We start from the raw sequence: 72,089 nt of genomic DNA, 5'->3' as shown, positions 1-72,089 counted from the left end.
TCCTCGTTCCTATTTCGAGTCAGTGCACTTGGTTGTTGAAGTGGTTTGCGTGTGGGTTGGTGTATTTTTCTGACTGTACAATGCGTGTAGTGGGTGCAACTTTAGGTGTGTGGCTTTGTGTGTGGATAGGTTGGAGTGTGTGGATCGAGGGCACAGTGTGTGGGGTGTCTGAGTGTGTAGATCTGGGGCTTTGTACAGATGTAGATTTGAGTGTGGTGATGTGGGTTGTTGTGACGTGTGGGTTGCAGTCTGTGAAAGATCGTGTTCAGGTGTGTTAATTCTACTAAGTCATACTATAAAGCAAATCCATGGTATAATTTCATGTTATTACTTATTCTGAGCATTCATGGGGTTGGACACAGACACATTCAACAGATCTTTGAAAAGACAGAGGTCAGGGTGAGAAGAGGAGATGAAGAGACATGAGGAGAGAGCAGGAAGAGGGAGGAAAATCTGGCAAATGAAACACAAGTAAACTGTGCAAACGCTAAAACGCACTGGCAGGAGAATGAGCATGAATACACACACACACACACACACACACACACACACACACACACACACACACACACACACAAACACACACACACACACACACACACACACACACACACACACACACACACACACACACACACACACAAACACACACGCACACACACACACACACACACACGCACACACACAGAGAGAAAACGCTGACTGTGAAGTATCAAGTGTATCTGACAGTATGTGACGAGTTTCATTCCAAAACACTAAATATCTATTTTCAGAAATGTTGGTAAATCTGCTGTTTTTCGTTTACAGAACATTAATCGTGGCTATGTGGTTGTTCAATGACAGACATGTATTTGTTTGAAATCTATCACTTGATGGTTTCATTTCAGAGAGGCAAACAATCATATTTTGTTGCAAAATCCTATATATCCGTCTCCCTCTCAGAGAAATAAGTAGTGCTGCTAGGTTTTACACAGTCAAATGTGGAAAACAACCTTTTTTATATAAAAAATATTTGTAAAAGAACTGTACGAATGATACATCTGTGAAGTCAGTATAATATATATATATTTACATGAATCAATCAATACAGTAATATGACATCTGTATGAGAAATATTTACCTTTGGACATGCGTTATTTAACAGGTCTTATCCAGAGAGCGCCTTAGTTTGTCCATTCATCTTAAGATTTCTAGGTGAGACAACCACCTACCACAGTCAAATATACAGGATATTCCAGCTAAACAGTGGATATATACAGAGTGGACAAAACATTAGGGACACCTGCTCTTTCCATGACATAGACTGACCAGGTGAGTCCAGGTGAAAGCTACGACTCCTTATTGATGTCACTGATTAAATCCACTTCAAATCAGTGTAGATGAAGGGGAGGAGACAGGTTAAAGAAGGATTTTTAAGCCTTGAGACAATTGAGACATGGATTGTGTGTGTGTGCCATTCAGAGGGTGAACGGGCAAGACAAAAGATTGAAGTACCTTTGATCGGGGTATGTTCCAGGCGCATCGGTTTGAGTGTGTCAAGAACTGCAACACTGCTGGGTTTTTCACACTCAACAGTTCCCTGTGTGATCTGAAGAATGGTCCACCACCCAAAGGACGTCCAGCCAACTTGACACAACTGTGGGAAGCATTGGAGTCAACATGGGCCAGTATCCCTGTGGAATGCTTTCGACACCTTGTAGAGTCCATGCCCCGACGAATTTAGACTGTCCTCAGGCCAAAAGGGGTGTAAATCAATATTAGGAAGTTCTTCATGTTTAATACACTCAGTGTATAGCATTTGGCACCAATTTCTGCATTTTACAACCCATTGTAATACAGATAAAAAATCTAGAAATAAAAAAATCTAAGAACAGTTAGTTATATTTTACACACACATGAAGGTACCCATAAGCAATCATTTCTGATGAAAAAACACAAGTGGGAAAAATTGGTGTATATAGCATTTTGAAACTAAACTCTTCATGAGTCTCCACTGTAATCCTCGGCCCCGTCTCAGACGGAACAGCTCAATATGGCAGTGTGGTGGCAGCAGGCTGGCACCGGGGCAGGCCCTCCCCGCTCCACTAACAGCGCCCTGGGAGCACTTTGGCAGGATCAGTTGCTCTGCTCCTCTGGCCCTTTGGCTGAAAACACACACACACACAGACACACACACGCCTGGTGGAAGCATAGAGGAGACAGAGGCTGTGTCCTTGAGTGGAGATCAAATATGAGCCATCCGCTCTATCAGTTCAACACAGACCCCACGACAAATCACACCCCCTACACCATACACACCCTACACACACTACACCATACACACCCTACACCATACGCACCCTACACACACTACACACACTACACCATACACACCCTACACACACTACACCCTACACACCCTACACACACTACACCCTACACACACTACACCATACACACCCTACACACCCTACACACACTACACCCTACACACCCTACACCATACACACCCTACTACACACACTACACCATACACACCCTACACCATATACACCCTATACACACTACACCATACATACCCTACACACACTACACCCTACACACCCTACACCATACACACCCTACACCATACACACCCTACACACTCTACACCCTACACACACTACACCATACACACACTACACACACTACACCATACACACCCTACACACACTACACCATACACACCCTACACACACTACACCATACACACCCTACACACAATACACCATACACACCCTACACACACTACACCATACACACCCTACACACACTACACCATACACACCCTACACACACTACACCATACACACCCTACACACCCTACACACACTACACCATACACACCCTACACACAATACACCATACACACCCTACACACACTACACCATGCACACCATACACCATGCACACCCTACACACCCTACACCATACACACCCTACACACACTACACCATACACACACTACACACACTACACCATGAACAACCTACACACACTACACCATACACACCCTACACCATGCACACCCTACACACCCTACACCATACACACCCTACACACACTACACCATACACACCCTACACACACTACACCATACACACCCTACACACACTACACCATATACACCCTACACACACTACACCATGCACACCCTACACACACTACACCATGCACACCCTACACACACTACACCATACACACCCTACACACACTACACCATGCACACCCTACACCATACACACCCTACACACACTACACCATACACACCCTACACACACTACACCATACACACCCTACACACACTACACCATACACACCCTACACCATACACACACTACACCCTACACACCCTACACACCCTACACCCTACACACACTACACCATACACACACCACACCCTAAACACACTACATCATACACACCCTACATACACTTCTACCCTACACACTTTACACCACACCATACACATACTACACCACACACACTACACACACTACACTATACACACCCTACACACACAACACCACACACACACACTACACACACTACACACACTACACACACACTACACACACTACACCACACACACACACACTACACCACACACACACTACAAACACTACACCCTACACACACTACACACACTACACCACACACACCCTACACCGCACACACCCTACACACACTACACCACACACACCCTACACACAATACACCATACACACACTACACAACACACACCCTACACACACTACACCCTACACACACTACACACCCTAAACACACTACATCATACACACCCTACATACACTTCTACCCTACACACCTTACACCACACCATACACATACACATACTACACCACACACACTACACCCCCTACACACCGTACACAATACACCCTACACACCATACACACACTACACCCTACACACACTACACACACTACACCACACACACACACTTCTACCCTACACACACCACACCCTACACACACGTCACCCTACACACCCTACACCCTACACCCCCTACACACCCTACACACACTACACCACACACACCGTACACACAATACACCATACACACCCTACACACACTACACCACACACAACCTACACCGCACACACCCTACACACACTACACCCTACACACACTACACCACACACACCCTACACACAATACACCATACACACACTACACTACACACACCCTACACACCATACACACCGTACACACACTACACCCTACACACCATACACACACTACACCCTACACACCATACACACACTACACCCTACACACCATACACACACTACACCCTACACACTCTACACACACTACACCCTACACCCTACACACCCTACACACCCTACACACCCTACATCCCCTACACACCCTACACACGGAAGTTTAAGTTGAATTTTACTATCACTGAAAATGCACCTTTCAAATGCACGCTTGATACTCATACCTGTATTATGAGTTCACATTATGAATTCGCATACGATACTCTGAAAACTAACGAGCTACAAAGTTCCACCACACAATACATATTACAAATAGAGACTCACTCCACCAGAAACACACCTACTCTGGAATATAAACACACATGACTCAAACACACTCCGGGACACACTGTGAACACACACTGTAAACACACACATGACTCAAACACACTCCGGGACACACTGTGAACACACACTGTAAACACACACATGACTCAAACACACTCCGGGACACACTGTGAACACACACTGTAAACACACACATGACTCAAACACACTCCGGGACACACTGTGAACACACACTGTAAACACACACATGACTCAAACACACTCCGGGACACACTGTGAACACACACTGTAAACACACACATGACTCAAACACACTCCGGGACACACTGTGAACACACACTGTAAACACACACATGACTCAAACACACTCCGGGACACACTGTGAACACACAACGTGAACACACACATGACTCAAACACAGACCTGGACACACTGTGAACACAGACCTGATTCAAACACACACCTGGACACACTGTGAACACAGACCTGATTCAAACACACACCTGGACACACTGTGAACACAGACCTGATTCAAACACACACCTGGACACACTGTGAACACAGACCTGATTCAAACACAGACCGGGACACACTGTGAACACAGACCTGATTCAAACACACACCGGGACACACTGTGAACACAGGGACTCAGGAGACACAGTCTTGTCCGGGAAGTTAAGGTGAGCAGAGTTTTGCGCAGCAGCACCAGCTGAATGAATAATGAAGTGGCTGGGTCTGTTTGATTGCGGGTGAGGGGTGACGGGGGCTCAGATATGACCGCTAAACTCCATCTTACAGACTCTCAGGAATAGGCCGACACGCAGGCAGCAGCAGTCACACACACACACACACACACAGCACAGCTTCAGACTGTCAGTAAGAATATTCACGTTCTTTAAAATACCAAGAAGAGCTGGCAACACAGCGTCAAGTGTTACAGTAATACAAACATGGAGGCTAAAGCTGGCTGCAGCTGGTGGAGAGATGTTCACACTGGAGCTAAAGCATAGCAGCCAGCCGCAGACACACAAGAACACCAGCAATGCCCGCATAGACCATATCTGCTGACTTTGAGTACATCTAGTCAAATGTATAGTTCAGAAACACTAATGAGGAAAGCCTAGAGAGGGGAGATGAGACAGGGGAACAGGGGGAAGAGGGGAGGTGAGCTAGGAGAGGGGAGGTGAGCTAGGAGAGGGGAGAAGGGAGATAAGAAGAGGGGAGAGTGGGAAAAGAGGAAAGAGGCAAATCCAGGAGATTAGAAGGGTGGAAGAGGCAGGAAGAATGAACACGGAGGAGAGAGGAAAGGCTGAATAGGAAAAGAGGGGGTGTGAGAGGAGATGTGGAGGTTAGGGAATGTGACGAAGGAGGAGAGAGACAAAGGGAGTGTGACAAGAGAGCAGAGGAGGAAGAGAGAGCGACAGGAAAGGAGAATGGGAAAAGAACTCTGTGTCCTCTCAAAGAGGGTTGAGATTTTAAGACCTGACCAGCTGGTTCATATAAACTCATATCACAGTGACCATGAGGGTGAACTTTTCAATCCCTGGCCAGCATTCTTCACATCTCAGAACCCTGCACAACAGCCCCCAGTTACAGTCCTCATGTTATTTATCTTAGTTAATAGGATGTCTCACCCTGACTTGAAAGTCCTGCATGTCCCCAAAAACATTGTATTTACATGGTAATTAAATGACTATGTACAGTATGTATAGATACGGTCAGTGGAGATTCTAGCATGCATATCTTGGTGGGCCAAAAAATATATAATTGGATGCATGCCAGCAAAGCCACTACACATCACAACACTAAACAATACATGAACTGCACTATACCACTGCTACACCTGGCTGTCAGCGGAGTCTGGCAGCAAAACAGTTAATTCAGCCTCATTTACTGCCTAAAAAAAACATTGCTGATGGCTGACTTGCTTAAACAAATGTGGTTTCTACTGACAATTGAGATGTACAAATTATGGCATAAGGGAATGACAAGCAGATAAGAGGCAATCCGTAATTTCGATCAAGACATTAATGAGCGAGCGACGACGGACATTGTCAATATAACTATTTGTTCTGCAATTTTGAAATGTACAACGACAGAATTCAGAACATGGGCCGTTCTTACAGTGTTCTCCCTGTACACCACGTCAGAACGGTATGATAAATAAAGGGGGCATATAAGCAGACAATGAAAGCTCTTACAATATTCCATGATTACATTTCTCAAAAACAGGTTATAGGCTACATGTGCACCACCAAGTCAGAACAGTAGGCGAAGTTAAGAGGTGAAAATCAACCAAATTATTAGGGTGAGGTACATGGGCGACTAACAGCTCATTACACAACATACACTTAGTATTACTTTCTTAGCTACAGTATACATATCTCCCTGGCATATTACATAATTTATGCAGCAGCATACAAGACATTTTTGGACTCACCCTGCTGTGCTCACTTGAACATGAAAATGGCGCGGCGGTCCTTTGTGGGCAAATTTTGTCATCAAACTTTGTCATCAAAGTCTGGAATTCTCTGGATTATGGTGCTTTCAAGACAACTGGGAACTAAAAAAAACAACAACCTTGAATCATGATGACGTCAGCAATCTTCAGGTTGTAGCTCTAGAAAGAGGCGAGTTCCCGATTTATAATTCCGAGTTGGATGAATGTTAAAAAAAAAAAATCCCAGGCATAGCTAATTTTTACCGAGTTTCCAGATGTCTTGAACTCACTAAAGTCAGATTTTGCAGTTCCGAGTTAACAGTTGTTTTGAGCGTAGCACAAATCATGCTTCATTGACAATATGGCCAATGTTGAATGTTTGTCATTTTAAACTAGGAAAAGAGGCCCTTAATCTTAGACTTGGGACCACACAGCCACAGCCACTGAATAGCAGGCTAATGATTGCTTTGCAATGCTTGCAGTTAGCCACTGATTCCTTACAAACCACTCATTGTTGAATTTGTGATTTTCAACTTGTTGTGTAATGTTTATGTCCAATGGCCGATGAGCACCGATACGTTTTCTCCGTAATTTCTCTTCATATGACAAGGATTTAAGAAGGATTTGCCAGTAGATTCTACCCTTAGAAGTAGTGTCCCCATGAGTGACAGAACACTGAGCCAATCACGACGCAATGCTCCGTATTGTCTGCTGGCTTGCCCCACTACCACAGAAAGCACTGAGCTAGACTGAAACACCTGCATTTTGGAGCTGCCTTACTCAAGAAAACAAAAAAAAGACCATGTTTGTATGCGGCTTTATTAACTCAATGATATATGTATGTTTATTTTTTTACATTGTTTGTAAAAAATTAACACCAAAATAACCAGCCTCACCTGCCCTGAATGACAGGCAGACACTGTATATGGTCATAGAATAGTCTGTTATGTATTGACCTGTTTGTGGCTTGTGGCTTGTAGCTTGTAGCTTGTGGCTTGTGGCTTGTGGCTTGTGGCTTGTGGCTTGTGGCTTGTAGCTTGTGGCTTGCAAAATTTCTAACCTTGTCCACGTGCTCAATTGGCTGCTGGTGGATGAAATGACACAATCAAAGCTGTAAACTGTGATAATAAAAAGTCATCGTTTTAGAGTGAGGGGAGGTTTTCATCACAATCAATTTGCGTTTGTTTGCAAACCTAATGCATGTCAAAAAAAAAACTTCACGATGCAATCGCAAAAACCTGAATATGCAATCACAGCTGCTTTGTAGAAGCTGTACCTTCATAGCAATTATACTCTACCTGCCTACCATAATTAATACCTATTACTGTAAATACATGTTTTGTCATCGATGTAAAGTGGGATTGAAAAAGGCTTACAGAATTGATTTTGACCTCCACCTCCACCTTGCTCACTTCCCCTGTGTCTTTCACCGACTGTACACAGTGAACACAGAGAGCCATCCACAGGGTTAAGGGTCAGGGGTTAGGGGTCAGTCACTCTGTGAGAATGTAGGAAGTGACCTACTGTAACTCAGACCTAGCAGCTGACTAACACGTCCTTTACTTCTAGCTGACTTGTGTTCTTTAGAGTTAAGGGTTAAAGGTTAATAACAGTCTCATTCAAAACCCTTGATACAGTGGGGCTGTGGCCTGTGACGCTCAATGCCAATCATCTGTTATTATCCATTTAACTAAGAGGGTCCTTACATCATGCTCATATACAATCTGCTGTTGCAGTAAATTCTAGCTCACATCGCTAGGTCCAAAGTCTCCCACACATGTAAAGCCCCTGAGTGCTGCAGGAAACCAATTACCCCTCACATGACCTCCTGAGCGTGGGCGTCACAGGTCAAATCACACAGCTGACCTGCTACCTGATGGCTACACGAGCTGTCACACTCCTCACCTGCACTACCGCCAGCCACCATTACTGCTTTATCACACACCATTAAAGAGACTTGCTTCCCCATGCACTAATTTAGCTTCCCTTTTCAAATTGACCACCATCTTCCTCAGAATGTTTGGCAAAAGAGGGCCTTCCTCCCTCTGCCAGCTCCGAGCTTTTTCTCGCTCTGCGAGAGAAGAGATGTGTGATCCTGGAACAAGGTTGTCAGTTATCCATGGATACCGACCGTGCTCTTTCATAGTCGATTCTTCGATCAGTGTTCATGGCCTGTCTAAAGAAACTCCCGAGGTCCGTTAGCCGGCATAATTATATTCAAACAGGGATTGATGTTTCAGCCTTCATTTTAGTCTGTCAATGAAATCTGTAATAGTATGGGGGAGTAAATGGAACGAGTGATAGTGAGCAAAGAGGACAGGGGAAACATCATGGGTGAAACAGCAGAAAGAGGAGGATGAAAGAGTATGACTGTGCCTATGGAAGCAGGCATGGACCTCCTCTCTCTCTACTGGTCCAGAGAGATAGCGAGAGAGATACTGGTCCAGAGAGATAGCGAGAGAGATACTGGTCCATTGCACCAAACACTGAGCTAGAACACAGCTTGATGGGCAGAAGACACAGCCATTTTGGATTTGAGTTGAATCAATGCTTTTCCTTGAAGTCAGGTACAAAACACGAAAGGCTATCAACGGACAAAACTATTACATAACAATATAGCTATGGTATGTTGTTATCCTACACAGGGAGAGATAGAGGGAGAGTGAGGAGTTCGATTTTACCTTAGGTGTTCCTGTATTATAAATAAAATTAAGGCCTGATGGAGTCTCTCTCTCTCTCTCTCTCTCTCTCTCTCTCTCTCTCTCTCTCTCTCTCTCTCTCTCTCTCTCTCTCTCCACCTCCCTCCCTCCCTCCCTCCCTCCCTCCCTCCCTCCCTCCCTCTGCTCTTTAATTGAGCTAGTTAAGCTTGTCGTTGCCCTGCAGTTTAAATACATCTCAGCCTGCATTAATACACATTAAAGCTCACCAGGGAGCCAAGAGAAGCCTGTTAGCCATATAGTCATATTTACAGCACACCATTAATTGTCTCTGCTCAGTGATACAGAATCAAATGTGCAATACACTGAGATGCATGCTTTGCCAACCGTTAAAACCACACACACTTTTGTTTTACTGTCCACGTGGGGACCAAAAAAATGGATTCCCAGTCAAAATCCTATTTTCCCTAACCCCCACATTCATCTTCCCTATCACTGCTATCTCTGTCAGCTGGCCATAAGGAGCTCTGTTGTCAAGGGAACTAACTTACATCAAATACACTTGAACTGATTGATAAGCAAATGAATCTGAATCTCCATGGCTAAGTAAGCAATGATTTACCTAATTTGAAAAAAACTAATCTTTCTTCCCCCCTCTATAAAAAAAACTCTGGGCTTGTGGTGAAAGTTCCCACACACTGAACAAATACTGGACCACATTTCCCATCAAAAATGACAAGAGTCTGTCCAAGATGCCTCGTTTTCATCTGTCCCACACTCCTCCTACTGGCATGGTTCCCACACACTCCCACAGCCAGCATCCCACAGCCAGCACCCCACAGCCAGCATCCCATAGCCATTATGCAGGAGCAGCCGCCATGTTGTTTGTGTGTTTGTGAATGTGTGTGAGAGTGATTGAATGTGTGTGTGTGTGTGTGTGTGTGTGTGTGTGTGTGTGTGTGTGTGTGTGTGTGTGTGTGTGTGTGTGTGTGTGTGTGTGTGTGTGACTGTGTGCAGGGGAGTAGGAGCAACATTAGAGGGGGGCACTTTTTTGTTGTGGAAAAACAGATTGTAAATGCTCATTTCTAGTGACTTTTGAGAAAAGGAAACAGACCAATCTTAACTTATAAATGGGAGAATGTACAATGCTAAGGGGGGCCTTATAGAGAGGCACTTCCTCTGGTACAGTCCAATCAGTCTTAAGGCCATGGCCATTGATACTGTACTGAATACCAGTGTGACTGTTAATGTGGATATATTCAATGAAACAACCATTTTGTACTCATTCTCTGCTACCGTACGATACATTTCCTAGTATTTCTCTCACTTCCCCTGTCAGGTTGCTACTATTGCTGCTCTACATACTGTATGGTTGGAAACTTAGCGTAATGTTTTCAACGTATAATACAGTTATTATACTGTAATAATAACCAGCAACATAAACAGTTAAAAATGTTTTTTTTTAAGTAGGCAGGGATGAAAGGTCAAACTGAAATGAATCAACCTACACAATATTATCCAAAATAAAATATCATCATGGCTGCCTCTCGCCTGCATGAAGTTAACACATGAAATCCACCCTCTAGATCAGGGATGGGCAACTTTGACCTGGGGTGGGGGGCACCAAAAACACTGAACTCATCATGAGGGGCGGAGTTGCTCGCTGGTCTGCGTACCTACATCCACAGTCACTAAGTTTCATGCAATTCTACTCAATTTGCCAGGGGGCAGAGAGGAAAATGTACTGTTTCATCGCTAAGTTCCTGCAATTCTACACATCTAGCCATCGGGTGGAGAGAAATGTTTTGCAGTTTTTAATATGATATCTGAGTGAGACTGACTAACAAAATCAATGGGGCCATGATAACAAGTTTAGATAGCTGGTCGCTAAACTAATTTAGACATCTAAAAAATGTTAGCTGGCATGGACTAATTGACTAACTGTAAGTGACTGACATAGAATGGTAGAGTACACAAGGTGCAATCTCGAAATCTGATTGTGCATCAGCAGTATTTCTCAACAGTAAGTTGAACTCATTTTTAACTGAGTTCCAATGTTGGAAATTGATCCAAGGGACTTCAAAAGAGCGCCAGTTGCCCATCCCCGCGCTCGTTTAAAGGCCCAATGGAGCTGTTTTTGTTTCGATATCAAAAATAACGAAGTACCTTACTGTGATTGTTTTCAATTAAAATGGTCAAAAATAAACATAGCAAATTTCTCAACCAAGAATTTTGCTCGGACTGTCTGGGAATGGTCTGTGGTGAGTGGTGAGGAGAAAACTGAAAACTGGGCAGTTATTGGCAAAGAGATTAGGAACTCTCTTTCTTATTGGTCTATTAACTAATTTGTCCCCTGGTGATGTCACCAGGCAGGCCGAAATTCAACCCACCAAACAGGCGGAAATTTCAGGCAGACTTTTCAAACAGCTGTTACACTAAAAGGGCATTATCATAATTTTCACAGTATTATTCCAACCTCATAAATATATACAGTTGAAGTCGGAAGAATACACCTTAGCCAAATACATTTAAACTCAGTTTTTCACAATTCCTGACATTTAGTCCTAGTAAGAATTCCCTGTTTTAGGTCAGTTATATAGAATACAGAATAATAGTAGAGAGAATGATTTACGTCAGCTTTTATTTCATTACATTCCCAGTGGGTCAGAAGTTTACATACACTCAATTAGTATTTGTTAGCATTGCCTTTACATTGTTGAACTTGGGTCAAACGTTTTGGGTAGCCTTCCACAAGCTTCCCACAATAAGTTGAATTTTGGCCCATTCCTCCTGACAGAGCTGGTGTAACTGAGTTAGGTTTGTAGGCATCCTTGCTCGCACATGCTTTTCAAGTTCTGCCTACAAATTTTCTATAGGATTGAGGTCAGGGCTTTGTGATGGCCACTCCAATATCTTGACTTTGTTGTGCTTAAGCCATTTTGCCACAACTTTGGAAGTGTTCTTGGGGTCATTGTCCATTTGGAAGACCCATTTGCGAGCAAGCTTTAACTTCCTGACTGATGTCTTGAGATGTTGCTTCACTATATGCATATAATTTTCCTACCTCATGATGCCATCTATTTTGTGAAGTGCATCAGTCCCTCCAGCAGCAAAGCAAACCCCCGTGCTTTTACGGTTGGGATGGTGTCCTTCGGCTTGCAAGCCTCCCACTTTCTCCTCCAAACATAACGATGGCCATTATGGCCAAACAGTTCTATTTTTGTTTCATCAGACCAGAGGATATTTCTCCAAAAAGTAGGATCTTTGTCCCCATGTGCAGTTGCAAACCATACTCTGGAGCAGTGGCTTCTTCCTTGATGAGCGGCCTTTCAGGTTATGTCGATATAGGACTCGTTTTACTGTGGATATTGATACTAATGTACCTGTATCCTCCAGCATCTTCACAAGGTCCTTTGCTGTTGTTCTGGGATTGATTTGCACTTTTCGCACCAAAGTACGTTAATCTCTAGGAGACAGAACGCATCTCCTTTCTGAGCGGTATGACGGCTGCGTGGTCCCATGGTGTTTATACTTGCGTACTATTGTTTGTACAGCTGAACGTGGTACCTTCAGGCATTTGGAAATTGCTTGAAGGTAGGTCTATTTTTTCTGAGGTCTTGGCTGATTTCTTTTGATTTTCCCATGATGTCAAGCAAAGAGGCACTGAGTTTGAAGGTAGGCCTTGAAATACATCCATAGGTACACCTCCAATTGACTCAAATTATGTCAATTAGCCTATCAGAAGCTTCTAAAGCCATGACATCATTTTCCGGAATTTTCCAAGCTGTTCCAAGGCACAGTCAACTTTGTGTATGTAAACTTCTGACCCACTGGAATTGTGATACAGTGATTTATAAGTGAAATAATCTGTCTGTAAACAATTGTTGGAAAAATTACTTGTGTCATACACAAAGTAGATGTCCTAACTGACTTGCCAAAACTGTAGTTTGTTAACAAAAATTTTGTGGGGTGGTTGAAAAATGGGTGTTAATGACTCCAACCTAAGTGTATATAAACTTCTGACTTCTACTCTATAAAACTAAAAATCCTATTTTTTACTGTACTGGGCCTTTAGAGATCATATATGATCATTCAGATTGATTCACATTATGACAGCTCATCAGTCTATGAACTCTATGGGCTTGGAGAGACACTTCTCACTATCTTACCTGTTTGTTTGTTGCCTCTCTCTCTCTTTCTCTCCCTCTCCGGTTGTTTGTCTGTTCATGGCTGTCACTCTCCTGCCATGATCATGACAGCAACAAAGTCTTAACACATGGAAGACACCTTCATGACCCATAATCCCTGTGATGAAGTTATAGACATCTAAGTTTAAAGCACTCTAATTTGCCAGCTAGTTTGCGAGGGGTGGTGTGCTGGCAGTTGCCAAGAACCTTACTTACAGTCCGTTGCACTATCTTCTCGACAGGTGGAACATCCATTCCTAACTCGCTGACCCTGTGATGAAGACTAAGACAGTGATTGTGCAAGCAATTCTGCAGCTAGCAAGTATTCTTGAGTTCAAAACATTCACTATCAGTTTTTTCACACAGCCAGAACTACCCAGCGATAGCTGGTTAGATAAAACCTCACAGCTAAAAATGACTAAACTGTAAATGTAAAGCTAACTAGTTAACTAGCACCCTGCATCCCACTGCTGGCTTGCCTCTGAAGCTAAGCAGGGTCGGTCCCTGGGTGGGAGACCAGATGCTGCTGGAAGTGGTGTTGGAGGGCCAGGAAAGGGCATTTTTCCTAAAAAAAAAGAAGCCCCAGGGCAGTGATTGGGGTCATTGCCCTGTGTAGGGTGCTGTCTTTCAGATGGGATGTTAAACAGGTGTCCTGACTCCCTGTGGTCACTAAAGATCACATGGCACTTATCGTAAGAGTAGGGGTGTTAAACCTGGTGTCCTGGCTAAATTCCCAATCTGGCCCTCATACCATCGTGGCCACCTAATTATCCCCAGCTTCCAATTGGCACATTCCTCTCCTCTCCCCTGTAACTATTCCCCAGGTCGTTGCTGTATATGACAATTGTTTCTCAGTCAACTTACCTGGTAAAATAAGGGTTAAATATAAATAAAATAGCCAGGAGAAAAAGCTTATAGTAGCTCAAGTTTCATTCTAACATATCACAGTTGATCTACTTAAACTTACTTTGTCGTTGCCAACAACAGTCACCCGGTGCAGTGAGTCATGATGGTGGTGCTATACAGTGCTTTTTCTTTCACTCACACAGAGGAGGTTGGTGGTTCCTTAATTGGGGAGGACGGGCTCGTGGTTTTGACTGGAGTGGAATGAGTGGAACGGTATCAAGTACATCAAACACATGGTTTGCAGGTGTATGATGCCATTCCAATTGCTCCTTTCCGGCCATTACTATAAGCCGTCCTCCTCTCAGCAGCCTCCTGTGTCACGCACTGCCACACTGCTTGTAACAACCGAGAGTGAGAATGAAGCAGTCAGTGGGGGCGGGGCAAGTGACTCACGTTCCAGCAGGCCTTTTCAAATAGCAGTCCCTCAACAAAATGTGGTGACTCATTTTTCTAAATAAAAGCTTTGCTGAATTATTACAATAATTTCTTATATGGGGGGGGGGGGGGGGGGGCATTTTACTACGCTCCTACGCCCTGGACACTGTGAGTGTGCGTGAAAACCCACCAGAATTCCTGAAGAGAGTAGGGAGAGAGCCTGGGACTGGAAGCAGGCTGAATGGTTGAGGAACAGACATCCGCCCGTGAGAGACGGCTTGGACGGCATTACATAAACGGTCTCTCTATGGGAGCCAGTTTCACGACAGGGTCTGCCCCAGCCTATCGGCCCCAGCCTGTCACTTGTCTTGTGCGTGTAATATAACACACGCTGTGAGTGTGTGTGTGTGTGTTTGTGTGTGTGCAGACTAAGGATGTGTGAGCTAGCTCCATGGCAGTGGTTAGTGGTGAGAGTGGGTCTAAATGAGGTTGAGGCATGCTGGGAGCCCAGCCCGGACCCATCTCCTACCATGCCCTTTCCAACTACCACAACAACCACAGGTATATTCACTAACTCACTCCTACAGTAATCAGCCACGCAGGTTAACCAGATCATGGCTAGCTAGCACACGCGAACAGAGAGGGAGATAGAAAAAAGAGTGGGAGAAACAGAGAATTTATAGAGAAAGACAGGGACATTGCCTTCTAACACACGCCTCTCGGGCAGTGCACTCTCAAATCAAATACATAAGGGGCCAAAAAGACCACAAAAAGAGAATGGGATTGTGCTAACAGGAGAGAAACAATGATCAAATATCCTATCTTTGCAAAGACATGCTGTCCTGTTACGTTGACCATTTTACCCCAGACACAGACACAGGATGAGACAAAGCAAATAGCACGAGGAGGTGATTAAACCCCCCCCCCCCCTCTCTCCCCCCTCTCACACACATGTTCACCTCTCTCTCTCACTCACTCTAAGTGAAAGAAACGACAGGCCAGCTTACCTTTGTAGTCACAATGCAGAGGCAGTCCATGGTAGTGAGAACAAACAGGTGGGGTGTATCTCAACCCCCCACACCCCCACCCCCCCACAACAGAGGGCTGAGACCCCACACCCCTCGCCCCAGCCTGCCCCACTCCTGCTCTCTCTCGTCCTGCCTTTCCCCCCCTTTTCTTTTCTTCCGTGGATCTCTTTTCTGACTAACTGAACCAGCGAGGGAAAGACAGGATGGAGGGAGGGGGAAACGTAAAGAGGGAGGGGGAGGGACAGAGGGAAAGAGAGAGAAAAAGAAAGAGAGCGAGAGAGAGAGAGAGAGCGCGAGAGAGGGTGGGCTCAGAATCTGTATGAGAGAGAGGGAGAGGGGGAACGCGTCTATATTTTTAAGCAAGAGGCAAAGAGGAGAGGAGGGAGAGAGGAAGGAAAGAGGAGAAGAAGGGATGAATATGAAAGGAGATGGACAGAGGGGGGAAGGAGGTAGAAAGGAGAGGCGATATGGGAAAAAGGGGAGATTCGCTCTGCGAGAGAAAGAGAGAGAGAGAAATAGAGATTAGACAGTGAAACAGCAGAGGATGGAGAGGGAGAGCCGAGGGAGGGGACAGTGAAGGAGAGAGAGTGAGTGTGTGGTGTGGTGTGTGAAGACAGAAGGAATTAGACCGAAATAAAATGTGTAGTGGGGGAGAGAGTGCGAATTACATATGCATCACAGAAAACGGAAACACATACGACAATCAGACTGACACAAACAACCCAACCCCAAAAACAAGATCACACATTCTGAAGGAAGAGAGAAGGAGAAAATGTTTTCTGGTTGTTGTGGTGCTCTGCAGCTGTTGCCTTAGCAATGGTGCAGTTGTTGCCGTGGCAATAGGAAGGGTTGTTGTTGTCAGGTGGCCATTGCTGGGGTGCTGAGGTCCATGTGAATGGTTGTATCTATGTGTGTGTGCGTGCGTGTGCATGCGTGCGTGTGGGTGTGCATATGACACACGAGAGACAGTGAGAGGAGGAGCGGGATAAGGATTTTAAATAAGAAATAATCATACACAGAGGTTTCTTTTGGTATAAAGCCATATCCATTCTCATATTTCACTCACTGTGGCTATATGTTTCGACAGTTAACTGGTGGTGTGCAAAATGTGGTGTATTTTCTGTGACTGATTGATTCCAATGCAGTGAATTGGGCCTGGAACCCTTGTTAATGCATTGCAGTAAAATGAATACTATCATTTGTGCATCTTAGGGGAACACTTTGCCTTTAAGAGCATGGACTGCACCACTACAGCCTGGTTTACGGGGGGGATGTGTGCATCCTTGTCTTTGCATCATCAGCTCGGTAATTGTACAAAAGCAGCATAACCCCCCCTCCCCCTGCCAGCTCCCCACAAAGTAGGACCAATGGTGCAGTAATAAAGCAATTCTAAATGATGAACACACACTTATTCCCTGGGGTGGAGAGAGGCATAGATCCAATCTACAACAAATACAACACACACCCACACCCATAGCTATGCATGTACATGCAGGCATACGCGTATTTATACACACACGCACACACACAGACATGAATACGTTAAAAAGCACCAAGCAGCATACCGGAACAGTGTGCATAGGAAGGCTCAAATCCCTGTGTCATACAAAAATCCACCATCCGGGCAACCATCCACCTACAGAACCTGAACCAAGCTACCGGTACTGTTCTGGACTCATGGCTCCCCTGAGGGAGAGGCAAAGAGTTCCAGAGGGTTCCAGAGAGTTCCAGAGGGTTCCAGAGGGTTTCCAGAGCCCACGGAAGAGACTCAGTAGAACAGCATGGACAACAACTGATCTGGAACTTCAACCTGTGTTAATTAACAACAGTATTCCAGCCAGGAGGTGACCTGAAAAAGCTGACCTGTTTACCACATTGCATAACCCCACCCTATTGTGGCACTGAGGGTTTACAGACTGACACACACACACACACACACACACACACACACACAACACACCACTACTGGCTTAACACAACTTTGTGAACGTTCATGTTCGAAACTACAGTACTTATGCCTCCTCAACAAACCACACATAACATCATTATTGCGACAAGACTTTACAAAGCACGACCGAGAGAAAGTACCGAGAGAAAGTACCGTGTGCCGAACTAGTGTGTGTGAATAACGACAAGATGTTCTATCCTCCTCGCACAGAAAACAGATACAAACACAAGCTTGGATGCCATTTATCTCTCTCCCTCCCTCCCTCCCTCTCTCTCTCGCACACATTTGTGGACGTAGTTAGTCCAACTACCAAATTACTAGTCTCTACCTACTCATTTTTTAACAACACGCAGCGGGAGACACACACCAACAATCAACAGAGACAGAAGATTTACTCTAAAGGGAATAGCAGACGGAAACACGGGAGAACAAAGGAGACACACTGACAGACATGCATTGCGGTAGCAAAACCACTTCCCAATGCTGTGTACAGAACCGAACACCGGAGAAAAACACTCACCAAGAAGTATGCAGTCTTCATCCTCCTGTCCCTCCTTCCTTAAGACAAGAGTGCTCTGCTGGCCCTACAGCTGCCTCAGTCTGACTTAAAGTAGGCCAAGGACAGGCTCTGGTCAGCTGAATGGCACCCAGGAGGAACATGTGGACCACGAGGATGCTGCAGGGGGATCACATTTATTTCAGATCGTTGGTCAATCTCACAGCTGTGACTTGGACTAGGTTACAAAAAGACATCACAACCAGGGATGTCAGGACTTTTCTTCTTCACATGCAACACTTCATATTGGCAAAACTTTGCAGAAGTGCAAATACTCAAACTTCAACTGTGGAATTCTAAATAAGGTCATTTGTAATGACAGTATTAGATTAGGCTACTTGTTGTTTTTGAGGTTTTGATGATCTGACCATGTCTCACTACTTAACCCCGTTTCTTGTCTTCCGGTTTGGGTTGGAGCCTGAGAAGAAAATTGCAGAACATTTCAGTAATCACATTTCATGGAATATTATGCCACCCGGTGGTACTATAATTAACTACAACAAAGTGACAACATACAGGGGAAGAGAAAAACTCTTGCATTTAGTTTAATTTCCCAGATAGCCTGCTGCATGGGGAATGGCGCGCTCTAATGTCTCTTTCTACCCCCTCTCCTGCACATTGGTCCTTCTGTGCCTCCTGCGGAACAGGCGGGAAGTGTGTCTAATAATATTAGTCGTCTCTGGGGCACTTAGATTGTCTTTACAATGTCAGACATTGTTTGACTTGATACAGTTAACTCGGACTGAACAACTGCATTTGGAAAGCTCCAACCACTGACTTTTTTGGCAAGAACTTCACTCACTGCTTGCATTACTGATGTTTGAAACTCCTGGCAGGGGAGTTTTTGGATGATCATAGGTGTTAGCGTGCAGGAGGACCCAGCTTCACTAATATTTTGGATGCTCTTAGATGTTAGCGTGCAGGAGGACCCAGCTTCACTAATATTTTGGATGCTCTTAGGTGTTAGCGTGCAGGAGGAACCAGCTTCACTAATATTTTGGATGCTCTTAGATGTTAGCGTGCAGGCGGAACCAGCTTCACTAATATTTTGGATGCTCTTAGGTGTTAGCGTGCAGGAGGAACCAGCTTCACTAATATTTTGGATGCTCTTAGGTGTTAGCGTGCAGGAGGAACCAGCTTCACTAATATTTTGGATGCTCTGGTATTTCCTTATCAGGGCATCAAGGTCGCCCAGTGTCGAAACAGTGTCGCCCTGTCACCCTTTTTAATGACTGTAAATCAGTCAACAAACCCTTACTAAAACCAGAAACCCCATAGAAGTTGTAAGGGCTGACAGTGCCACCCATAAAAACTTGAAACTCCTAATTCAGAAGACTTTGCAGCCCACCTTTCCACAAATATGTCTGTTTTTTTTCCTATAAAATTTTAATTGTCCTATTTTCGGCAAAGTAGGAGGGCACCATGACATCACCAGACACATACTGTACTGTGCCACATAAAGCCTCTTTTTACATACAATCTCTGCTTTCACCAGGACTTAAAACTGGGGCTTCCTAAAATGTGTTTGCCCCAACCAGTCTTAGAACCCAGGTACAGGTATATCTGCAAAGCACATGCACTCCTCCATATGATTCATAGGTTTCCTATTGTTTTATCCAAGTAGGAGAGGTGACTGGGTTCAAGCTCAAATACACTGAAGCAGTCCATGTTATTAGTTTAGGCTGACATTATTTTCTTACATCTGGAAATATCATTTTAAGGGATCAAAATCTATTTTTATAGCTTTGTTGCTAGTGTTGTTATCAACTGTGACACAACTCCCGGCATTGACAACTTAGATGGAAAGATACTGAAGATGGTAGCTGACTATGGCCACTCCTTTCTGTCATGTCTTTAATCTGAGTTTAGAGGAAAGTGTTTGTCCTCAGGGCTGAAGGGAAGCCAAAGTAATTGCACAACCTAAGACTGGTAAAGCGGACTGTTCTAACAGCAGACCTATCAGCTTGCTGGTCAAACACAAAAAAATTACGTGTGACCAAATACAAAGCTATTTCATCTGTAAACAAAAGGACAACAGACTTTCAGCATGCTTATGAAGAAGGGCACTCAAAATGTACTGCACGGACACAAATTACTGATGATTGGTTAAAGGAAATTTTTAAGAAGAAGATTGTGGGTGATGTACTGTTAGATTTCAGTGCAGCCTTTAATATTATTGACCATAACCTGTTGTTAAGAAAACATATTGTGTTAAACTGTGGGGTGTTGGGTTGAGTGTGCAGAGATGGACACAGAGACAGGGTGGTTTTAGTCAGAAAACACAACTTTACTAGGCAACAAAAATAAACACAACACCAAAATAACTCAGGGTTGGCTCTGTCCTTCTTCACCTGTTCGGCTCCATGCCTCCGGGAGCTTCGTTCCCCTCTGGAGGCTCACTCCTTGCCTCTCTCTTTGTCCTCCTCGCAGTGTGCCATGGTACTCCCTTTATGTGGCCTGCACGGCTGGTAGGCACTCTCCTCTAATTACCTTTACTTGGGGCCATCCGTCAGGGTGCCAAGCCCGTGTACTCCCAGCAGAGGGACTCAACGTCGTTTGTGTCCTTACCTCTTGCCATCCACACAAGTGGGGCATGGTCCGTGATCAGGATGATCTTTCTCCCTAGGAGGTACTACTTGACGGTGTCCAGCGGCCACTTCACGGCGAGGCACTCCTTCTCGACAATCGAGTACTTCTACTCCCTCAGGAGGAGCTTCCTGCTGATGGGGTGCTGCCCGCCTTCCTGCTCTTGAGACAAGACGGCCCCTACCCTTGTGTCGGACGCGTCTGTGTGGACCAGGAGGTTTTTTGAGAAGTCCGGGGTGATGAGTACCGGGTGCGAACATCGCGCATCCTTCAGAGCCTGGAATGTTGCCTCTGTGTCCTCCGTCCATCGCACCGTCTGGGGTAGGCATGCCTTCGTTATGTCTGTCAGAGGAGAAGGTATTGCGGCAAAGTTAGGTACAAATCAACTATATTAGCCTGCTAACGCCAGGAACGACTTCACCTGCTTCTTGGTTCGTGGGACCAGCCATTCCCTAATGGCATCCAATTTCTTTTCTTGGGGCTTCACATTGCACCGCCTGATACGATAGCCCAGGTACTCCACCTCGGCATAGCTCAGCTTGCACTTGTGGAGGTTTGCAATCATCCCCGCATCACTTAGCGCATCCACCACTACCTGTAACCTACAGAGATAAGACTCCCAACTGTCACTGGGCATGATTATATCATCCAAATAAGCAGCAGCATACTCACGGTGCGGGCGCAGGATGCGGTCCATGAGTTGCTGAAAGGTCGCTGGGGCCCCGTGGAGCCCGAAAGGAAGAACCCGGTAGTGGTATAGGGGCTATACCACATATATAATTGACGTCACCTACCCGCTCGACGATGTCGTAGGTCCCATGCCACGTAGCCAGGAATTTGCTTTCCGTTGTGGGGTTCAGGACCAGGACATTCTCACCCGGGTGGAACTCTCCAGGTTGGGCCCCTCGGTTGTATAAGCGCTCCTGGGCGCATTGCGCATGGGCCATGTGCTCCTTCACAACTGGCCAAATCGCATCCTCTCTCATCTCCTCCACATGTTCCACCACGCTGCAAAGGTGGGTCGGTTTATCCTCCCTGACTTCCTTGGCTAGGTCCAGCAGTCCGCAGGGCCGATGGCCATACAGGAGCACAAAGGGGGAGAACCCAGTCAATGCTTAGGGTACCTCGCGCACAAGAGCCAGATCTCACGTTTCAGTCCTTCATAATTCGCTGCCTGGTAGACATTCAAGTCTAAGTAAGCCTTCTGGGCCTTCCCGGAGAGGTAGGGTGCCAAAAGGCTGGCCCGGTTGGGCCATCCTTCCCTCTGCGCCGTCCTCTCGAAGGTGCACAAATATGTCTTCACGATAATCTCCCTACGCTCGGCACCCAAATCTTTAATGGAAGCCACTCAAATGTCAAACATGTAGGGTGTGGTTCTCTTGGTATGCTGATGATTCAATCATATATGCTTGCTAACCAGGTAACTGATTCGGGCTAGACGATCCATGTTTATTGTGACTATAGCAACACGAATATACAAACAGTGCAAAATAATAAACGTAATGAAAACCGAAACAGCCTAAACTGGTGCAAACTAACACTAAGGACAATCACCCACAACCACACAGTGAAACCCAGGCTACCTAAATATGGTTCCCAATCAGAGACAATGACTAACACCTGCCTCTGATTGAGTGCTAGACAAACAAGACATCCATAGAATGCCCACCCAGTTCACGTCCTGACCAACACTAAAACAAGGAAAACACACACGAACGATGGTCCTGGAGACGCCTGGGTTGCGGTGGCGGCTCTGGCGCTGGACGTGGACCCCACTCCATAACAGGATAAGGTTACCCTCCTTAAAGACCGCTCGGGACAGAGGGGCAGCTCGGGACAGAGGTAGCTCGGGACTGAGAGGAAGCTCAGCACTGAGAGGAAGCTCAGCACTGAGAGGAAGCCCAGGCAGGTAGTTGGATCTAGCAGATCCTGGCTGACTGGCAGACTGGAAGAGTCTGGTCGACTGGCAGATCTGGAAGAGTCTGGTCGACTGGCAGATCTGGAAGAGTCTGGTCGACTGGCAGATCTGGAAGAAAGATCTGGAAGAGTCTGGTCGACTGGCAGATCTGGAAGAGTCTGGTTGACTGGCAGCTCTGGCTGCTCCATGCTGACTGGCTGCCCCATGCTGACTGGCAGCTCTGGCTGCTCCATGCTGACTGGCTGCTCCATGCTGACTGACAGCTCTGGCTGCTCCATGCTGACTGGCAGCTCTGGCTGCTCCATGCTGACTGGCAGCTCCATGCTGACTGGCAGCTCCGGCTGCTCCATGCTGACTGGCTGCTCCATGCTGACTGGCGGCCCTGGCTGCTCCATGCTGACTGGCGGCCCTGGCTGCTCCATGCTGACTGGCGGCCCTGGCTGCTCCATGCTGACTGGCGGCTCTGGCTGCTCCATGCTAACTGGCGGCTCTGGCTGCTCCATGCTAACTGGCGGCTCTGGCGGCTCCTTGCAGACTGGCAGCTCTGGCGGCTCCTTGCAGACTGGCAGCTCTGGCGGCTCCTTGCAGACTGGCAGCTCTGGCGGCTCCTTGCAGACTGGCAGCTCTGGCGGCTCCTTGCAGACTGGCAGCTCTGGCGGCTCCTTGCAGACTAGCTCCTTGCAGACTGGCAGGCAGACTGCAGCTCCTTGCAGACTGGCAGCTCCTTGCAGACTGGCAGCTCCCTGCAGACTGGCAGCTCCCTGCAGACTGGCAGCTCCCTGCAGACTGGCAGCTCCCTGCAGACTGGCAGCTCCTTGCAGACTGGCAGCTCCCTGCAGACTGGCAGCTCCCTGCAGACTGGCAGCTCCTTGCAGACTGGCAGCTCCTTGCAGACTGGCAGTTCCGAACAGGCGGGAGACTCCGACAGCTCCGTAGAGGCGGAAAGCTCTGACAGCGCTGGACAGGCGAGGCGCACTGTAGGCCTGATGCGTGGTGCTGGCACTGGCGGTACTGGGCCGAGGACACGCACAGGAAGCCTGGTGCGGGGAGCTGCTACCGGAGGGCTGGGGTGTGGAGGTGTACTGGAAAAACCGGACCGTGCAGGTGCACTGGAGCTCTTTGAATGCTCACGGTCGCCCTGCCAGTGCGGCGAGGTGGAATAGCCCGCACTGGGCTATGCAGGCGAACCGGAGACACCGAGCGCAAGGCTGGTGCCATGTAAGCCGGCCCAAGGAGACGCACTGGGGACCAGCTGCGTAGAGCCGGCTTATGGCATTAGGCTATAGCCCCCCGGTTCTTAGCCAATTTTTGGGGCTGCCTCTCGGGCTTCCTTCCGCGCCGCCGTGCCTGCTTCGCCAACTCCGTTCGACAAACCTGCATACTGTATGTGTGTCTTGGTATGCTGATGATTCAATCATATATGCACTTCAACAACCACAGCTAACAAAGTCACTGAAACCCTTAACAAAGAGTTGCAGTCCATTTTGGAAAAGGTGGCCAGTAAACTGGTCCTGTATATCTCTATAACTAAGAGCATTGTATTCGGTACAAATCATTCCGTAAGTTCTAGACCTCAGCAGGATCAGGTAATGAATGGTATGGCTGTTGAAAAAGTTGAGTAAACTAAATTACTTGGTGTTACCTTAGATCGTAAACTGTCATGGTCAAAACATATAGATTCAACGGTTGTGAAGATGGGGAGAGGTCTGTCCATAATAAAGAGACGCTCTGCTTTTTTGCCACCACACCACAAAGCAAGTCATGCAGCCTCTAGTTTTGTCTTATCTTGATTATTGTTCAGTCATGTGGTTGAGTGCTGCAAAAAATACCTAGTTAAACTGCAGCTGGCCCAGAACAGAGCGGAACACCTTTCTCTGCATTGTAATCAGAGGGCTAATATAAATACTGTGCATGCCAGTGTCTCTTGACTAAGAGTTGAGGAGCGACTGACTGCATCACTTTTTTATAAAAAAACAATGTGTTGAAAATTCCTAATTGTTTGCATAGTCAACTTACACACAGCTCTGACAACCACACTTACCCCACCAGACATGCCACCAACGATATTTTCACAGTCCACAAATCCAGAACAATTTCAAGAAAGTGTACAGTATTATATAGAGCAGGGGTGGGCAAACGTTTTGGCTTAAGGGCCACATCGGGATTTTGAAATTCAATTGATGGTCAGATTTCTTGGGGGACCAATTGTTTGTTAAAATCAATTTGTGGGGGCTTCCTGAGTGGGGCAGCGGTCTAAGGCACTGAATCGCAGTGCTTGAGGTGTCACTACAGACCTGTGTTCAATCCAGGCTGTGTCACAGCTGGCAGTGACTGGGAGACCCATGAGGCGGCACACAATTGGCTCAGCATCGTCTGGGTTAGGATAGAGTTTTCCCAGGCCGAGATTTCCTTATCCTATCGCGCTCTAGTGACTGGTCACCGGGTGTACGGTGTTTCTTCCGACACATTGGTGCAACTGGCTTCCAGGTTAAGCGGGCATTGTGTCAAGAAGCAGTGCAGTTTGGCTGGGTCGTGTTTCGGAGGATGCACGGCTCTCGACCTTTGCCTCTCCCGAATCCGTACGGGAGTTGCAGCGTTGGGACAAGACTATAACTACCAATTGGATACCATGAAATCGGGGAGAAAAAAGGTTAAAAAAAATATATATATACAGTGCCTTGCGAAAGTATTTGGCCCCCTTGAACTTTGCGACCTTTTGCCACATTTCAGGCTTCAAACATAAAGATATAAAACTGTATTTTTTTGTGAAGAATTAACAACAAGTGGGACACAATCATGAAGTGGAACGACATTTATTGGATATTTCAAACTTTTTTAACAAATCAAAAACTGAAAAATTGGGCGTGCAAAATTATTCAGCCCCCTTAAGTTAATACTTTGTAGCGCCACCTTTTGCTGCGATTACAGCTGTAAGTCGCTTGGGGTATGTCTCTATCGGTTTTGCACATCGAGAGACTGAAATTTTTTCCCATTCCTCCTTGCAAAACAGCTCGAGCTCAGTGAGGTTGGATGGAGAGCATTTGTGAACAGCAGTTTTCAGTTCTTTCCACAGATTCTCGATTGGATTCAGGTCTGGACTTTGACTTGGCCATTCTAACACCTGGATATGTTTATTTTTGAACCATTCCATTGTAGATTTTGCTTTATGTTTTGGATCATTGTCTTGTTGGAAGACAAATCTCCGTCCCAGTCTCAGGTCTTTTGCAGACTCCATCAGGTTTTCTTCCAGAATGGTCCTGTATTTGGCTCCATCCATCTTCCCATCAATTTTAACCATCTTCCCTGTCCCTGCTGAAGAAAAGCAGGCCCAAACCATGATGCTGCCACCACCATGTTTGACAGTGGGGATGGTGTGTTCAGCTGTGTTGCTTTTACGCCAAACATAACGTTTTGCATTGTTGCCAAAAAGTTCAATTTTGGTTTCATCTGACCAGAGCACCTTCTTCCACATGTTTGGTGTGTCTCCCAGGTGGCTTGTGGCAAACTTTAAACAACACTTTTTATGGATATCTTTAAGAAATGGCTTTCTTCTTGCCACTCTTCCATAAAGGCCAGATTTGTGCAATATACGACGGATTGTTATCCTATGGACAGAGTCTCCCACCTCAGCTGTAGATCTCTGCAGTTCATCCAGAGTCATCATGGGCCTCTTGGCTGCATCTCTGATCAGTCTTCTCCTTGTATGAGCTGAAAGTTTAGAGGGACGGCCAGGTCTTGGTAGATTTGCAGTGGTCTGATGCTCCTTCCATTTCAATATTATCGCTTGCAAAGTGCTCCTTGGGATGTTTAAATCTTGGGAAATCTTTTTGTATCCAAATCCGGCTTTAAACTTCTTCACAACAGTATCTCGGACCTGCCTGGTGTGTTCCTTGTTCTTCATGATGCTCTCTGCGCTTTTAACGGACCTCTGAGACTATCACAGTGCAGGTGCATTTATACGGAGACTTGATTACACACTGGTGGATTGTATTTATCATCATTAGTCATTTAGGTCAACATTGGATCATTCAGAGATCCTCACTGAACTTCTGGAGAGAGTTTGCTGCACTGAAAGTAAAGGGGCTGAATAATTTTGCACGCCCGATTTTTCAGTTTTTGATTTGTTAAAAAAGTTTGAAATATCCAATAAATGTCGTTCCACTTCATGATTGTGTCCCACTTGTTGTTGATTCTTCACAAAAAAATACAGTTTTATATCTTTATGTTTGAAGCCTGAAATGTGGCAAAAGGTCGCAAAGTTCAAGGGGGCCGAATACTTTCGCAAGGCACTGTATATATGTGTTGCGAGCCGGATTGAAGTGCCCTGCGGCACTTTTATTTCAGCTCATGATTCATGATTCAACACTTTACATGTTGCATTTATATTTTTGTTCAGTGTACTTTCTGAAGGACAGTTAAACTGAAAGACAACTAAGAACCTAGAGATTATTATGGCATATTTACAACGCAAATGCCTTGTGACGCAAAAAACTTTGTAGCGGTGTTTCCGAAGACATTTACTGTAAATAATTTAAAATTAATCATTTAATTCCCCCTTTGAACATGCGTACACTCAGTAAAAAGTGTGCTATCTAGAACATAAAGGGTTCTTCGGCTGTGCCCATAGGAGAACCCTTTGAATAACCCTTAAAAGTTCCAGGTAGAACACATTTGAGTTCCATGTTGGACCCTTTCCATAGAGTATAGCAAGCTTCCAAAATAATGTTATAGCATGATTCAGACAACCTTATTGAAATGAGAAACTCCCTGGCAGTTATAAGCCCAAACTTCCAGAAAACAGTTTATCATATCTGGCATGTAAATCAGGGACTTTGTATAATTGACAATCTATTGATTGTTAATTCTCTCATATCAGTGCAAATTAAACAGATACATAAGTGAGTTATATCAACAGATTTGTAGGAAATTTCTAGTGTACATTCCTTTGACCATATCAGGGCTTAATTTACAAGGGCTTGAGGAGTAAAAAACTTGTACAAATGTATAATTGATCGAATCTTTATATACAGTGTATTCAATCAAATTGTCTTAATAGGGCCTGTCACAAATCCCCTGCCAGTGACTTATCAGCATCTCACAACAATAACAAGGGTTATTCATCTCTTACACTACGAGGTCCGGAGCCTGCTGGTTCTGTTCTACCTGATAAGGAATTGCACACATCTGGTGTCCCAGCTCTAAATCAGTCCCTGATTAGAGAGGAACAATGAACAAAAAATCTGTGGAACTGGCTTTGAGGTCCAGAGTTGAGTTCGAGGGGTCTAGGGGTACAATAGACCAGCTTTTCAAACACTCTCTGACGTGGGCCCGGATTGGTTGCGAAGGGGCATGCTGTTAGGGGGCAGGACACCTGACAGCTCTTCGACTGTGCAGGCCAGTGTCTCTTCACTCCTGTGAGCGGACTTGTGGGATGGAGTGCATACAGAAGTGAGTTGTTGTAACTTGTATTTGCCATTTACTGTTGGTAGTAGTTAATGATAATTGTTTCCATATCTCGCCTATACAGTCATTACTAGTGCTCCTGCTGTGCTATTGCATTCATGCCAATTGTAAATAGCCTATTCATTACTGTTCATCTCCTGTACTACAGAACCACATCCTTCCCACATCTATTCTGTCTGTTGTGTGTGTGTCTATGGCAAAAAAAAATTCCCTTGTGTGTAACTCTGAGGTCACCTCACTCCCCTCTTACCAGGGGAGGTGCTAGTGGGTCACAGATCAGCCCAAACTGAGAATCACTCTCGTTCAGGGCCTGTGGATGAAGTCCTCTGTGGAATGACTAATGAGCACCGACTGCATTTCAATTGATTTGTTTATTAAAACATTTCAACAAAATCAGAACTAGACCAGCATTTGCCCATCTGCTGGTGATAGTAAACAAAGTATTAAGCGTAAGAATTGAGTAAAGCTTAAACAACATGACATTATGAATTGACTGGGTTAAAGTGAGCTGGATTAACAATTAAAGTCCAATCTGAGGCCATGAATAGACTACATATGATTAGTTGGCAGCAACTAAATCATATTGAACACACGACACGAATCCATTGAAAGAAAAAAAAAGTACCAAAAGCAATCGACAGAACAGGGGTAAAACCAAACAAAACACTGATCCTTCTTATTATAGCCAAAGTAAAAACATTGATCATCCTCTCAGCATTGCCAACTCCACCTGACTGACAGTTGTTCTTGAATCAACTACCAATAGAAAGAGGCAGGAACATTCCCTGGACGCAAAGTAGGACATCTGGAAGAATGCAATCCGGACCAGGAGCAGACTGAAGACAGGCCACACTCATCCACAAAGTCACATTGAAAACAAACTGCTTTTCCTAGTCAGTCAGTTAGGACACAGAGGAACTCAAGGACAGTGTTAAAATAAAGACTGACCCTATTAAAAAAATAAAAAAGTGTGAGAAATGTCCCTACATGAGTTCCATTTGGACATAACATGGAAATAACTTTTATGTAAAGGATTCAAGTTGGGTTTCGCCAGTCCATTCTGAATAAAATGCTGGATATGTTGATGAACCAACTGAAACAAATATATTCCTTGACTGAACAAGAGTACAAACAGTAGTAAAAAAATAGGGAACCAGCCTGTGCATTGGGAGCAAAAAGTCCAAAGTCATGATTGAGTTTCCCAAAGCTTCTCATCATCTGGAGTGGAGTTCGGTGAGTGGAGAAGCCATCAGATTGTCGTTTTATAGAATATAGCGTCATGTTTTGGACTCCTTACCTTCAAAACAACACAGCATCAATGTACAGGCATGTAGAAAGCTGACGGAGTCTGTTTGGGGTTGAGATATATATGCTTACAGGCTGGAGATTAAGGTGTCTTATGGTGGTTTGGGTTTATGCTGCTCAATGGACTTCCAGGCAGATTATGTTCCTTTATGAAACAAGTAGATTGGCCTTTGAAAACCTGTGGGAAAAAAACATAAAAATCCATTTGTTTTAGAAACAAAATGTACTAGACTGGGAAAAAGGACAAAATAAAAAAATCAGATGGATATTGTAACCTATCGACCAATGACTTACCTCTTGACGAACTGTTAGGAGTCCCGATCAACTCGTAGCTGGAGAATCCCACCTCAGATGTCAGATATGTGGAGAACTGTTCTGGTTTGAGGCGGATGCTGTGGTAATTCCTAAAGATGCTATCCTGTAACAGTAAGAAATAGGGAGATATTATTATGTCATCTTGAGTCCTGAACTGCCCCAGAGCTGAGCACAGCTGCGCATCCTCATAGGGAATTTTGCAAAGAAACATGCTACTACTTGTTAATGGTTTGAGTTCTTGTTTTGGCTATCATCAATATGGCTAATTCTGTATGTGCATTTGGCCAGTGTAACAGATTACATGATTGGTGCTCCTTACAACACTGCCCACTCTCTCACCGTGAGTTTCTTTCTCTTGCCGTAGGTGATCCAGGGCTGTGGCTCCAGGACGAACAGGCCTCCAGGACGCAGGTGTCTGAACACTCTGTGGAAGAGGCGCTTCAGGCCACCGTCTCCCCAGTTCAGGTGGACCCACTTGGTAACGCTGAAGCACAGGATGACGTCATACTCTGGTCGCTGGGTCAGCAACAGAGCATCACTCTCCAAGACATAGTTCCCCTGAGGAGGAGAGGGAGGGCAAGGGGATGAGTTCTGAACAAGGTGTGATATTTCTCTCTGAAGGGTCACGCAGAAGTAGAGGCAACACATTATTGTTCATTTTATTCTTAATATAATGAATAACAATTACTAAATGGAAAGAAACAAAGGCTGAAGTGCACGCACGCTTACCTTGATAAAAGAGACATTGGAGGGGAAGTCGCCGGGAGGCATGGTGAGTGTTTTGGGGAGTGGGGGTGCTGCTATGGGCCCCCTGGTGATATGCAAGGAGACCGGGAAGGAGCTTGTCCCCAGTTCAACAGCAGGCGCTCCAGAGTCCTCCTCAGCCCCACTCTCCTGATCTCTTTTCTCTGCGCAACGCGACAACGCAACACCATCCGCTGCCTTCACTGAGACACAGTCGCTTCTCACCTGCTTTTCGACATTTCCATTCTCAGCCCTGCTGTGCTCTCTTTCATTTTGTTTGTGTGTTTGTTCGCCTGAGTGTGACTCGCCTTCCTTCCTCTCCTCCTGTCTGTTTGCCTTCGCCTCCTTCCTTTCCTCTTTTTCCTCTTCCGGCCCATTGGTCTTCTCCTCCTCCCCTGCAGTTCGCCGGGCCTCCTGGGCCTGCAGCTCTGACAGGTAGTGTCTGATGTTCTGGCGGGCCGCGTGCACCAGACCGCCATCAATGTCCAACCCCAATATGCGTGCGGGCCGCAACTTCTTAGCAATACACAGTGTCAGGTGACCCGTGTTGCAGCCCAGGTCCAGCACTGCTTTACCCTGGAACCACTCTGGACGCAGACAATGGAACCGCGGGTCCTCAGAACAGCCTGGGTTGCGGTAACCATAGTACTTGTTGTAGTTCCCATACTGGAACTTCTTTTTGTTGCCTTGGTGCTGCTGTTGTTTGTGCTGGTTATGGGGCTGCTGTTGCTGGGAAGACCCCCTGGGACCTACCACTGGGGTTTGGAAGGAGGACTGTGCGTTTCTCCCGGGCCCAGCTCCACGGCCCTTGTCCTCCGTCCCTGACCTGGACATAGGAGTAGATTGGGCCATAGGAGGGTCTGTTTTACTAGAGTTGCGTCTGCGTTTGCGTGGCCGGCTAGTGAGCTGGTTCGGGCCTCCGGATGTGGCTGCCGAGGAGTCTTCCGGGGCTCGAGGCTGGGCCTGGGGGGCTGATACAGTGAGCGTGGCCTCATCCCTGCAGTTGGAGGGGTTGATGTTGTTACCATCACCACCCTGGGGGTCCAAGATGGCTGGGACACTGGCTGCTTCGAAAACTGAGGCAGACGCAACACTAGCAGATGCCAGGTTAGATAGAGAAGAAGCAGTGGTCACTTCACCACTTCTCTCTGAATCTGACAGGTCCAACCCGGAGACTGAGGACCCCCCACCACCTCCTCCATGGTGTCTGTGGCGGTGTCTCCTCCTGCCGCCACTCTTAAAGGGCGACACAAGGAGGCCCCTACCTCCCATCCCGCAGTTAAGGTTGAGAGGGTCAGTGATATCCCTGGGAATGAGGATCTCTACAGGGTCGCGGTTCTTGGCAGGCAGCGGGGAGGACCTGGGTGTCTCAGCGTTCAGGGCCCTGTTCACGTCCTCATCCAACAGACTGTTGAGGTTCAGCGGGTCAAATATGTTTCCTCCCAGCAGGAAGTTGGTGGGCAGAACCGAGTCACTCTCAGAGTTGGCCCGTCGTCGTCTCTTACCTGCTGGATGCTTGAACCCTGCATTCATTGTGCTGCGACGCTTTGAGAGTTTCTGCTGTTGCTGTTTGGGCTGCTGCAAGCCATTTTTTGGGTTAAGGTGCTGCTCAGTCACCATGGTCTCCTTTCCAACACTCTCTGTCTGGTCGTTGGGGTCAGCAGACCTGCTGTGCTTGGTTTGGGCCCCACTGTCTGGCATGGGGCAGGTAGAAGCACCATCAGTGCTATCTGGGTTGGCCAGGGTGATCTCTGGGACTTTGGTGGTATTATTGCAGCTTCCAACGCATTCTGAGAGTTTTTGGGGTGGCAGAGGTGGTGCTGGGTCCACTTTCGTACTTCTGGTTGGAACAGTCTCTTTTTCAACAGACATCTTTATCATCTTCCACTCAATATTTTTGGTGCTGACATGGGACCACCACACTGAAAACACACAAAAAATAGATTATTACAATAATCTCTGAAATTGATAAATCATAATATTTATCAATTCATTCAATTGGACAATTGTTTTCAGTTTCTGCTTTCCTGGCTATTTCAAGCACTCATTCAAAATATGACAACTTGTAAAACTTGCCATCCTGATTTGTGCCTGCATGATATTCTATAAGAAGTCCCCAAAATGCATATATGTCACTGGATATAGGCTAGTAGAGGTTATTGGAGGCAAACGTTGAGTGTACGTCTACAATGAAGAAATGTAAACCATCTCCGCAATGCCTACTTCTGCGCGTGAACACGCTTTCTAAATCCTGTTAATGAATGGCGACATTTTCCACGAATCCTCCTCTTTGTGTTCATGAACAAATGCGACTAAGTAAAATGCAAACTTGTCGTCTAGCTACAGGATGAGGCAACTGTATGTTTATCAACAACAAGTCTCAGCTCACCGTTCCCCCGCCTTCCCGTGAAGCTGAACTGTCACACTCCCTCCCGAGTTACTGGCGTTCCCTGCAGCATCTGCTTCGTTGATAGCTTGGTTGTTCGCTAATATTATTTTTCACTGTTGAAATCAATACATTATGTTTGGGAGAAAAGCCTCTCCAGAATTCATAAAACAACCAGTTCTGGGTGAATTTCACTATGATTGTAAGCTCGCTGTACACAACCAACTCCGTTTAACTTCTAGCTCAACAGCTCAACAGCTCAACCTCACGCAGGTTGAAAGGTTCAAAGGGTTGTTTTAGCGTTTGCTAAGGAGCTACACTCGTAGACAGGCCTCAGAACCAATAAGGTTACGATTTTTAGGCAGACTTCCTAAAATTGACCAATTACAGACGTGCGGGGGTTGGCCAATTCACGTCGACCTAGTTTTACACACAAATAGGTGTCCCATAATTTGCCTGTCTGAAATTAAATGTGTTATTCCCCGCCATTTGGAGAAATTCCCTATTAAAAATGTATTGTAAACCTGTATACGGTCAATAAGCGCCATTTAGTTCAAAACATTTTCATCAACGGAATGTTGTAGAGACAAGACTAAACAACAGATTTACAAACGCTCCCAACCTCTCTCATGATTTCCACTAGTTACCACAGCCACCAAGTCAAAATGGGCTAGGCCGTAAAAATTCCTGAAAACAAACATTTGTTTTTTTGTCTAAATTTAAGGTTAGGGTTAGGCATAATGTTCGCAGTGTGGTTAGGGTTTAGGTTATGTTAGGTTTTAAAATATATTTTAATAATTTATATAAGAAGATAAATTGATGGGAGGAGTTTGCAACGGTTGAAAAGTTATTGGATTCGTTTTGGAACCGGGATGCGTCCCAGGCGTGAGCTGGGTGCCCAGTTGTCACTAGTTACCGCAGCCACAAAGTAAAAATGGTCTCTACCATAAAAATAAAAATATACTCTTTGGTCATAATTTAAAGCATTGGAGTAAAACATTGGAGTAAAACAAGCGTATATTTGGGGTTCTCAGGAGGCATTTGTAAGTTACATTCTTCAAGAATCAAGCAGGTTAGAGCGTTGGGCCAGTAATCGAAAGGTTGCTGAATTGATTCCCCAAACTGGCAAGGTAAAAATCTGTCGTTCTTCCCCTGAACAAGGCAGTTAACCCACTGTTCCCAGGTAGGCCGTCATTGTAAGTAAGAGTTTGTTTTTAACTGACTTGCCTAGTTAAATTTAAACAAAATCAAAAATGGATGTAGCAGCTTTAGGGTTACATCCATTTGTGCCTCTGAGTGGTTAAAGCACATCACATCCCTCAGATCCCGGTGCTTGAGAGTGAGAGACACACGCTTCAGCGCAAACTCAGTGACACCATGTACTTTTTAGGTTAGCAGGACAGTGTGTGAAGTATAATAATAATAGCCTACCGATTGCTGTGTACAGGACTACAGGGCAACACAGTGAACGAGATGTTAGAATATCCTACTGATGGAGCAGTAGAAATCTGTATGTTTTTTGTTGATGTGCCTTTGAGCAGGGCACTTAACCCCAATTGCTCCTGTAAATGGCTCTGGGTAAGAGTGTCTGCTAAATTAATAAAAGGAGGGTCAAATCAGATAAGATACATTTTTGAAATAGTCAGGGTTTAGCCATAATTGTGGCTGTGGTAACTAGTGAAGACCGAAGTGGCCTGCTCGGGCCGACGGCGAAGTCAGCTCAAAACAAAAGTGATGTGGCTCAAAACAAGTGACATAAGGTTAAGCACATGAAGTATTGAGTATTATTATTATTATTGTAGTTTTTTATGCAACAATGTCCAGGATTTCCTCCTGTACCCCTGGTAAAAAAAAAGTATATTATCTATAAATTCTATCCAACCATGTCCAGGATTTCTCCTGTATCCCTAGTAAAAGGGTTTATTGTAGACTATACATTTCAGGACAGTTGCTTTGTTACCTCTAACCACATTGCCCAGAGAAACTGTTTTGATAAAATTATACTCTCAGGTTAATTTATTTAGACTACCCTACATTTAAATCGCAGTTGGCATAGACGCATGTTGTCGTTGCCTCTGAGTGAGCATTGTATTCCTTTGCTCTTGACTCATAATATTGTCTCCTTCCCCTTTTTGGGAGGATTTATTTAAAGAAGTTAATATCTTTAGCTGGACTGACAACCAAAATCAATAGGCCAGGGTTGTTCATTGGAATCATAATAGATAATGGGCTTTGAATGCCAACTACAATAGAGCCAAAATCTTAAATCATGACAAATATCTCAACCACACTGATAGCCTAACTATCAGTTATAACTAACACTTAAACCATGATAGTGTTATGATCATGATTTTGATAACTGGGCCCTAGTAGTGATTACATTTCTGAACCATTAATTCAGTTTAGATCAATCAGTAGAGATGATTTGAAATGTCACATTAGCACTGACATACAGTGAGTCAAGTTGGAAATGAAGTGAGTTAGCAAAATAAGAACTTTATTCCCCTGAGTTTAATTACAAGACTTTGTACATGATCAAATATAAATATATATACAATGTTTTACATGATTTATAATTTAGGGAAGAATCCAAGACAGGGAAAAACTGTTTAGGAATGTAAAAGAAGAAAATCCACTGCTCCAGGCAGTCTACACAGTAAGCTCTGTAGAAAACATAACACAGCAGAGAACTCTTCTGTCTGTTAAAAGGCCTTTTAAAGTGACAGTGACAGGTTGTCAGAAAACTTTTGATTGTCCTTGACCTCTTGACATTTTTTAATAGGAAAGATGAATGTTGTCCTGAACGCGTCCGGTGATGATCTGGATGGCCAGATGCTCTCAGAACACAGATTGTAGAGACCTTTATGTGTCCTGGTGGATTTCACTTACCATCCATTGGATATCAGGGCCAGGGCCTCCATATTGCCTGGGGCTGGATTTGAAACAGTGACCGCCTCAGAGTCCTTGTTGGGCCGTCGGGCACAGGGCCAGAGGGACATAGAGGGGTGGAGATACTGGAACCCAGGGGAGTATGGTCTAGTACCAGAGGCGCCACAAGTAGAGATGTAGAGTGAGACGAGGATGACAAGGAATCTGATCGATGTTCAGAGGGAGAAGGAGAGAAGGGGAAGTGGCAGGGCATGGAGAGGTATGGAGAGGTAATGGTGATAGGTGTCGAGGAGCTGGAGTAAGAAGGGGAGGGTGGGGGGGAGAGGGAGTAAGGAGGAGATGGGTATGGGTGTGAGAGGTGTTGGGTAGGGTGGGGGTGGTGGAGTACAAAGGTGTTGGGATAGGTGGGAAGAGAGGTGTTGATGTAGGGGAAGGTGGCCTCCCTGCTGGCTCGTTGATGACCCATCCCTGTACTTTCCTTCCTGTTCTGAACTCTGCCCAGTAAGCATTGTCCTTCTGCTCCAGAGCCCCAGGGCTGGAGGTCCAGGGGAAAGGTTTGGCTATGCACCCTCCCCAGAGGGCAGGCACTGTGGGCATCCAGGTGGTCCCTCAGTTCCTGGACAAAGCTCTCTCTCTGGGAGGGGTCCACGCTGTCAATGTAGTTGCCCAGGCGGGAGATGCATTCTCTGAAACCTGCACTGTAGATGGGGTTGGGTGGGGGCTGTGTGTGCTCATGTATGAGGCCTGTCCTTTTGGAACTCACAGCACTAGTCACTGGAGCAGAGGACTCTTTCACATGATTTTCTGAAAGGGCTAGTGTTGGTCAATAGTGATTCCAGCAGTATAGGGAGAACATTTAGGAAGAGAAGAGAGGACAGAAAGAGACAAATCGAGAGATGGATCCATGTGATGTGAAGATGAAAGTATGAGAAAATATTGTGATAGAATGGATGACGAATTTGGAGAGAATACAAACATGGGCAGAGAGAGGACAGTATGAAGAAGCAGGATGTACATTTGTGGGAGAATTGTCAACAGAATTTGCAAGAGCCAATGTGTATTTGTAGGTGTTTGTAGATAAGTTATACAAAGGGAAGATAAGGAGGTTTTGGGGAGAGAAAAAATAATAATTATTAGCACTCACATTAATATTTAATATTCTATATCAACAGTTTGGGGCATATTTCGCTTTCTATTTATGAAATAAATTACATGAAAAACACACGGGCAAACTATAAACATTTAGGATTGATAGATACCTTTTCTGTCGTTCCCATTTGCTTTTCTTCGTATGTAATCGACAGTCAACTCTAATATTTCAGCTTTTTCCAATTTTGGATTTTTCAGCCGCTATGAGAGAGAAGAATAATCCTACTGAATATAATGCATTACGATCAACCATTACGACAATATTTCGAATTTTAATTATTAATGATTTTTTGGTATGGAAGTGATGATTTTATGGTTAAATACAATACTTTTAATACAAATATAAAATGCTAAATATATTATATATATATATATATTTTGGACGTGTCTATCAAGTTCCTAACAGACAGTTTTCAATTTCATTAAATGAAGGTCATGGATGGATACGTTGGTAAAAAGTTTCGCGCAACAGCATTTCTTCGTAGTTTTCACACGGGTCTGCTTTCCGTGTGGTTGTATGGGCTGTTTGAAATGTAATTAATAGCTTGACAATGTGTATTATTGAAATACAACGGATCTATATTTTCGATAATACAATGGCACACAATGAACTGATTTCAGAAAGCTGTTAGAAAAGCAGTGGTCAACTCAACTCACCATGTCAGAAGTGTTGCTTAGCAGTATAGTCCTTAGCTCATCCAACCGTTGGTTTATCCTATCACGCCTCTTCTTTTCAATTACCGGTTTAAGAACCTAGAAAATAATCATCATCATCAGTTATTGCAACAACACCAAATCCAAAACAAATTCACTGACACCAAAATATAGATTATATTTTTTAAACATCAGTTTTACGCACGATCTGGATTTACCCTCTTTAAGGAATTACGATTATTCATGTTTGATCCTTCCAATTTTCCTCGATTAAGTAGGCCTATATGAATAATGACTACTTTTCCAAAAATAAAATGATGTATTCATCCAATCCGGTCAAGGAAGCTGAAAAGGAAGTCTCCACACTAACCAACAAAGCTGGTTCATTTTTTAAATGAGGCCGCAAAGCTACTTATAAGGTCAAGCAGACCGACTGCCATTGGTTGAAAGGTGACAATAACGTTCTCGACCGTTCTCACTTCGTTGCATGCCTTCTTGATACTCACCAAATGTGAAATATGTTCAAAGATACAGTAGCTTCATTTCGGGAAATCAATGTGCATCTTTGGAATGATCTGGAATATGTTATTTACAATATAGCATAAACATTTAGAATGAACGTAAAGTCCATAATATAGCAATTTATCTTAATCCTAACATGTAGCAATGGCTGACGACGTAGGCTGTGTGATTCTGTGCATTATTTTTCAGCCATATGCTTACAGTATTAACGTAATGAGCTGTAAATGCCCGGTTTAGCCTTCTCTGACCTTAATTTGGCATAGAAATGAATGCGTTTATACCATTATTGGCGCAATTGACCAGTAAAGCAGTTATCGCTTTATGTAAATATAGGACCAATTTGGTACGAAATGTGTCTTTGGGGCTTGGTGGGTGTGTCTCCAGACTCAATGCATCTAAGAAGGCCTTTTGACTATCCATAACAGTACTTCATATGTATGCGCCAAATTGGCTTCTTAGACAAGTGTACCTTGGGAACGTTGGTTTTCTCGTGGGAACAGAAAACTACTGTTGCTGAAAAAGTGTCAGAATGAACACAATCACACCAACTCGAACACACTCGTCTTTATGATGTATACATTCCATGTAGGTGACAATTTACGCATGCGCGGCAACAGTCGCACCTTGTGTGAGCGTGCAGTAGCCTACCATCTGCTCCACATGGGCAAGTTAGATTGCGCTGTTAATCAACACGAAGTACACAAATGAGCCGTGGGAAATTGAGCCGAAATCCACATTTGACATGCACGCGAATCGAGGATTGCGGTTTTATCTATTATGGTAAGGCCATGCGTAAAAATAGGCCATTGCAAAATAGCTTTTAACCTATGCATGGGGAGTGAGAGAGGGAGAAAGAGAGAAATTGCAGCGAGAATGTGGTCTTTTGGAGGCCGCGCGTAAAAAGCAGCAGTGAATGGAGAAATGACAAATGCATAAGTGGGAAGTCTGGACAGAGGTGCAAATTTGCCACGGGCATATTGTATACTCTGTGCAAAGGCTATAAACAAAAGTAAAACACAATAACTTTGACAGAACAGTACATGTAAAAAAAAAATGCATTAAATGAATCCAAATTATTAAAAGGAAATGATCATCAAATCTGACCAGAGAGGATAGGTCAAGCTCTAAGATGCAATGTCAAATACCTTATTGGTGATATTCTGTTATATCATGTTAAGTGTTAATTGTTTGTGTCGATGCTGGGAACATTTCGCACTAAATGACCATCCATTCTTGAAGTGACTCACTTGGAAAATGTCACCAATCTCTCGCTCATGAGATAATGCAGGAGTAGTTGTGGTTTATTATGTTAGAATGTATACATTTAGGAGTTTAATAGCCTGTAACGGTGTGTTTGTTCCCAAACACCGACTCCAATATTGAGCCTTGAATCAAATGTCTTGACAAAAATCACACAATCCTTTCAATTAACATCCATTCAGCATATAGCTTGGAATAACATGTTGAGTTTTGCGCAAAACGCCATAATCTTTCTGTCCGCTCTGCCTAGTTATGTCAGTCTTAGGTCTGAGGGTCACATTTCATTCAAACTCAAAAGTTCAAGTTGTGCTTCACACACAACTTCTGGGTTGTGTGCCTGGGTTGTTGTGGTTATGGTAGCGCGTGTCTGAGAGACATGATATCCCTTTGATCTGAAGGCTATTTGGCCAAAGAAGGAGAGGGCAGTGTGAACTGCATGAGAGAAACCTAAATGCTGATAAAATATCGTAAGTATTTTTCTTGGATTTTCATGAATTCGTTCCTTACTTTTTTTAGTGTAACAACTTATCTGAATAATGCGCACACAAATTAGATTTTTACAATACTCTTACATTTCTAAATGGCTAACAAATATTATATTTAACCATATGTTAGCATTTACGCAATTTAGGTTATGGAATGTATCAGTAGTTATACTGATTACAACATGTGGTACAATGCAATGAGAAAGGCCTATACTTTTTATGGACAATTGGCTAAATTCACTTTGCTGTTCCCCGACGTGACAGACCTTAGCCCCTTTCCCCTGGGAAAGACAAGGATTTACACATTTGTTTATGAGCCTACCTGTTAGATTTAGTAGGCTACATAATTTAAAAGACAAGTGTCGCCACTTCCTGAGGTGCGATGGTTCCCACAGCATCAACATCGAAAACCATGGGATGGCGCAGTGGTCTGCATCGCTAGCTGTGCCACCAGAGACTCTGGGTCTGTCGCAGCCGGCCGCGACACGGAGGTCCGTGGGGCGACGCACTATTGGCCTAGCGTCATCCGGGTAAGGGATGGCTTGGAAATCCTTGCCTTATCGCGGACCGGGCGCAGTGCGCGCCAACCAAGGTGCACATTGGTGCAGCTGGCGCTGTTGGATGCGCTGTCTTAACGGGAGTTGCAGCGATGAGACAAGATAGTAATTACAAACAATTGGATACCGTAAAATGTTGTGCCAATTAGAATGTGGAGACACCTCACGTGTCAACTTTCACCAACAGCTCTTCGGTAATAGACATGCCATTTGTCTTTCACGCACAAGTGCCAGGGTATGACGGCGCGTGCCTACAGATAACTTTATTTTTACACTTGCCAGACTTTTCTCAAATATACCCGCGGCTACACATATTATTGTAGGCTAGTCTGAATTAGCGACACGCAGTGTCTTGAGATAAATCAATGGTGATTTCTGTGAATATTCGCAATATTCGGTTATTCCTCAATATTAAAGGCTAACTCTTGAATGTATGTATTTTTGTTCCAGATTATCAAGTATGTTACCCTTCACAGCGTTCACTGAATGTTTTGCGCATTGTAGGGATTGGCCACTATGGAATTGGTCCCAAAAAAAACACTTCCTATGGTGGTTCAATGCATTCAATTGCTATGTTAGGCCTTTAATACGTTCACCAAATTCACTTTGCTCTTCCCTGATTTGACAGTCTGGGAAATTTTCGTTCAGCCCTTTCCCTCGGGAAAGGTTTAGGATTGACAATGTATGTATTTTTTATTACCTGTTAGAATTTGTACATCATTTAGCGAAGATGTGTCGCCACTGGAGGTGCGATGGTTCCCACAGCACACGTTTCCCTCTAAAAGTAAATGAACACAAGGTCAAATATAATTACATCCGAATACAATTATTCATCACATAGGTAGTTATGTATGCGAAGGCAATATCCTCAGCTTGTTTGTATAAATTAGTCAGAAAAGCTTGTTGGGTCTGTGCATAAAGTGTTGTGCCAATTGGAATGCGCAAAACCATTGGGGCTGAAAGTGTGCCTGTCTGTTTGAGAGGTGGAGGTGTCACTTTATTCATATGTAAATCCGGGTCGACTCTTGCCAGCACCTGTCTTGTAATTACAATCCCCGTGCCATTTGTTAGAGCTTTCATACACGTGCCCACGGGTGTTATTGTGGCTGTGATGGCTTGTGCCTAAGCACATGGTCAAACAGGTTAAGAAACCTGTTTAAAAAAGAAATGATTCAACCAACAACTTTCATTATAATTTTTATACCCATCCTATGATTGTGACCCGTACCAAAGCAATACATTAACTTCATTTATTTAATTAGATAATTTTGTAAAACATAGATGTTTTTAATTTATCAGGGATCTGAATCTTCTGAATCGTGTATCAAGTATTTCAGCCGTTGCCTACTAGAAGCGTGTGGCATGTGGTGCGGATTGGCTACCCGATGGGGATGGGAGGAGTCCAAAGTCAAGTCTACCACCTACGGATTTAAAAGTCGTGGAGAGACTAAATTGTCACATCGAGAAAATATCCTTCCTCAGTGACAAGATAGTAGAGAAACAGCACTGTTCTTCCTGATTATTATTTACATCTGGATAATCTCTGAGTTTCCTCCGTGTAGGCTTTTTTACGCACAGCAGAAACGCGTGGATTAATACAAATACTAAACTATTTGGGGGAACAGAGAACGTGAAAATGGACGAGAAGGTAATACATAATGAATGTACCACTTTCAAGTGATTGTATTCCGTGCCTGCGAGATATAATTTCATTTGATGAACGGCCTTAATTTAACCATACATTTCACGCCAGTCTAAATTCATTTGATGTTTACAAAATTCTTCGCTTGTTGAATTCAATTGAAATATGATGAAATAATTTATTAAAAAATATATAATGTCGATACATATGACGAAAGGGGTTATTAAGAGCTGTTCTAACTATGCTGCGTGGTTTCCCAGAGACATTGATCTGAACTCCCACTCATGATTCCCTTTCATCTTTCACTTGTAACTCCTGAAGCCTCAAGTGGAGAGATATCAGAGAGAGAGAGAGAGAGAATGGACCAGTCTGGAGAGGCTGAGAACAATGCTGCTGCAGTGGCCACAACATCAGGTATGAAGTTCAGTTGATTGCTCTAAATGCAACTTATATCACTGTAAACTCAAGGCATTTTAAACTCCAATACTTATAGTAAGTTGAACTCAGTCACTGAAAAGTAATGATTACTTTTGTGGTACTGACTCAAAACTAAATGAGACTCCATTGTTTTTGAAGTTATGATAACAAATGCACTTTACTCAGCATGCTCTACTGCAGGTAGATTTAAAAAAAAAAAGTGTTTTAATATCTGTGTTTTTGCATGTACAGTGAGTGATTTGATATACTACACAAAGATAAATAACATACATTTTTCTAATCTAATCATTTAGCTCAATTTTTTTGCACCGGTTACTGAAATGGTAGTTCCAGTTTAATTGGGATAGGTAGTCTCCCCACACTGTTCCTAACCCTGGTTTACTAGAGGCAATGGTCTGACCTCCCACCGGTCTAACATGGTCTGTCCTTCCACCAATTATCTCCATTTTGAATGCAGATTGCTGGTGAATAAAAATTCCAACTGTTGAATATCCTAATTCTGGCTGGATTCCAATAGGAATCACTTTGCAACTATAATATCCCAGGTTTCCCAGAAATCCCGATTGGAATATTTCTGGAAATCCTCCAATCAGAGTTTTGTTTTTCAACTGGGAATTTTGCTACCCTACTTGCAGGCCTGATGTGGCCTGTAAACCATGTGTTTCAGGCCACTGTATTAGGGCAAAGCTAGGCCTCAAAATAAGACCTTATGCAATGTACTCTCAAATATTTTTATTATAAATGATCCTATTCATCTAGGAACTCACTTGATAAATGCCACAGGACTGAATTTTTTTAAACGAATTTAACAACCATGTCTGTCACTAACAAATGCAGTCATGGGTGGTAACTCTACAATTCACTCAAAGGCAAGGCACACTGGGAAATTACATTGGAGGCCTGGCTCACTAAGGGGGTGTTACTCAAAGTGTTCAAGCTGATACAACTCAAATCTGCAGGGGTGTCAAACTTATTCCTTTGGAGGGCCTAGTGTTTGCTGGTTTTTTCCTTTCAAGTACACAACCAGGTGAGTGGAGTTCCTTACTTATTAGTGACCTTAATTCATCAACCAGTACAAGGGAGGAGCGAAAACCCGCAGACACTCGGCCCTCCGTGGAATGAGTTAGTCACTGTGACCCTGTAAGGCAAGAGTCAATCATTTTTGAGTCATGACTACAAAATCACTTTAAGTAACTGTACTCAAATATATTAAGTACATCAGGTTTCCTCAAAAGTTTTGAGTAGTAACATCACATTGGGGCTTACAGTGTACAGGTGTCAGCTCCTCTGAAGTGTAGCATGACTGTGCATTAACCTGCTCTCTCTCTATCTCTCTGACTCAGCGTTGGGTAGAGAAAGCTGAGATCCTGGAACACACCGTTCTCTTTCTCCAGAACACTGGCGATGGGGACAGGAAGAAAGCTGAAGGTGAGGAGCATCGATGTCGCGGCTTAAGCTCAACTCGCTGCCCGGCACAACACGCCACCAGTCCTTACCCATCCTGAAGATACAGGAATCCCGCTACAGACAGCAGCTTTGTGCAGTCAGGATAAATCATCCTCACAGAGCTCCGCTCCGACATGGAGCAACGCTCCCCAGCAGCACCAGACACGCTGCCAAAGAAGCCCAATCTCAGAACCTCTCAGCCAGCCAGTCTGTGTGGAGGCCGTGGCTCTGATCTACCACAGGATATTGAACTGTAAACAACTGCCACATCCGTTGCTGCTGAGACTGCTACGGAGTCATTCATTTATGTAGTGTTGTGAACACTGAACTCATGGGCTCCATAGATTTGCAGTGATATGACCGTATTGTAGCTATACCGCACAGCAGAATATATCCGTAATTATTGCACAATTACTTCGACTTTGCCATCACTACATCTGCTGATGTAAAAAGGTCTTTATAAATACATTTGATTAGATGATTACAACATGTACTATGTATAATTTGTAGTACGAGATGGGCAGTATTTCTGTTACATGTATTTAAAATGGATTTCATTTACTTCTGAGTTTTGTATTACACGGGGCTGAACAACACTTCAATGTATTATGTAACAAGATCAAATCGAGAACTCTAATTTGTATTTACAAAATACTTTTCTATACCATTTTTTTTATTTTTATACTGGTTCACCATTTTGTGGCCCCCTTTCACCCTGCATTGGTATCAGAAGTCTGATGGCACTATGGTGTGATAAGAGCATATTTAGTCAGTGCATTTATTTTCGCACCAAAGTACGTTCATCTCTAGGAGACAGAATGTGTCTCCTTCCTGAGCGGTATGACGGCAGTGTGGTCCCATGGTGTTTAAACTTGCGAACTATTGTTTGTACAGATGACTGTGCTACATTCAGGCGTTTGAAAATAGCTCCCAAGGATGAACCAGACTTGTGGAGGTCTACAATTTTTTTTTCTTAGGTCTTGGCTGATTTCTTTTGATTTTCCCATGATGTCAAGCAAAGAGGCACTGAGTTTCAAGGTAGGCCTTTAAATACTTTCACAGGTACACCTCCAATTGACTCAAATGATGTCAATTAGCCTATCAGAAGCTTCTAAAGCCATGACATTTTCTGGAATTTTCCAAGCCGTTTAAAGGCACAGTCAACTTAGTGTTTGTAAATTTCTGACCCACTGGAATTGTAATACAGTGAATTATAAGTGAAATAATCTGTAAACAATTGTTGGAAAAATTACTTGTGTTATGAACAAAGTAGTGGTTGAAAAACAACTTTTAATGGCTCCAACCTACGTGTATGTAAACCTCAACTGTAAACTTCAATTGTAGATTAAAAAAACAAACATATTACAGTTATAGCAAGTAAAATGTTTCTGTGTGTTTCTGATTGGGCTGAATACTTGCAAATGTATTTCTGTATTATAAAATAGAAAATGCATGTATTTTGTAGTTTATTTTTGATACACTGATCTTTATGGTATTTACGACCAACCTTGAATTGAGAAGGAAGATAGTATTGCCAAGTTAAGGGGTCTCTGGTACTTTTGTATACTTGTTGCAGGTGGTTCGTTATGAATTTATTAAATGCTCCTTTATTCACATAAATACAAAATCTCTGTAGGTAGTGGCCACGAGCCAAAATTGGCCCCGGAAAGTTGCTTTCTACATCGCATAAGTGCAGATATGTGCCCCGTGTCATTGCTCTCTCACGCTACTGTGTGTAATTCTTGCTAGCTGTTACTCAGATGTGGTGGGGCTGGAACTCGAATTGCTAGTGGGCTGGCCCACGTGGGCAGGGGTGGACATAAATTATATAACTACATAATGCCCTAAAAACAAATGTTTTAAAATAAAATATAATGTAATTTTGCAAAGTATTGTATTTTAAAATAGAAAAATACATTTGCAAGTAGCCGGCTGAAGAGCAACAACATTCTCAGTAACAGTTACAGAAACGTCTTGCTTGCTATGACTCTGATATGCTGTTGTTTATATACCTTAGTTTTGAATGCACTGTCACTCTGGACAAGGGTGTCTGCTAAATGACCAAAATGTAAATGTACTGTATATGTGAAAATGAACAACTGCAAAGCACACTGGGTATTTTTATTGGCCTTGTTTCGGGGCAGAGCTCATTGGAGTAATACTCAGCTTGTTTTGCAATTGTTAATTTTTACATATGCATTTTCATTTAATGAATTTAGCAGACGCTCCTATCACACCATCATGCAATCAGACTTTGGATACCAACGTAGGGTGAAAGGGGGCCACAATTGTGAACCGCTATAAAGAAATTGTATAGAAAATTATTGTCTATACCATTATATCTAGTGAAATACAAGTTTCAGCCCATTGAAATAAAAATACTCAGAGGTCATTTAAATACATATTAAAAAAATACTGCCCATTTCTGCAGCCCATTTCTGCATTGAAATAAAAATGGTGCCCATTTCTGCAGATGGTGCCCATTTCTGCATATTTAAATGGTACATATATTAATTTCTGCATATGTGGGGAAATATGGTGCCCATTTCTGCATATGTGGGGAAATGTAGGGAAAATGGTGCCCATTTCTGCATATGTGGGGAAATGTAGGGAAAATGGTGCCCATTTCTGCATATGTGGGGAAATGTAGGGAAAATGGTGCCCATTTCTGCATATGTGGGGAAATGTAGGGAAAATGGTGCCCATTTCTGCATATGTGGGGAAATGTAGGGAAAATGGTGCCCATTTCTGCATATGTGGGGAAATGTAGGGAAAATGGTGCCCATTTCTGCATATGGGGGGAAATGTAGGGAAAACAGCTTCCAGACAGCAGTCGCTTTCAAACTAGGGATTTCGTGGCTAATTGAGATAAGACAGTAATTCCACTTATAGAGTATGCAGGTATAAACTACACATTGACAAATCCATCCCAAAGCAAGTTTAAAAAATACTTACTAATCCCCAAAGTACTGGAGTATGCCTTTAAGATTGGTCGAAAATTCTCTGTGCTACGCCAAACATTAGCCTACCTTTCCTGTAAGTGTAACAGGTAGCCTAGTGGAGAATCACATTAGCCTGTTACAAATCTGTAGCTAAGTTAAAGTCAGTCATCATACTCACCATTCGACATTGACAAGATAATGAAATCATCTGGTTTGGCTGAATCCAGGAGAACGCTATCTCCCCGAATGCATAGTGCCAACTGTAAAGTTTGGTGGACGAGGAATAATGGTCTGGGGCTGTTTTTCATGGTTCGGGCTAGGCCCCTTAGTTCCAGTGAAAGGAAATCTTAACGCTACAGTATACAATGACATTATAGACGATTCTGTGCTTCCAACTTAGTGGCAACAGTTTTTCCCAAAAGCCTTTTCCAGTTTCAGCATGCCAATGCCCCCGTGCGTGCACAAAGCGAGGTCCATACATAAATGTTTTGTCAAGATCGGTGTGGAAGAACTTGACTGGCCTGCACAGAGCCCTGACCTCAACCCCATCGAACACCTTTGGGATGAATTGCAATGCCAACTGTGATCCAGGCCTAATTGCCCAACATCAGTGCCTGACCTCACTAATGCTCTTGTGGCTGAATGGAAGCAAGTCCCACAGCAATGTTCCAACATCTAGTGAAAGCCTTCCCAGAAGAGTGTTAAAGCAGCAAAGGGGGGACCAACTTCATATTAATGCCCATGATTTTGGAATGAGATGTTTGACGAACAGGCGTCCACACACTTTTGGTCATGAAATGTATGTTGTCTGGCTACCAATGTTTTAACTTGTTTTGTACAGTAGGGGCTATCTCACATGGAGTTAGGCTATAGGTCACTGGTCACATGGTACACAGGTGACCAGCAAGTGTTAGCACAGGTACAAACAAACAAAAATAACTGTAGCCTAGGCAACTTTCTAATGGCAGGCACTGAGCATGGCCAACCCGTTTCTTGGTTTCTGGTATATCGTCAAAATAAATCAATCACACCACGTTTTTGGACTCATTCAGCAGTTGTTACCTGATTAAGTACAATACCATTGGAAATTAATGTTGAAAGTTCAATTTAAACTCCTAAAAATTAAGTTGAAAATGATGCTGCCGATGCTTTCTGTTGACAAGACAGTTTGATTAATTGCCCAATGTAAAAACAGTTTGAAAGTGTCCAAACGGGTTGACTGATTGTGCCCGGAAGGCATGCGATGGTATGATTCTGAATAGTCAGATAGCTATAAACAATGACAAGGAGCTGCTATGTGGAGAATCGTAGGTGGGTTGTTTATTGGTTTTTAAGGTGTTTTGACTGATATAATGTCTATGTTTAAATGGCAAAAAAAATTGAGAGATAACAAGTGCTCATTGTGCAAATGTATTTATGTTTTCAAAATGTCAACAAAATATAGATGACATGTTGTGTTGCCCCATAGTTGGGCACACCTCAATTCTGTTGCTGAACAACCAACTCCAACATGCAGAAACAGTTGGTGATATATTGAAATATATGCACTGTTGAAACTACCACAACTGTTTTACATCACTGGTTAGAGGATAACCTGCAGGACACAGTCAGCTACATTTTGGAATGTAGCATTTTGATGAGGGGGTGGTCACCAAAACAGAAACACAACACTGTTTTGTCAATCACTCATATCGATTATCATTGTTGAAATTAAACACGCAAGAGGGTAGAGATGAGGTTGCACATCCTGTTAAAAGGAACACAGCTCAAAAACCACACGGAATCTGGAAATAATTTGTACATCACTGGTCAGAGGACAATTTGTAGAAGGCAGCTAGCTACATTTTGAAGTGTTGCATTTTAACTGAAGTGGGGTGCCAACTCTGTAAGTGTAATGCAACTTTTTGTTGTTACTCCCTTCCACCGATATCATGCTGAAATCAATAGAACGGGTCAAACGTTTGGGGTGTAGCGCCAAATATTGTCTATTATATTGAGAAGATATTTCAGTGACCGCTCTAACAATGGGCAGATACACGTGTTAACCGTAGCAAGCTATTTGCTTTAGTTATCAAGACGATCGATCTCTGTCGAAGGAGGAGCTGGATTTTACATATTGTGTATATCATATTGTGTATTTCTTCGGAACACATTTCTGTTTGTTGGCAATGTCAATTTTCTAATAAATAAAAAATACTTACTTTTATGTTCGCTAGCTGGACAGGCAAACTGAACTAAACTGTAAACCAATCGAAACTTGTGTACTATCCATGGTACTATCGCTGCTGATCAAGTCTGCCAATCACGTCATCCATATCTAAGGTAGTAGACTGCTGGTGACAGAGAAAGAGATCTCTGTCCGACAAACTGCTATCAGGTAAAGTATGTCAACATTTTATGTACTGACCTTTTATCTGTTGACAGGACAGACTGGTATGGATGAGCCTCTGGGGCGAGACTGAATAGAGAAAAGACAGGCCCAATTTTTCGAAAACATGACCCAGACTTGACCAGACTACCACTGATTGTTAAAATGACTGACATAAGGGTACTGGGGGTAAAGTTTGACCGGGAGGGAGGAGGGAGCGGTAATTGGAGTGGGATCCTGGGCACAGTACAACAGAGACCGGGTTTTTGGGGACTTCGACAGCTGACTTTTGACGGCAAGGTTTTAATCATTAAAGCTGTGATTTTACCTGTGCTTTTATTAATCAGTTCTGTTTTTATCCCCCCACAAACAACTCTTTTAGCTCTGGAACGGATGCTGTTTTACTTCCTGTGGGGAAGCAAGTGGGAGAGGCTGAGGACAGAGGTGGTCAAGAGATCCAGGTCCAAGGGGGGGAAAGGCTTACCTGACCTCTACTTGTTCCTGGGCAGTCGCTATACATCTCATTCTTGCCACCTCCCTGGTCAACAACAAGACCCAGGCCCTTGCACGGTTCTGTCTGGGATCTTACATCAGAACCCTGAGGCAGATCCCGGTCGACCTGCGAACCCCAGTCTCTTTCCTGCTCCCCACACACTACGCCCAGCTCCAGACGTTTTTAAGACATTTTAAACTGGAAAGGGAAGCAGTCACGGTTTTGACAGGGCATCGCTCTCTTCTCTCTCTTGTGCAGGAGCGGGAACCAGTGTGTCCAGTGCGCGGGCTTGCTATAGGTGAGCCCATAACGGTTTGGTGTAACGTGGCCCATCCTCTCCTGAATCGGCCCCCAGGGACCTGTCCTGGATAGTCGCCTACGAGATCCTCCTGGTCAAGGCTGTTATGCACTCCCGGGGAATGGCGAGGATATCCGCGTGCCCCCGACCAGGCTGCTGCCAAGAGGAGTCGGTGAGGCACTTGCTCTGGGAGTGCAGAGCCGCCAGGAACCTGTGGAAGGAAGCAGGCCCCCTGATCTCCGCTTGTCTGCCAGCAGGGGAGGACCTAACGCCCCAGCTCGTGCTGTATGGGGTACCCGAAGGCCTTCACCAAGCTCTGGCCCACCCTCACGTGTTTGACGGAAGCACTGTGGTCCTCCCACAACTTGCTGGTAGCGAAACGAGTAGAGACCACCCCCCAGGCAGTGGTCATGGTAGCCACGGAAGCCCTGGCATGGTACAGAAGAAAGGGGGCCTCTACCCAAAGCGAAGGGTCCCCCACAACACCCAAGGTCCCGGCGGCCACGGCCTGACAGTGGGCAATGCGCCTAGGGGAGGGATCTCCTCTGGGACCCGAAGAACAGGCTGGTGATTGATTCGGAAGAGCAGGAGGAGGTGAGTTTGATAAGGACTCACCCTGCTCCTGTACGAAGGACCAAAGACAGCTTTTTAACAAAGTGACTTTTTTTAAATACATGTTTTCATGTCTTAAAATGTTTTACTTTTGTTAAATCATTTGTACATATTTGAAATAGCTTTTACAGATTTTATGTTTTTACAATGAAAAGTACTTTTATTCTTGGTTGTTTCCATTGTTTTTAACAACGTGTACTTTTTAACAAATTCAAAGGTAATACCAAATGCTGTTTTTATGCTTTCATTATGTTTTTATGTGTATAAAATTATGCACACAAATATATATGAGCTGTTTTAAAGGAAATGTGACAATAAAACTTTTTCAGAAGAAAAAAAAAATATATGTTTTTTGTAATCTAACTATTTAGTTAGCTGAACACAGCAACCTTAGCAATGTAGCTAGGTAGTTAAAACAAGATCTGTTGCTAGCTACCAGGAGCAGATGCCCCTAAGTTGTGTAAATCTAATACAGTAATCAAGGCAGGACTAACTAATTTCATTCATACTGACAAATAAGAAACGTCACATTATCACTGTTGGAGGATGATTGCAGAGCAGCTTGCCTCAGACTGTCAGGATGTCCATTTCTATTAAATAAACGACATATCTTTGCTGTGATTATTTATTTATATAATCCGAGATCAACCAAGTGCAAGTCACCATGCATGGGTTGATTCACTCACCTGTGAGGAGAACCATCCTAATGCAGTTTGAACTAGCCCTGCCGTCAATATTTAGACATGCATTTGCCTGTTGTCTTTTCTTTGTGGGTGTGTGTAGTGTAATGCATTTTAGAGTTGAAGAACACCGATTACAGATACACATGCTTGTTTCAGCATCTCAAAGATTAATTTCAATGTAGAATCAGTTCATTGGGTTACATACAGATCGTTTTACTATTGTAACATGTAGTGGGGAGAGTTCTATTTTCCCCGTCAGGAGCTTTTGTCGAAGATAGTAGAGTTCTATTGTCCCAGTCAGGAGCCATAGCTTTTGCCGTAGATGGTAGAGTTCTATTGTCCCCGTCAGGAGCCATAGTTTTTGCTGTAGATGGTAGAGTTCTCATCTCTGGACCACACAAGCATTAGATTTCATTCTGCTAAGGCCCTTGTCTCCTTCTACATCGGTCAGCTACATTGGTGATCAGTGCTTCTAGAGAGAAAGGGGAATACTAAAGCATGCTTTGATGACAGTTCTACAGTCTCCATCGGAGGCACAGGCCTTTCTGGACTGTAAGATTTCTGGATTGTAATATTGTCCTCTCCACGGTAGGTTAGAACATATTTAGATACTGGGTTGGCGCCCCCCCCCCTTGGGTTGTGCCATGGCGGAGATCTTTGTGGGCTATACTCGGTCTTGTCTCAGGATGGTAAGTTGGTGGTTGAAGATATCCCTCTAGTGGTGTGGGGCTGTGCTTTGGCAAGGTGGGTGGTGTTATATCCTGCCTGTTTGGCCCTGTCAGGGGGTATCATCGGAGGGGCCACAGTGTCTCCTGACTCCTCCTGTCACAGCCTCCAGTATTTATGCTGCAGTATTTTATGTGTCGGGGGGCTAGGGTCAGTCTGTTATATCTGGAGTATTTCTCCTGTCTTATCCAGTGTCCTGTGTGAATTTAAGTGTGCTCTCTCTAATTCTCTATTTCTTTCTCTCTCTCGGAGGACCTGAGCCCTAGGACCATGCCTCAGGACTACCTGGCATGATGACTCCTTGCTGTCTCCAGTCCACCTGGCCGTGCTGCTGCTCCAGTTTCAACTGTTCTGCCTGCGGCTATGGAACCCTGACCTGTTCACCGGACGTGCGACCTGTCCCAGACCTGCTGTTTTCAACTCTCTAGAGACAGCAGGAGCGGTAGAGATACTCTCAATGATCGGCTATGAAAAGCCAACTGACATTTACTCCTGAGGTGCTGACCTGTTGCACCCTCGACAACTACTGTGATTATTATTATTTGACCATGCTGGTCATTTATGAACATTTGAACATCTTGCCCATGTTCCGTTATAATCTCCACCCGGCACAGCCAGGAGAGGACTGCCCACCCCTCATAGCCTGGTTCCTCTCTAGGTTTCTTCCTAGGTTTTGGCCTTTCTAGGGAGTTTTTCCTAGCCACCGTGCTTCTACACCTGCATTGCTTGCTGTTTGGGGTTTTAGGCTGGGTTTCTGTACAGCAGTTTGAGATGTCAGCTGATCTAAGAAGGGCTATATAAATACATTTGATTTGATACTTAACGTCTAGTATACCTAACGTCTAGTATACGTAACATACTACCTGAGACAACTTTGCTAACTGTCTCTGTACTCTATAAATGCTGAAACACTATTTGTGATGCTGTTCTTTGTTCGAATGTACAGTTGAAGTGGGAAGTTTGCAAACACTTAGGTTGGAGTCATTAAAACTTGTTTTTCAACCACTCCACACATAGTTTTGGAAAGTCGGTTAGGACATCTACTTTGTGCATGACACAAGTCCTTTTCCAACAATTGTTTACAGACTATTTACAGATTATTTCACTTATAATTCACTGTGTCACAATTCCAGTGGGTCAGAAGTTTACATACACTAAGTTGACTGTGCATTTAAACAGCTTGGAAAATTCCAGAAAATGATATCATGGCTTTAGAAGCTTCTGAATTGGAGGTGTACCTGTGGATGTATTTCAAGGCCTACCTTGAAAGTATCTGTTTTCACAGTAAAACTAATCCCGTATCGACATAACCTGAAAGGCCGCTCAGCAAGGAAGAAGCCACTGCTCCAAAACCACCATAAAAAAGCCAGACTACGATTTGCAACTGCACAGGGGGACAAAGATTGTACTTTTTGGAGAAATGTCCTCTGGTCTGAATAAACAAAAATAGAACTGTTTGGCCATAATGACCATTGTTATGTTTGGAGGAAAAAGGGGGAGGCTTGCAAGCCGAAGAATACCATTCCAACTGTGAAGCACAGGGGTGGCAGCATCATGTTGTGGGGGTGCTTTGCTGCAGAAGGGACTGGTGCACTTCACAAAATAGATGGCATCATGTAGTAGGAAAATTATGAGGATATATTGAAGCAACATCTCAAGACATCAGTCAGAAAGTTGAAGCTTGGTCGCAAATGGGTCTCCAAATGGACAATGACCCCAAGCATACTTCCAAAGTTGTGGCAAAATGGCTTAAGGACAACAAAGTCTGACCCACTGGGAATGTGATGAAAGAAATAAAAGCTGAAATAAATCATTCTCTCTACTATTATTCTGACTTTCCACATTTTTTAAATAAAGTGGTGATCCTAACTGACCTAAGGCAGGGAATTTTTACTAGGATTAAATGTCAGGAATTGTGAAAAACTGAGTTTAAATGTATTTGGCTAAGGTGTATGTAAACCTCTGACTTGAACTGTACATGCATTAAACGTACATCATTGAAAAAATGTCTCACACTCAGTCGTAGTTAGTAGAACAGTGAATGGATTTGCAAAATTTTGGCACGGTCAACTTTTAGAAGGTTATTTGGAAAGTTAATCATGTAAACCACCAAAATTTAGTGTTTTAAACTCAAACATTCATTTCCCAACTGCTTTTTCCAATAATCCTACAGGCTGTTTATCATTCTCCATACCTTATCTTCCAGTGCGTCCAACATTATGCATGCGGTCCACGGTATTGGGCAGCTGCTATTTGAGAACTCATCTGGTTTAGAAATCAAACCGGTTATCTTACTGCAGAGCACATTGTACAACTGTTTTCAGAGAAGTTTGTATTGCAAGGTATTCTATATGTGTAGGCTATGCTATATGTACTGGCTAATATGCATACGCAGCTGCCGTTTTTAAACCTCCATTCTTTATTTATTTTTAGGGGACAATGCACATTAATCAACATCAGTATTACAATAATACAACATCCATGTAAATGTGCCAGGGTTAGAGAAAAACTAATTTGCATATGTAGCCCCTGGGCAGGTAAGTTTACACAGCCACAGTACAAATACTCACACATTTTATTTAACTAGGCAAATCAGTTAAAAACAAACTCTCATTTACAATGACGGCCTAACCCGGACGACACTGGGCCAATTGTGCGCAGCCCTATGGGACTTCCAATCACGGCCAGTTGTGATACATCATGGAATTGAACCAGGGTCTGTAGTGACACCTCTGTCACTGAGATGCAGTGGCTTAGACTGCCTTCGCCACTCAGGAGCAAAACAAAATACAAATACATTACATCCAATAATATATCAACAACACTATCATCAACTGTCGTCTTACATATGAGGAACCACAGATAACTTGTGTACAGGTTTGGATAGATTTGAGCCATGCTTTAAATTTAAAAAAAAATATATATAGAATAATCTGTGTGTAACAGTATAGACTTTACGTCCGTCCCCTCGCCCCGACCTGGGCGCGAACCAGGGACGCTCTGCACACGTCAACAGTCACCCTCGAAGCATCGTTACCCATCACTCCACAAAAGCTGCGGCCCTTGCAGAGCAAAGGGAACCACTACTTCAAGGTCTCAGAGCAAGTGACGTCACCGATTGAAATGCAACTAGCGTGCACCACCGCTAACTAGCTAGCCATTTCACATCGGCTACACTCACCCCCCTTTTGACCTCTTTCCACAGCAACCAGTGATCCGGGTCACGGCACCAATGTAACAGTATAGACTTTACGTCCGTTACACTGTTATACAAGCTGTACACTCACTACTTTACATTGTAGCAAAGTGTCATTTCTTCAGTGTTGTCACATGAAAAGATATACTCAAATATTTACAAAAAATGTGAGGGGTATAGTCACGTTTGTGATATACTGTACATCCAACTAATGCCTTCAATGGACACATTAAGGAAGGATAGTTTAGATAGGAGGACCTCATGATCCAAAAAGACATCACGACATCACCACCTATGTCCAGTTTAGATTTACTGCACTCCAGAAAATAGCAATTGTCTTGTTTCGGTAGAATGGTTAGTTTTGAATCCAAATTGCATTTGGTGTATAGAGTTGCCATGAATGAGGTCAATCAGATTTTTAAAATGTTTTATTTATTTGACCTTTATTTAACTCGGCAAGTCAGTTAAGAACAAATTCTTATTTTCAATTATGGCCTAGGAACAGTGGGTTAACTGCCTTGTTCAGGGGCAGGTGATCAGCCACCCATCTTTCAGCTACCTTTGATAGGACTGGAAGAATGTTTATAGGTTGGTAATTTTGGTAATCTATATGCTTGCTTTTATTTGGGTTTCTGTACATAGTATATGATTTAATGTTTCTTTAAGCCTGCAGCTTGTTACCTGAAATGAGAGATATATGCCATAAACACAAAAAAATGGAATTCACAGACGATGAGAGATAGCTAGCTAATGAAACACAGTTGACATATACACAGTAGCTGGCTAGGCTAGTCAAACTAGAATATTGGCCTCGCTGTCAATAAATTGGCTAAATGGTCAGTGGCGTTAATGCTTCATATGATCAAGACAATTCGTATTGTTGTATATTCGTATATTAGCATGCTACATATTTTAAGTGCACTCAAAAACAGATATTTATCTTATTTCAGTCTTTCGGAGCTAGCTAGCCATATCTGTTCCTCTTCATCAGACAGCAGCTCACGTTTTCACAAGAGGCTGTGTTTACATCGTAGATAGAAGCAGGCCATTGGCTGCCTTCATCACGATGGGTATGTACAGAAGTACTGATTGTCCATGTTTATCAGTAGGGGCAAATTTGCCTGACCAGACAGTGTTTAAATATACTTTTTTATAAGAAAATGTGCTTGAGTTGAAGGTGTTAACAAAATGTATAGTCATCATAAAAATGTTTTACTTTCATATAAAAAAAAAAATCAGTTCCTCCCTCAACTGGGATCGATCAACTTCACTCTTTTCGGCTTCGGCCCACCACCTAATTTTCTTCTTCATTGGCTGATTGCTCTTAACTCATAGGAATCCCCAGCAAGTCAAATATTTTAAAATGGTGCATGCCCTCAATGGCAATGTCTAGTGGCCATTAGGTGGGGGTAAAGATGGCTGACAGGAAGAAGGAAAAAAAAGGAGAAAAGTGGAACATATTATAATCAAATATGGAATGGGGGAATGCACAAGCCTTCTGTAACATCTGATGAAGGAAAAGATGGTGGACAGGGAAAATTGAGAAAAGTGGAACATGTTTTGAGTGAATATGGAGTGGTGGATCACACAACACTTTTGGAAGAGCTACAGAAGGAAATTAAACCTGATGAGAGTGAGGATTAATTAACTGTCGTGGGAGGTGCGGTGAAGACCACCGAGTTTTAGCCTTGTCCTTATGATGAGAGTGAGATTGTTGGAGAGAATTGATCCTTGCCTTTGGACAGATCCATATGTGGTGTCAGATTGGGTGGAGAAGAGGTTGGGGAATGTTGGGTCGGTGAAAGTGACTCGAAGTTGAATGGTGTTGATTTCTTTGCGTTTCTGCCATCCAGAGGGAGTGTGCGCTCTAACACACGATTGGGGACAAGCAGGGTGCCATTAAAAGGAGTAATAACTGGAGTGGTGTTAAGTTTTGAAGAAGATCAACTGAAGTTGAAAATTCCGGGTGTCTGTTACGCCCGTTGTTTGGGGAAATTCACCTGTTTTAGTTAAAGCTGCAATATGCAACTTTTTTTGGCAACCACCAAATTCAAATAGAAATGTGGGTTATAGATTTGTAATTTGCATTGAAAGCAAGTCTAAGAAGTGGTAGACCTGTTCTATGTTTGCTATTTATATGCTTCCCGTTATTAAGTTACATTTTTGCATATTTTACTTTCAGTTTTGTACACTTGGTACCGGAGCACAAAAGGCTCCTTAGCTTCTACCCCCAAGTCATTAGACCCCTACCTACATGTACAAATTACCTTGACTAACCTGTACCCCCCACACACATTGACTCGGTACCAGTACCCCCTGTATATAGCCTCGTTATTGTTATTTTATTGTGTTACTTTTTATTAAATTGTTTTACTTTAATTTATTAAGTAAATATATTCTTAACTCTATTTCTTGAACTGCATTGTGGGTTAAGGGTTTGTAAATAAGCATTTCAAGGTAAGGTCTACTACACCTGTTGTATTCGGCGCATGTGACAAATACAATTTGATTTGATTTGATTTGACGCCAGCTTCAAACAGCTGAAAATTCTATATTTTTGGTTATGGAAAATATATTTCACCGCCGTTTAGATGTCACAATGATGCTCTACACTATACTTGCTTGTTTTGTCACATAAACTGAAATTAGGCGAACTATTAGAATTTTAGCAACCAGGAAATGGCGGAGCGACTTTGGCAATGCGATTGTGCACCTTTAAGGTATGTTGAAATTAGTAAACGTCTTCATGGGAGAGGGGAATGATCTGTAAGAGTAAATACTGCCACCTAGTGGAAAGAGATAGCTAATGGATTAAGACAGGAAATGTATAGTAGAAAACAAGTTCAAGTTACAAGTTCAAGTGTTGTAGGTATCCTTCTGGCTAGCTGTTAGCTTATGCACTCGACATGGGAATATAATTATTGTGATTGAAGAACAGTGTGAATACAAGTCATATCAAGAGACTACGGCTGATTATTCATGTAACACACTAACAGTGTTAGATTAGCTTCACCGCAGGGCCCATTGTCTGGTTTTCTGTGTTCTGTGTTGTTGGCTATGCCTAGCTAGGCCTAAGGTTGGTTATATACAACAGATATACTTAGGCAATAAGGCCCGAGGGGGTGTGGTATATGGGCAATATACCACGGCTAAGGGCTGTTCTTACCGCAACGCAGAGTGCTTGGATACAGACCTTAGCTGTGGTACATTGGCCATATACCACACCCCCTCCGGCCTTATTTGCTTAAGTAAATAGTCTGTGTAAAAACAAAGGGGGTGTCAATGCAAATAGTGGGGGTGGGGGTGGCCATTTCATTAATTGTTCCACGCATGACGCAATGCAGAGTGTCTGGATACAGCCCTTAGCCGTGGTATATTGACCATATACCACAAACCCCCAAGGTGCCTTATTGCTATTAGAAACGTATTACCAACGTAATTAGAATAGTAAAAATACATGTTTTGTCATACCAGTGGTATACGGTCTAATATACCATGACTGTCAGCCAATCAGCATTCAGGGCTCGAACCACCCAGTTTATAAAAGGTTATATACAACATAATCACAGTACCCAGACAGGAAAATGTTTTAGAGAGAAATATTACATTTGAACAAAAAATACAATTGAATTCACAACTCTAAACTGACTTGATTTAGGCTTCTAAAATGTGTAGCCTACATTTTAAACAGACATAAGCTAGAAGTCTGTGAGAGGTTGTATGCAACCTAGATATAAGAAAAATGTATGTTGTTTTTAAATACCATTACATTCACAACTCTAAATTGTCTTTAATTTAGAGTTGTGTCCATTGTGTAGAAGTGGCTTTGTAGTCTGTGAGAGCTGGTATGGTATATCTACAGCCTACTCTGAGAAGCCTATCGATGAATAATAAATGATCACAAAAAATGTAATTGCATTCACAATGCTAAATTGTCTTGATACGGCTTCCTTAAGGTGTAAAAATTGTATAGAGATTGTTTTGGAGTCTGTAAGAGCTTCTATGATATATTTAGAGTCTATTCAGAGCAGCCAGACAGACGTAAATCCTACTTGTGACATCAGTGTAGTTGCGGTGGTGAACAGACTTTTCAGAGGGCATGTGCTCAAAATAAAAAAAGCGAGCCTCATAATTCATATCTCGAAATTCACAAGATATCAACTGCCTCTGTAGGGAATTTTTAAAAACATTTTCTAGGCCTACTTATTTCTGCAACAGCAAACTCTGTGCCTCCTAAAGTAATGATTGACATCTGGAAAAGAGGGTGGGCTATCAGGTGATCACTGATGTTGATCGATGTAAATCTGCTAATAGGCTAGCTTGATTTTCTGTTCTTACTGATTTTGATTTATCTTCAAGGCTCTTAAATTCTTAGAGAATGACTTAATCATATAAAAGTCATAATCTTCTAACTCCCAATATACGGCTGGCTAGTGGCTTGTGTGGATATTTTAGTATATGGTGGTTAGGAAGAGTCCAAACTACCTGTGTTGCTGCTGCCCTGACACACACGTGTAACTCCCGACTGAGGAAGGGATGGAGTTGGGTCGGAGGGTCGTAGATGCAGCCTCTCTTCTCTACTGTGTCTTTCTGATGCGCATAGGCTATTAGCCAACCAGACCGAATGCTGATGAGGATGTAAATCAAGTGTTATTCAAATGTTATTCTGCTGTGGCAGTACTGTTGATGTTTAAAATAGGAAGCAGGCTGCACATACTCGACTGGTGACCGCATCTCAAACCATGTGTGTTTGGATACCGGGCATGTGCAATCTCTGTACAGGTCAGACTGGGAAACAGGCGTGAGCTCCGTACATGGCAGACCAACAGGCGCAACCAAAGGACGGGGTGGAGGGTGATGAAGTTGGCGATGTCATGCCGACTTTTGGCCAGTGGGTTCAGGACAACAACTCCAAAAAACTGTTTAGAATTGTGTTTATACCACCACCCAAAATGGCACTTGGCGAGTGGGAGGGAAAAGGGGCATGTGCTCGTCACTGGTAGAACCCCATCTGTGCACGTGCCTGAATGTAGTGAATTCACGGGGTAGCCCAAATTGGTTTCCGAACCCACAAATCTGTAACTGTGAGTCCAGTAGCGCCCCCACACCTCATCTCAAATCCTTCATTCGCCCTGGCATGCCTTTGATGGTATCACAGTAGTGTCATCCCACCTGTGACACCAGTGTAGCTAATTTAATTAAGGGCTAGCCCAAATGGGATTTGAACCCAGAAACCTCCTTCTGTAGTGCCATCCCACTTCTACCTTAGATTTTCTTTGCATTAAGATAAGAGAACTCGGCTTACAAAGCATAGTTTTTCCCGTCATACAGTTTTGTAAATACGCATCTTTATAATGCAAACAATCTCTACAATTCCTTTATTTACAAAATTCAGAAGATAGTCCAATTTTTGAGTTGTTTGGTTTCATTCGTTGTTTTGTGTTGATTTATGTAAATAATCAGTGTTTTTATAGCCAAATACATAATTTTGGATTTTCACAAAAAAATGAATATATGTAACAAATAAATTCACAAAATGTCGTGCTCCAAATAGATGACATGATAATTTCACGTCCTGGCGTTTGTTTATTATGAACATTATTAGACGTGAATGTCAAACGAATATCGAACTTGAAGCCAACTTGACCATGGTAATGTTGTTAATAAGTCTGCAATCATGGGGACAACACACGGGTTGTTTGCCTAAATGAACACAGGGGGGAGACAACTTCACAAGGATCAGAAAGCATTCTGTCTTCCTGACAGGCAGCTTCTCGCCTGCTTTCATGCTGTCTCCCTTGTGCTCTCACTCTTTCTTTTAGTTTTTTTTCTCCAATAATGTGTATGGGTTGAGTGAGCCTGTATGTATGACCTATAAAAGAGGGATGCTGTTCAGCTCTATGTAGGCCTGTTGCTTGGGAAAGGTTCTGAGGCAGATAGGCTGGTATTTCATTGTGGTTTCAGCTCAGTCCAGAGCCTCAGGTCAGACTGGTTTATTGGTGGTAAACACATTGTAATCCCCAGCCAAAGATATCAACAGCCCAGTCCATGGCCCCTGTTGGACTGAGAGCTCTGGGCAGCACTGTGAGAAAAGTGAGGTCACTTTCCATGTAGTGCAGATTCCTGCCCTAACCCATCTGGACAAGAGGAATACCTATGTAAGAATGCTGTTAATCGACTACAGCTCAGCATTCAACACCATAGTACCCTCCAAACTTGTCATTAAGCTCGAGACCCCGGGTCTCGATCCCGCCCTGTGCAACTGGATCCTGGACTTTCTGACGGGACCCCCCCAGGTGGTGAGGGTAGGAAACAACATATCCACCCCGCTGATCCTCAAAACTGGGGCCCCACAAAGGTGCGTTCTCAGCCCTCTCCTGTACTCCCTGTTCACCCATGACTGGGTGGCCATGCACGCCTCCAACTCAATCATCAAGTTTGCAGATGACACTACAATGGTAGGCTTGATTACCAACAACGACAAGACAGCCTACAGGGAGGAGGTGAGGGCCCTCGGAGTGTGGTGTCAGGAAAATAACCTCACGCTCAACGTCAACAAAACAAAGGAGATGATTGTGGACTTCAGGAAACAGCAGAGGGAGCACATTGACAGGACCATAGTGGAGAAAATGGAAAGTTTTAAGTTCCTCGGCGTTTACATCACGGACAAACTGAAATGGTCCACCCACACAGACAGCGTGGTGAAGAAGGCGCAACAGTGCCTTCTTCACAGGAGGTTGAAGAAATTTGGCTTGTCACCAAAAACACTCACAAACTTTTACAGATGCACAATCGAGAGCATCCTGTCAGGCTGTATCATCGCCTGGTACGGCAACTGCTCCGCCCACAACCGTAAGGCTCTCCAGAGGATAGTGAGGTCTGCACAACGCATCACCGGGGCAAACTACCTGCCCTCCAGGACACCTACACCACCCGATGTCACAGGAAGGCCAAAAAGATCATCAAGGACAACAACCACCCGAGCCACTTCCTGTTCACCCCGCTATCATCCAGAAGGTGAGGTCAGTACAGGAGCTTCAAAGCGGGGACCGAGAGACTGAAAAACAGCTTCTATCTCATGGCCAGTAGACTGTTAAACAGCCATCACTAACATTGAGTGGCTGCTGCCAACATACTGACTCAAATCTCTAGCCACTTTAATAATAACAAATTGCATGTAATACATGTATCACTAGTCACTTTAAACAATGGCACTTTATATAATGTTTACATACCCTACATTACTCATCTCATATGGATATACTGTACTCTATACCATCTACTGCATCTTGCCTATGCCGTTCGGTCATCGCTCATCCCTTTATTTATATGTACATATTCTATTCATTCCTTTACACTTGTGTGTAAAAGGTAGTTGTTGTGAAATTGTTAGACTACGTGTTAGATATTACTGCACAGTCGGAACTAGAAGCACAAGCATTTTGCTACACTCGCACTAACATTTGCTAACCATGTGTATGTGACCAATACAATTTGATTTGATTTTATGTCAGGTCATAGGTTGATAGGGTGGTTGGGCTGTTCTCTGCAGTATGACATTGTTTTTATGAGATGAGCCAATGGTATAAAACGATATTTTGTCATTTGTAAAGGTCTATAGCTGTAAACTGGACAACAATGCTGGCTAAACAAAGACATCACACTCTGTAAACAGTAACCACTTTGCTTTATGGGGTCGTATGAACACACGATGAGCAAGTTATTCTTGTGAAATTTGATGCAGCACTTTTCAACGTTGTTTTGGTGAATATGACTGAAGTTAGTCATTGTGTTAAATGTCAGTTGCATCTGGTATTGAGTTGTGTTCCATCCAGGAAGGAGGCTGGACACTCTGGCTCTCTGTTCTACCGCTTTGAGTTTTGCTATGAATGGCGTGTATCTCACATGTGTCGACAGCTTGACACCATGTCTCCCTTTGTGCTCCAATTTACTGGATAGAAGAGGGTCTCCCCCCTGCTCTAATCTAAGAGAGGGTAGAGGGTACCTGTCCCCCCTCTCTCTGGTTCTCTTTTCTAATGCTAATGAACTGCCGGACCCGGGGCACCATCTGCCCTCCCTGAGGGTTGAGGTCCCAACCGCTCCAGACGGGCCCTCTTTGTTGCTGTGAGTCCAGGCAGAACGCTGAGGTCCATGTGCTTCCCTTCCTGTGGCCCGTCAGACGAGAGCAGAGCCGATCCTCCATTAGGAGCACGAGCCTGGAGCCTGCCCAAGTATGGTGACTGAGGCAGGGGAGCGCTGAAACGGAAGAGAGGACAGCCAACTCGCGTGCCCCTGTTTCTCGGCCAACAGTTTTCCTTTCATTCATGTCTGTCTGTAGTGAAGAGAGCGGGGCGGGGGGGGCGGTGGGGGGGGGGGGGGGGGGCAATCACCGTCTGTCCTCATCCATTTTATGTGAAGGAGCATAGTAGCTATTAGGAAACACTGGAGTGTGTGTGGCGTCTAGCTGCAGTGGATTAAATGTTCAGCATTGTTGAAATAATAGTTTAAAAGTAGTATAATGATTCATCTTAGTAATTAAGATGAATGAGATTAATGAATCTTAGTTCTGTCATTTGGATGGGCCAGCTGTAATGATCGATTCTGTCGCTATATCGTAGCTCTGTTCAGCGTCCTGAAAACCTTATGGCTTGGTGCCGCTTTGACCTGGTGACAATTAGATGGATGTTCTGCTCTCTAAGGAGCCACGGCTAGGGGCCCCATTCAAAGCTTTGGGGGCCAATTTGTGCAACAAATAGCCAAATCTATTTCTTTCAATGATTACCATTACCATGATTCATTCCCCATCTCTTCTCTTTCCTCTCCTCTCATTAGAGACACACAGAGAGAGAGAGAGAGAGAGAGAGAGAGAGAGAGAGAGAATTTATACAATTCTGTTGGATTGAGCTTGAGAAACTATTATAATCAAATATGAATATTATGTTAGAATAAATTGCAATGAATTATTATGACAGATCTTGACCAATCTAGATGGTGTGTGTTGCCATAGGGAGCTCCTGTATCTACCTACTGGTTTAAGCAGGCCTCCAGACCAGACGGCCCCAGTGAACTTTTAGGTGAGTGAACTTGTTATTGAGCCCATGCACAGCTCCATGGCACGTAGATTATGCATTGCCGTTGGGTCTGAAAGCGTTGTCCTCTTCGTTTGCAAAACTCCCGTTGAAAAAGCTGCTGCTGGCTGCATTGAGATTAGTTATTGAACTGGTTTAGCCAAGGGAAACAAGGCAGCTTCAGTGTCACATCACACAATAGCCCAGCTGTCAGGGGGAGGGGCTTGCTCAGGCCAGAGCCGTCACGGATAGGGTCTTTGTGTCAGACCCTGCGTGCTGATACGTGCGCTCTACGAATTCATGCGTCTCTATGCTAGCAGGCACACCACACGCTGATTAATATTGACACAAGGCTTGATTGAGGGCAGGCAAGTGAGCATGGTGGGGGAGGGGCGCAGCTGGGTACATTCATAAATGAAGACTTGGAAAAAAAGAGGCAGGGAGAAGCAACCCATAGTGTAGTGTTTAATTCTTAGGTTTAGTCTTCAACTCAGCAGGGTTTGTGATATGAAGATACCAGTGGAGGCTGGTGACATGAAAAATTGAGGAGGGTGGGAGACCCACGATGTAGGCGTGGAACACATGCAGACGTCAAAGTGTTTAAAAAATCGTCAAATGGTAATTATTTTAACCTAAAGCATTTAATAAAGACATTTGTAGTACAATATTATAGGGAATGGGAATGAGTGGGCTACTGACACCGTTTTGGGAAGGGATCACAGCAGTGATTGAATCAAGGTATGTGTCATTGGCGTGCGTACTGGGAATGGAGTCAGGTACAGGAGAGCAGAGAGTTGTGAACAGGCGCACACTTTATTTAGGCAGGAGAAACCAACAGACGGACGCCACTGCAAACGCGCACACAGTCACAATAATATTGTATAAACCCAATAACATACCTTGTGAAATAAAACACGGAATAAACTCATACCAGTAAAGCGGGTCAACATAGACACGTAACACAAAACAATCTCACACAAAGACATGAGGGGGAACAGAGGAATAAATACATGTAGTGTGATTGGGGAATGAAAACCAGGTGTGCAGGGAACAAGACAAAACAAATGGATAAATGAAAAATGGACCTGCGATGGCTAGAAAGCCGGTGACGTCGACCTCCGAACGCCGCCCGAACAGGGAGAGGGGCCGACTTCCGAAGTCGTGACAGTATGAGGTGTGAGTTGAGGTGTTCAGAGGCTTGACTTCAGCGTAGGACAGGATTTGACTGGGAAGACAAAAAAACAGAAAAAACAGGTAAAAGACCTAAGAATGAGTTAGTCCAAGCAAGGAGTAAAATCATTGATGTGTAATAATGTGATTGTGTGTGCGTATGTGATTGACTCTACATACAGTAATGAGAGAACATTGATAGGGGTACACAGTGCTTGGAGAGGAAACATTCAATGTGCCAGTGGATGAGTGGGCACATGAGACTTCACATGAGGCTTCAGTTCATGTCAGGAGAGAGTTGACAATGGTAGTGGAGTGGAGCTGTCATCACCTCTTAAACAGGGAACAGGAGGGGTCTTAGCTGTAAATACAAATAGCAGATACATTCCAATACAGCTGCGCAATCGTAGGTTGAACAACAAGTTTCTCCATGAAGTCAAACACAGACTGCGCATCTCGCCCACTTGACACTTCAAAGTAGCCCAAGAAACGTTCCTGAATAAAGCCCTGATCATCCACATACCCGACGATAACTGACAACTTCAAGCAGACTGGTGTCACCATAGGTCCCAGAGCGGTGGGACAATTTTTACCCCTTGGGGCCTGAAGTTTTTCCTTGTATGTTAACCTAACAAGAAAAACTATAAGGTATGACAATGATTAATCAGTTGTAAAAAGGTTATTAGAAGGGCTATGATGGGACCAGTTTTTCCTAATCAGATGGGGGGAGGGGGCTGAAAAGCCTGTCAAACTGCAGCAACCTTATACTTGTTCATATGAATTATATTTAGACTAGATTAGGAGGGGGATTTCCTCTACCCAGACACAGAGACAACAACGGATAGACAATAGAACTCACAGGGCTGAGCTTGCTTTATGCATGTTTGCATCATGCCTGCCTATTCAACTGTAGGCCGTATAACATTTTTACTCACATCTGTCATCACTATTATGTTGGATTAAAAACATATAGGCAGCCTAGCCAGCCCAATTTTGAATATAACCCAAATTTGATCACATTCACATTTTCTCCTGACACAAAAATGGACTATAAATACATAACATTATCAATTAGTTACCCTGACCAAATGGCCAGCGCACTTAGGCTGTATGGATTCGCTCTTATTAGTAGCCTACAGTTGATCAGACTGGAAAATTGTCTTGTTCTCATCCCATACATGTCAGATCTTTATTTTTTATTTAACTTTTATTTAACTAGGCAAGTCAGTTACGAACAAATGCTTATTTACATCGACGGCCTACCAGAAGACAAAAGGCCTCCTGTGGGGACGGGGGCTGGGATTAAAAATTAAACACAAATATAGGACAAGACGCACATCACGACAAGAGAGACACCACAACACGACATAAAGAGAGACCTAAGAAAACAACATAGCATGGCAGCAACACATGAAAACACAGCATGGTAGCAACACAGCATGGTAGCAGCACAACATGGTAGCAGCACAAAACATGGTACAAACTTTATTGGGCACACACAACAGCACAAAGGGCAAGAGGGTAGAGACAACAATACATCACACAAAGAAGCCACAACTGTCAGTAAGAGTGTCCATGATTGAGTCTTTGAACGATGAGATGGAGATAAAACAGTCCAATTTGAGTGTTTGTTGCAGCTCGTTCCAGTCGCTAGCTGCAGCGAACTGAAATCAAATCAAATCAAATCAAATTTTATTTGTCACATACACATGGTTAGCAGATGTTAATGCGAGTGTAGCGAAATGCTTGTGCTTCTAGTTCCGACAATGCAGTAATAACAAGTAATCTAACTAACAATTCCAAAACTACTGTCTTGTACACAGTGTAAGGGGATAAAGAATATGTACATAAGGATATATGAATGAGTGATGATACAGAGCAGCATAGGCAAGATACAGTAGATGGTATCGGGTACAGTATGTACAAATGAGATGAGTATGTAAACCAAGTGGCATAGTATAGTATAAAGTGGCTAGTGATACATGTATTACATAAGGATACCGTCGATGATATAGAGTACAGTATATACGTATGCGTATGAGATGAATAATGTAGGGTAAGTAACATTTATATAAGGTAGCATTGTTTAAAGTGGCTAGTGATATATTTACATCATTTCCCATCAATTCCCATTATTAAAGTGGCTGGAGTTGAGTCAGTGTCAGTGTGTTGGCAGCAGCCACTCAGTGTTAGTGGTGGCTGTTTAACAGTCTGATGGCCTTGAGATAGAAGCTGTTTTTCAGTCTCTCGGTCCCAGCTTTGATGCACCTGTACTGACCTCGCCTTCTGGATGATAGCGGGGTGAACAGGCAGTGGCTCGGGTGGTTGATGTCCTTGATGATCTTTATGGCCTTCCTGTGACATCGGGTGGTGTAGGTGTCCTGGAGGGCAGGTAGTTTGCCCCCGGTGATGCGTTGTGCAGACCTCACTACCCTCTGGAGAGCCTTACGGTTGAGGGCGGTGCAGTTGCCATACCAGGCGGTGATACAGCCCGCCAGGATGCTCTCGATTGTGCATCTGTAGAAGTTTGTGAGTGCTTTTGGTGACAAGCCGAATTTCTTCAGCCTCCTGAGGTTGAAGAGGCGCTGCTGCGCCTTCTTCACGATGCTGTCTGTGTGAGTGGACCAATTCAGTTTGTCTGTGATGTGTATGCCGAGGAACTTAAAACTTGCTACCCTCTCCACTACTGTTCCATCGATGTGGATAGGGGGGTGTTCCCTCTGCTGTTTCCTGAAGTCCACAATCATCTCCTTAGTTTTGTTGACGTTGAGTGTGAGGTTGTTTTCCTGACACCACACTCCGAGGGCCCTCACCTCCTCCCTGTAGGCCGTCTCATCGTTGTTGGTAATCAAGCCTACCACTGTTGTGTCGTCCGCAAACTTGATGATTGAGTTGGAGGCGTGCGTGGCCACGCAGTCGTGGGTGAACAGGGAGTACAGGAGAGGGCTCAGAACGCAACCTTGTGGGGCCCCAGTGTTGAGGATCAGCGGGGAGGAGATGTTGTTGCCTACCCTCACCACCTGGGGGCGGCCCGTCAGGAAGTCCAGTACCCAGTTGCACAGGGCGGGGTCGAGACCCAGGGTCTCGAGCTTGATGACGAGCTTGGAGGGTACTATGGTGTTGAATGCCGAGCTGTAGTCGATGAACAGCATTCTCACATAGGTATTCCTCTTGTCCAGATGGGTTAGGGCAGTGTGCAGTGTGGTTGAGATTGCATCGTCTGTGGACCTATTAGGGCGGTAAGCAAATTGGAGTGGGTCTAGGGTGTCAGGTAGGGTGGAGGTGATATGGTCCTTGACTAGTCTCTCAAAGCACTTCATGATGACGGATGTGAGTGCTACGGGGCGGTAGTCATTTAGCTCAGTTACCTTAGCTTTCTTGGGAACAGGAACAATGGTGGCCCTCTTGAAGCATGTGGGAACAGCAGACTGGTATAGGGATTGATTGAATATGTCCGTAAACACACCGGCCAGCTGGTCTGCGCATGCTCTGAGGGCGCGGCTGGGGATGCCATCTGGGCCTGCAGCCTTGCGAGGGTTAACACGTTTAAATGTCTTACTCACCTCGGCTGCAGTGAAGGAGAGACCGCATGTTTTCGTTGCAGGCCGTGTCAGTGGCACTGTATTGTCCTCAAAGCGGGCAAAAAAGTTATTTAGTCTGCCTGGGAGCAAGACATCCTGGTCCGTGACTGGGCTGGGTTTCTTCCTGTAGTCCGTGATTGACTGTAGACCCTGCCACATGCCTCTTGTGTCTGAGCCATTGAATTGAGATTCTACTTTGTCTCTGTACTGGCGCTTAGCTTGTTTGATAGCCTTGCGGAGGGAATAGCTGCACTGTTTGTATTCGGTCATGTTACCAGACACCTTGCCCTGATTAAAAGCAGTGGTTCTCGCTTTCAGTTTCACACGAATGCTGCCATCAATCCACGGTTTCTGGTTAGGGAATGTTTTAATCGTTGCTATGGGAACGACATCTTCAACGCACGTTCTAATGAACTCGCACACCGAATCAGCGTATTCGTCAATGTTGTTATCTGACGCAATACGAAACATCTCCCAGTCCACGTGATGGAAGCAGTCTTGGAGTGTGGAGTCAGCTTGGTCGGACCAGCGTTGGACAGACCTCAGCGTGGGAGCCTCTTGTTTTAGTTTCTGTCTGTAGGCAGGGATCAACAAAATGGAGTCGTGGTCAGCTTTTCCGAAAGGGGGGCGGGGCAGGGCCTTATATGCGTCGCGGAAGTTAGAGTAACAATGGTCCAAGGTCTTTCCTCCCCTGGTTGCGCAATCGATATGCTGATAAAATTTGGGGAGTCTTGTTTTCAGATTAGCCTTGTTAAAATCCCCAGCTACAATGAATGCAGCCTCCGGATAAATTGTTTCCAGTTTGCAGAGAGTTAAATAAAGTTCGTTCAGAGCCATCGAAATAGGAGCGACCCAGGGATGAGTGTGCTTGGGGACCTTTTAACTGAATGTGATTGGCAGAACGGGTGTTGTATATGGAGGATGAGGGCTGCAGTAGGTATCTCAGATAGGAGGGAGTGAGGCCTAAGAGGGTTAAGATATCTCTAATGTTTAGGTGTAGCCTAGGCTGCTGCAACATTTATAGAATACATTTTTGCTTGGGTCTGTCTGGAGTGATTGTGTTATATAGGAGGAAAGTGGAAAGCCTACTTGAGCACACGCGGGAAAATGCGCTGCGTCAACCTCTCTCTTTAATCTAATTTTTAATGGATGATGCGATGGAAGCTATCAAATCATTCTTAACCCATTTAATCCCAAATATTTCCCAGACATGAAAATATGAAAATATTAGTAATCAATCATTATTTGTTTACATTTTCATGGAAAAGTATGTCAAAAAGTGTGTTTTATGGTAGGTCACAATTGTGACCGGTGGGATAATGTGATGAATACTGAATGAACATATTTCTCCTATAGAGTCATCAAAATTCTCATACAGTTGAAGTCAGAAGTTTACATACACCTTAGTCAAATACATTTAAATTCAGTTTTTTACCATTTCTGACATTTAATCCAATAAATTCCCTGTCTTAGGTCAGTTAGGATGACCACTTCATTTTAAGAATGTGAAATGTCAGAATAATAGTAGTGAGAATGATTTATTGCAGTATTTCTTTCTTTCATCACATTCCTAGTGGGTCAGAAGTTTACATACACTCAATTAGTATTTATTAGCATTGCCTTCAAATTGTTTAACTTGGGTCAAACATTTCGGGTAGCCTTCCACAAGCTTCCGACAATAATTTGGGTGAATTTTGGCCCATTCCTCCTGGCAGAGCTGGTGTAACTGAGTCAGGATTGTAGGGTAGCCTCCTTGCTCACATACGCTTTTTCAGTTCTGCCCACAAATTTTCTATAGGATTGAGGTCAGGGCTTTGTAATGGCCACTCCAATACCTTGACTTTGTTGTCCTTAAGCCATTTTGCCACAACTTTGGAAGTATGCTTGGGGTCATTGTGCATTTGGAAGACCCATTTGCGACCAAGCTTTAAATTAACATCCTGACTGATGTCTTGAGATGTTGCAAAAATATATCCAAATTATATCCATAATTTTCCTACCTCATGATGCTATCTATTTTGTGAAGTGCACCAGTCCCTCCTGCAGCAAAGCACCCCCACAACATGCTGCTGCCGCCCCCATGCTTCACGGTTGGGATGGTTTTCTTCGGCTTGCAAGCCAAACAGTTATATTGGCCCAACAGTTATATTTTTGTTTCATCAGACCAGAGGACATTTCTCCAAAAAGTACGATCTTTGTCCCCATGTGCAGTTGCAAACCGTAGTCTGGCTTTTTTTTATGGCGGTTTTGGAGCAGTGGCTTCTTCCTTGTTGAGCGGCCTTTCAGGTTATGTGGATATAGGACTCGTTTTACTGTGGATATAGATACTTTTGTACCCGTTTCCACCAGCATCTTCACAAGGTCCTTTGCTGTTGTTCTGGGATTGATTTGCACTTTTCTCTAGGAGACAGAACGTGTCTTGTTCCTGAGCAGTATGACGGCTGCGTGGTCCCATGCTGTTTATACTTGCGTACTATTGTTTGTACAGATGAACGTGGTACCT

General features: G+C 43.8%; 2 protein-coding genes and 1 pseudogene across 3 annotated transcripts; 1 reads left to right on the top strand and 2 right to left on the bottom strand.

Moving 5' to 3' along the window:
- Positions 1–29,013: 29,013 nt before the first annotated feature.
- Positions 29,014–33,697, bottom strand: LOC139418560 (7SK snRNA methylphosphate capping enzyme-like). Of its 2 annotated transcripts, XR_011635340.1 has the most exons (6): positions 33,411–33,692; positions 31,007–32,943; positions 30,617–30,835; positions 30,257–30,380; positions 30,035–30,140; positions 29,014–29,954 (listed from the first exon to the last, which is right to left on the bottom strand). XR_011635340.1 is itself a non-coding variant. In XM_071168122.1 (5 exons), exons 2-5 carry the CDS (start codon positions 32,900–32,902, stop codon positions 30,100–30,102), a joined length of 2,280 nt encoding a protein of 759 aa, XP_071024223.1. In that variant the 5' UTR covers positions 32,903–32,943; positions 33,411–33,697; the 3' UTR covers positions 29,014–30,099. The 2 variants fall into 2 exon arrangements, 1 of the variants encoding a protein (XP_071024223.1); XM_071168122.1 differs by having other exon boundaries at positions 29,014–30,140; positions 33,411–33,697.
- Positions 33,698–36,309: 2,612 nt separating this feature from the next.
- On the bottom strand, positions 36,310–44,442 carry LOC139419241 (transcription factor HES-7-like). The gene is made up of 5 exons (XM_071169207.1): positions 44,343–44,442; positions 38,318–38,379; positions 38,103–38,198; positions 37,556–37,646; positions 36,310–37,109 (listed from the first exon to the last, which is right to left on the bottom strand). The coding sequence occupies exons 1-5, from the start codon at positions 44,440–44,442 to the stop codon at positions 36,310–36,312; spliced, it is 1,149 nt and encodes a 382-aa protein (XP_071025308.1).
- Positions 44,443–44,444: 2 nt separating this feature from the next.
- Positions 44,445–51,062, top strand: LOC139419240 (uncharacterized; annotated as a pseudogene).
- Positions 51,063–72,089: the final 21,027 nt, after the last annotated feature.

Source organism: Oncorhynchus clarkii, chromosome 10, assembly GCF_045791955.1.
Source record: "Oncorhynchus clarkii lewisi isolate Uvic-CL-2024 chromosome 10, UVic_Ocla_1.0, whole genome shotgun sequence".
Classification (NCBI taxonomy): domain Eukaryota; kingdom Metazoa; phylum Chordata; class Actinopteri; order Salmoniformes; family Salmonidae; genus Oncorhynchus; species Oncorhynchus clarkii.
The sequence above is the reverse complement of the archived record's forward strand: the minus strand, read 5'-3'. Positions and strand labels throughout refer to the sequence as shown.

Coding starts and splice junctions, on each gene's coding strand:
- LOC139418560 (XM_071168122.1), bottom strand. CDS start 32,902: ATGATAAAGATGTCTGTTGAAAAAGAGACTGTTCCAACCAGAAGTACG. Junction 30,381..30,616: donor GCAAGAGAAAGAAACTCACG/GTGAGAGAGTGG, acceptor TTACTGTTACAG/GATAGCATCTTTAGGAATTA. Junction 30,141..30,256: donor TCCTAACAGTTCGTCAAGAG/GTAAGTCATTGG, acceptor TTTTTCCCACAG/GTTTTCAAAGGCCAATCTAC.
- LOC139419241 (XM_071169207.1), bottom strand. CDS start 44,442: ATGCTCCTCACCTTCAGCTTTCTTCCTGTCCCCATCGCCAGTGTTCTG. Junction 38,380..44,342: donor CTTTCTCTACCCAACGCTGA/GTCAGAGAGATA, acceptor TTATTCATATAG/GCCTACTTAATCGAGGAAAA. Junction 37,110..37,555: donor AAATGGGAACGACAGAAAAG/GTATCTATCAAT, acceptor GACCAACACTAG/CCCTTTCAGAAAATCATGTG.